The sequence below is a fragment of the Cibotium barometz genome, chromosome 6 (genome assembly GCF_041138505.1).
Source record: "Cibotium barometz isolate CiBa-2024 chromosome 6, ASM4113850v1, whole genome shotgun sequence".
NCBI lineage: Eukaryota > Viridiplantae > Streptophyta > Polypodiopsida > Cyatheales > Cibotiaceae > Cibotium > Cibotium barometz.
In genome coordinates this window covers 48,225,153-48,296,081 of record NC_141051.1, presented here as the reverse complement: position 1 = coordinate 48,296,081, position 70,929 = coordinate 48,225,153, and the positions used below count along the sequence as shown (strand labels likewise).

The window sequence follows — 70,929 nt, the reverse complement described above, 5'->3', positions numbered from 1 at the left end:
TTTAATATCTTACAGGGGAGGTTCCATGTGGCAGATCTTAGTTGCCCCATGTGGCAGCTCCCCATCTCTGAGCTTTGGTGGTGCACAGCTATGTGAGAGAGAGCGCCTTGGTGCCTAGCCATGCCTAGCCACCAGTGGATGGGCATACACACTGAGACAGACAATTGCATCACTAATCAGTATATGAGGTTGAGCAATTGAGAGAGGGTGTGGTGGTAATGATGATGAAGAATGGCAACCAGTTTTAAGCTTGCATCATCATTTGAGAGACAACATGGATGATGCCAAGGAATTAGCACAAAGAAGAGATCTATGTTGGTATGATGATTGCCATCAAGGAGGGGCACATAGTTCACACAGTTGACATTAGCAGAAGCCATCAATTGAGCTTGGTTTAGAACTTTAGGTGGGGCACATATTTCACACAGTTGACATCAACAGAAGCCATCAATTGAGCTTGGTTTAGAACTTTAGGTGCTAGAGATGACACATCGTTGTTTTCAGAGCAAGGGGAGGAGTCCAAAGATCATAGGCATTGGTGGTGATCTTCATGAGAATAGAGAGCCAAGTTCTGAGATGGTAGTGATGAATCATGATGACAAATGGTTTGAGTGATGCCTAATGGCCACAGTAGCTGTGCCATAGTGGCCGTGGTCAAATAGATAGTGCGATAGTAAATCGTGCAATATCTGGCAAGCTAGCCCACAATGAGTGTGTGTGCTTTGAAGAAATGCAAAACTTAAATGTCTATTAGAAATTTTGACTATGATTTTCAATTCTTTTAATGGGTAAATTTTTTGGTGCCGGCACCAAAAAGATCCTAAATGAGGACACCCATAGCCTAGCTCTTCTCTTCAATCCGCACATGAAAACATGCAAACCATGGAGTATGAATTCTTACAGTTATGTGTAAGAATTTTCTTTTATTTAACGAGACCTGTAAAAATACTCACTTAATCGTAATTATTTTTTAAAATTTAGTTTACAAAGAATTAATGAATTTTTAAAGCCATAATCTTTAATATCTTATTTCGAAGATGCCACATGGTAGCTCCTGAGCCATCCATGTGGCATCTCCCCAATGCTACACAGGTTGTGAGAGAGAGCTCCTTTGGTGGGAGCATAGGCTAAGAGAGAGAGGAGGAACTCCAAAGCTTCTAAAAGCAAAATCTAACTTGATTTCGTCTGATCTATAAATATACTCTACTTGCTTCAAAACTTTATGTTCTTCAATAGCGTGAAAAGAATGATGGTAGCATATGTACAGATCATTACAATTTACATCATTTGAACGATACAATGGAGCATGCACCAGTATTTTGTTCATTAAAGAGGGATAATAAGATTTATGAGCATGAACACGCATGCACATGAGAGAGAGAGAGAGAGAGAGAGAGAGAGAGAGACAGAGAGAGAGAGAGAGAGTTGGTTTTTTATTTTTCAAGAAAAGACATCATCCCTTAGTTCTTGCAATTTTTTTAATAAAGGAGATTTGGTGACATCTTTGATCGTTGCATTTGTTGTTCGCAGATATCATGATGCACACAGATAAGTGAAAAGGGAGTTATGAGATTTTATGATAATAGATTAAAGATTTCATACAAAGATAGCTCAAGTAGTACCAATTTATTGTTCATTAAGGAAGACACGCACGTGTGCATGCACGCATGCCCACAGACATATGGTAATGTTCACTCTATGTTTATATTTGCTATATATATACCTACTACGCTACACACACACATGTATCACATGTATATTATATATGGATGTATATATAGCGTAATATATATACATGTATGGCAAGTCTTAGATTGTGCATTATGGTAATTTTCACTCTATTTTTATATTTGCTATATATATATATACCTATTACATATGATACATACTTTATATATATACATACATAGTATATGTGTATATGAATATATAGTGCAATATGTGTGTGTGTGTGTGTGTGTGTGTGTGTAATATGTACATAGAAATATATATATATATATATATATATATATATATATATATATATATTACAATATAATATATTTTTATATACTATAATATATGTATGTACATCCTTCATTGTTATCACATCCTTGCCTCCATCCCCCCCCCCACACACACACACATTGAAGATTTTGCAACTTTTTGTATTTGTTATATGTGAAGCTACCTTTCTTTCAAAATGGAACTTAAGGTATATTATTTAGGTGTCACTGGGCCAATTTTGCAGTCTAGCACAAATATACAGTAGCACAAACATGTAGTTACATCGACCAAATCACTTAACTTCATGGAATGCATGGCTCTGAATTGTGATACGATAACTGCCACCTTTATGCATGAATAGAGGGGCTTTGGATTTAGCAAAGATAGTTCCCTGGCCAGAGAGGGAGAGAGAGAGCATTGACTTTGGCAAAAATCTAATAAAGTTAAGAAATAAACTAACAAAGTTAGCATCTCGCCCTACTTTCACGTGATCACCAATGCTCCAAGCAGTAAGACGAGTATATAGTATCTTCACATGAAGATGCAATGTGGGGGCCAAATAGACCTTGGCAACTAGCTCCTCCCTAGCATAAGCAGTCTTAGGCAAACCATTCACCTAACGCAAGCTAGTTGGCCCGAGGTGGCAAGCCTCACTGCAAGAGCTTGACAAATTGATCAAGTTGATAACTAGCACATGTATATATATTAGTTCATGGTCATGAATATTTATGAAGGCTATGGGTGTGAGATATGGGCTAGAATGGGCAAGAGTTGGCAGCCCACTTACATTTCACTCTCACGTTAGTTTGGTGTGGGCACTGGGGAGAGAGAGATTAAAATATTTCTAGGGCGTAGAAAAGTGCCAAACATTTTAGAAATGCAGCAAAGATGATATATATATATATATATATATATACGTGTGTGTATGTATGTATATAAAGAGAGAGAGATTAAAATAAATAAATATATCTATATCTTACAAGGGATAAGGTGGCGAATTCCCACTTGACCCACTTGGCAGCACACAAGCTATGTATACATTACAAGGAGAGTAGTTGCCCAGGCGTGACCCTAGTGTGAGCTCACGCTTGCCTCGGGAGTCAAGCCTGCATCAGCTTTCCGCCTTGGGGTTACACAATTCAAATGAACACAGTGTACAATGAATGATGATATTCAAGATGACACGAGCTTACCCTGCACACCAAATAACGTAACGACCAAAACATGTGTGTGAAAACGACCAAAACATGTGTGTGAAATAGTGTAAGCCTTGCATATATATATATATATATATATATATATATATATATATATATATATATATATATATATATATATATATAGAGAGAGAGAGAGAGAGAGAGAGAGAGAGTGCATGTGTATTCCATGTGCATGTATGTGCTTTATGTTTGTGTGCATGTCTTGTATGTGCATGTATCACACAGAGCAACAATCCACCCGTCGAAGAAGGCAGAGCCAAGAGTTTCACGAAGTTGTCATGTGGCAAGAATTTGGAGGTTCGAGGAGAGGTAGGCTCTTATTACTCTAGGAATTGGAAAAATATCAAACTGGGAATTATATACGTGAGAAGCACGGGTCAACTCACTAGTACATACAATGTCTTTTGTCTTGTTTTCATCATGAAGCTCACCTTTTAAGAAAGGCAACGTGCATCTCTCTCCTTTCTCCTTTGGCCACATGGAAAGAAAGATGTCTAGAGAAAGTGACAAGCGGTAAGGGAAAAACTTGTGTTTAATAGAATAGATAAGTATAGATGGTGTGAAAAGAAAAACTTTATAAAACAAGATACAACACTGTTGTAGTAGAAGATGGCGTCGTTTGCTATGAAGAGAAAGATTTGGGCTATGGATTTCTGTGATGTGATGAATGAAGGAGCTCAAGTGGCGTGGAGCTATGGGTAGCAACTTGGATCTTTTGCCCTAGTAATGCCTAGTGTTCGTTAGGTTTCCACCAATTGAACTTGCAGTTCGCAGAGCTTGAGAAGTCTATTATTGCTGCGCGGAGGCCGGCGGCTGAAGCAGAGGTCGAGGATCGAGAAGCTTGCGACGAGGAAAGGCTGTTGAGGTCGATGCTGCTGAGTACCCACAGCTGCTCAATCTGCCAACTTTATGCTTCAGGAGAAGCATATTGCTCAATCTGCCAACTTTATGAGCAGCACAATGAGAAAAGGGACTCTCTGAACCTAGCCCTAGATGGTCTCATGATGCCATTGAGGCTCGTAGCAATCATGATGATCGTCATCATTAAGACTCCATCATAATAATTGGATACAATATTATTAACATAAACAAGAGTGTAATCTCTTTGAAAATTACACTCCAATATGCACTTGCTATTACATCAATTTATAAGGTCAACAATGAGCATCTGGATCCACAATCATCTCCTCAATGTCTCTATCAAATCCTGAATATCTCTATAAAACATAATAGCAAAAGTAGAAATTGAGTGCTTTATCTCCTAAATATCTCTATCAAATCCTAGAATATCTACACAACTCCTAAATGATCTCATGTTACCCTTGGTTCTCTCCATTCGCCCATGTCCATGTGGCTCTATTACATCATCAGGTACACAACAATGCTTACATCTAGAACCTGCATTTTGACCTTTTACAAGTCACCACACCACCAAAATAACCTTTAAGCAAATAAATTGTACACAAATGCATCTTGGGAGAACACACGTCTCCCCTCAAATCACAAGTGTCGTATAGACATAACATTGATGAACCCTTGCAAAGTCCAATGTGACATGTAGACCCCAGTAATTCAACAAATCCCAAGCATACACTAAGAACTCTCAAGAATTGGGTTTATGCATACACCTTCAAAAAACTCTGACCCACTATAAATATGAAAGCATCAAAGGTTATCAAAGGTATGGACCTTTTCAGAAGGTGTGGACCTTTTCAAAACTTTGACCCACTACAAGTAGGAAAGCACTACAAGCTATAATATTTGGACCTTTCAATTGATTAATGATGTAGCTTATAAAATCTATAAAGTTTATGAATTCAAAATGCTAGTGATGAGTTGGTTCAAAAGGAAGAGTTGACCACAAGAGTTCTTCTTTGATAAGCTTACATAATCTATAAAATCAACAATTTATGCAGCTTGTATTTAGAGTTATGACATGCATAATGGGTCCTAAAGCATAGTTAGATCTAGCATTTTTAAGACTTATATTTTGAACTTCTCTTTTCAAGATACTTGCCCCTATGGATGATTGTGAAAGACTAAAAGAATACAAAACCCAAAATATCTTAATACTCATGAAAATGCACCCCTTGAATAGAATACATTTGTCCTTTTTTGTTTAAAAACTTTTAGAGTATTGTATGAGCAACTTACAATGATCAATTTCTTTTGGAGTGTTACATAAACTAACTTACAATGATCAAGAAAGAGCAATCTATAAAGCAAAGTGAAAGATACTCATGACTTGTAACAATTTAACCCTCAAAAAACACACCACAAGAAGTCCCTTAATCATCATCCAAAACAATAACATTCAATGAGAGACTAAGTACATGACCACAAACTTTAACTAACCTTGACATAATGAGATATTGCGCTAAGGGACCACTTGAATGGTTTGAAGGTAAGGCAAACCTATCAAGCCTTAAAAAATGTTGGTCTAATATATAAAAAGAAACTTGCAATCAAGATCTTACACATTTTTTTAGGACAAGAAAACAAATAATACTTAAAAATGTTAAAGACAAGAGGACACGCAACTTACCTTATTTTAAATTCTTTTGGACAAACTCGCATGAAAGAAAAGAGACAAATCACACCCTTTGAGAAGTGCTTTAGTTCACTTAATGAAAAGGTAGACCCTCCGGTGGGTTCACCTAAAAATATGTAAGTATAGCATATGAGTTCATCGGAAAGGGTTTTTTAATTCAAAATTTTAAGGTAAATTTATAAAAATATATTTACAAAAGGGGTTTTTTAAATCAATTTTGAAAAAAAAAACCCGTAAGTCCCTAAAGAAAAAGGTATCATTTTATTCATAAAAATTTCACAGGTAAGGGGTTTTTTAAATACCCCTTGAATGCACGTGATACGTAGTAGTGCACCCCCCAAGGGTAGACCTTATGCTTCCAAGTTAAACTAAATTTAATGCTTACTTTTCACAATGATAAACATATGTATGGCTCACTATACTTACCATTCATTTCAATATTATGAGCAAATGTTTTGCAAACTCGTAAACAGTAGAGTTATGCAAATAGAAATGCAGTTCTTCAAAATTTTACTAACATCATATGATATTTTTTTAAATAAAATATTTGTTGATGGGCTTTTATTGAATTTTATTTTTCACATCATCCTTTCAATGGGATCTAAATTACATAAATTAACAACTTTGCACATGCACGCTCATGTGTAGAGAGAGAGAGAGAGAGAGAGAGAGAGAGAGAGAGAGAGAGAGCATGTGCATATATCTGTATGTATGCAAGCACATCCTAAAAGTTATGAAAATTGGTCATGGGAAAAACAAGATTTTTTTATGGAGTAAGTGGTGTGAAGCAATAGATTACCATAGAATTTCCTATGGAGTAAGTGGTGAGAAATAATAGATCATCAACAATACATATGAGTTATTGAGTTGACCAACTGGAGTCAAATAATAATTTAAAGAAGTCCTCACAAATGCCCCATGCCTTGAGTTTATTGTCATCTACTTACAAGAATGGTAAGAATATTATCACTATAACCTCGAGTCAATTAAATTATTACCTACATACAAAGGTAAGCAGACTAGTATAAGGCAAGTTAAATTCAACAAAAACACTTTAATGATAGTGATTTTTTCATCACTCTAATCTCTAGCAAAGTGTTGGAAAAGAATTTACTCAATTCTTTACCCTCATATTGTTTTTGTGTGAGTGATGAATGTCCTCTATTATGTAAGGCCCCTTTATGATAAGGAGTAGTCATTGTGGTGAACACCCAAGCACCTGCTGACAGTTCCCCGTTTAGACACTAGATGGTGGCCAAGTGTGGCTAGATGGTTAGGATATGGCTTATGTAGACTTGGCAAGTAGGATGCATGCTTGTGCAGGCTATGTGACTGCAGTAAACTAAGTTGCAGAGTCCATTTGAGGGTCCAAATGATTAGAAATAGCCATGGGAGTTGCTTCAGGTTCCGAAATAATGCCAACCACTACATTGGGTGTTTCTTCCTTCTTCTGATTTACTGATTTATGGCTTTAGTAGTAGGAAGATGTGGGTGTATTTTCTTTGGGATAACACTAAAGCTTTTAAAAAGTTCAAAATAGAGAGTGAGACAAGAAAGAGGATGTAGAAGTTTTGAATGGATCAAGGAGGAGAATTTGAAAAGATGCAGGGGGGAAGAGAGCTTGAGCTCTTGCAAGCACACACACACTCACAAAACCCTAATAGAGAACACACGCGAAGAGAGGCTGAAAATCTTCTTCTTCTTCTCTCAAAACTCAACACACCATATACAAAGATAAGAGTACACACAATATGAAAGGTACTCAACCAAATACATACAAGGGTTCTCTATAGTGTGAACCCAACTAAATGAGCTGGCGCTATAACTATGCCAGTCTCTAGAATGGCTGTCACATAGCCTGTCATCCCACTGGCCGCATATCACCCATGATCTCACCAACCATGCCAGTGGTGTAAGTGTGGGGCCTATCCCCCAGGCAGGTCATCAGTGTCCACCGCCTCACTAGACGAGCTTGATATCTCAACACTCCCCCTCGAGCTCAACTCCATCTCATGTACACCAAGTGAAGCTCTGAATCTGCGAAACTTCTCTGTACCCAATGCTTTGGTGAAGATGTCAGCTACCTGATCCTGTGTGCTGACATAAACAAGGTCAAGGTCTCCTGCCAAGACCTTCTCTCTGACGAAGTGGTAGTGGACCTCCATATGCTTCGTGGGAGCATGAAAAACTGGATTCCTAGCTAACTGTATACTGCTAATGTTGTCACAAAAAATGACAACTTGTCTATCCACTGGATAGACCCAAATCTGCAAGTAGCTTTCTCAACCAAGCTACCTCACATGCTGCCATAGCAGCTCCTCTGTACTCGGCCTCTGTATTGGATAGAGCAACCGTAGGCTGCTTCTTGCTACTCCAAGTCACAACAGCACTCCCCAAAGAAAACATGAAGCCACTGGTAGATCTTCTATCTGAGATACTACCAGCCCAATCAGCATCTGTGTACCCATGTACACATATCTTTGTCCCAGTTTCATAAAACAGTCCACAATGCAAAGTAGACCTCACATACCTCAGTATACGTCTCAATGCATCCAAATGCGATTTCCGTGGAACCTGCATAAACTGACTCACCAACCCAACAGCATAGCTCAAATTTGGTCTGGTGATCGTCATATAGATCAAGCTTCCTACTATGCGCCTATACATATAGTAGGATCCTCCAAAATCTCTCCTGAATCTGCACTCAACTTGCCATTCTGATCCAATGGCACGGAAATAGGCTTATAGCCTATCATACCATACTTGGACAACATGTCCAAGCCATACTGTCTCTACAGTAATCCAATACCATGTGGTGACCTAATCACCTCAATGCCCAAGAAATATCTGAGCTCCCCCAGATCCTTCATCTCGAACTTCTGTCTAAGCAGGATCTTTACATCAAAGATCTCTGCATCATGGTCCCCCGTAATGATCAAGTCATCTACATAGATGACAACAAGCACAACCCCTCTATCACCATGTCTCACATACAACGAGAAATCTGCATTGGCTACATGAAAGCCAATAGTGACAAGATATTCAAAAATCTTGTCAGACCATGCTCTTGGTGCTTGTTTTAAGCCATACAAGGCTTTCTTCAACCTGCAAACATGCTCGGGGTGACCCACATCCTCATAACCAGGTGGCTGCAACATATACACCTCTTCTTGCAAATCCCCATGCAAGAATGCATTCTTTACATCCATCTGATGTAAAGACCATTGCTTTGACGTAGCCACTGCTATCACAACTCTCACTGTTGCCATCTTGGCAACTGGGCTGAAAGTTTCCTCATAATCAATGCCATATGTCTGCGCATATCCTTTGGCTACCAACCTAGCCTTATACCTGTTTATGCTTCCATCACTGTTATGTTTTACTTTGTACACCCACTTGCATCCAATGGCTTTCTTGCCTCAGGCAATTGCACTAAATCCCAAGTCTCATTTCCATATAGTGCATCCATCTCCTCATCCATAGCTTTCTCCCAACACACATTTCCAACAGCCTCATCAATGCATGTGGGCTCTACAACCTGCACAACCTTTGCCATATATGCATAATGATGTGCCACATAACCATCATAGGTAAACCTTTGCACAGGGTTTTTTACTCTCCCAGATCTTCGCAGCTTTTCATTCATGGCTTCCACAGCCTTCTTTACACCAGGTGTTCTCATAGCTGGGATCCCAAGCTCCTCATCAAGGCTCATATCTGAGCCACTAGACTCTCCATCAACATGAGAATGCCCTGCAGAAATGTCAGGCATATGAAGGGGCTCAACCACTTTCTCTTTTCCTTTACGTGATGTACTAATCACATTTGCAGGACTGGTATTATGACGCAGCCTGCCACTCCATGGTCTATCAACATACCCACTAGATGAGGACTCTCCTGGTCCACTCAAAGACTGTGATTGCTGACTTGCATTTTGTGCAGCCCCAATAGGTTCTTTTTCAGCAGCATACCAGCTGCTCATCTCATCAAAAACAACATCCTTGCTTACCCTCAACTCACGTGTAGCAGGGTTATAACACCTGTATCCCTTTTGCTCAAGGGAATATCCAATAAACACACATTTTTCAGCTTTTGGATCCAACTTAGTTCTCAGCTCATCTGGCACATGCACATATGCAATGCATCCAAATGAGACAGATCAGGTTTTCTGCCAGTAAACCTCTCCTCTGGAGTTACATCATGTATGGCTGCAGTTGGAGTCCTGCTCATGATGTATACTGCTGTAGAAACAGCCTCAGCCCAATAGCTATACGGCATATTCTTCTCTTCCATCAATGCTCACGTAATCTCAGCAATGTGCCTATTTTTTCGCCCAGCAACTCCATTTTGCTGCGGAGTGTATCTGCATGTAAACTATCTCCGAATACCATTCTTCTTCAAAAATTCAGAGAGAACTCATTGGAGAAGTACTCTCCCCCTCCATCTAACATTAGGCACTTTACATATTTCCCTGTTTGCTTTTCAACCAAAACTCTGAAATTCTGAAAGTGAGTGAACACCTCACTCTTCTCCTTCATGAAATATACCCACACTTTCCTTGTGTGGTCATCAATGAATGTCACATAATACCTGCAGCCTCCCATAGACATGGTCTTCGTAGGACCCCATACATCTGAATGCACAACATCTAGTGCATTTCTGCTCACATATCTGTTACGTGGAAATACATGCTTTGTTTGCTTTCCAAATTGGCATGCTTCACATATTCTCATCATACCTTCCACTTTAAACTTTGGCAGCCCTGTCACAATTCCTTTAGTCTGCATAGACTTCATTCTCTGCACATTCACATGTCCAATTCTTTTATGCCAAATGTTTGTGTCTGCAACAATTCCTGAACCATTTGCAAACATCGCAGCACTCATTTCAGGCATGTCTACATTCAACGTAAACATTCTGCCCACTCTGTTGCCTTTTGCAACCAACCTGCACTTGTCTTTAAAGTCTTCAACATAACAACCATCAGGGTTAAACCGAACCTACAAACCCTGCTCAATCATCTGGCCAACTGAAACGAGATTCTTTGTTATGTTCAGAACGTGAAGTACATCTACAAGGTACTTCACTTTGCCATCCTACATAGACAATGGCACATCTCCAACATGGGCAATTGGATGAGCAGTGTCATCCCCTATTTCCACAAAACCTCGTCTTTCAAGGTTTTTCATCTCCTTGAACCACTTCCCATGACTTGTCATGTGGTTCGAAGCACCTGAATCCACATACCATACATCATCTTTTTGTGCTGCTTCAACATTTTCAGACATGGCATTCATGAGACATGCTGCATAACAAACAACCTTTCATTATCCTCATTGTTTCTGCTTAAGGATGCATAGTTGTTCTGCTGCACTTTCCCATTTTGCATGTCAGCCCACTTCTTATAACATTCTGCCTGCACATGTCCAGGCTTACCACAATAAAAGCATTCACGTGCATCATTATATTGCCTTTGCCAATTTCCACGGCCTCTTTGACTCCCCCTACCTCTAAATTTGCCTCTTCCACCTGTGTGTTGTTGATGTTGTTGTTGTGTATTCTGGGACTACTGTTGTTGCTGCTGCTGGCCATAATTCTGATTACCTGTTCGGCCACCTCCTTGATTGCGTCCACGGCCTCCTCTACCTCGTCCTCTTCCTGAACGTGTAGAAAGCCTGTTGCTCTGAACTGTTTTTGTTTTGTGAAGACTGTTGGTCTTCACCCAAGCTCTTCTCTTCTATAATCAGCATAGACACCAAATCTGTAAAGTTGGGAATGTTTTCCCAAGTCTGAATAGACGTCTTGAATGCCTTGTATTGTGGCCCGAGACCACGTAGACAGACTTCCACCTTATCATCATCATCAGAAACACCAATAGATGCAAGGGATTCCACAATACCCTTTATCTTTAATACATAGTCATTCACAGACATGCTCTTTTTCTCTACAGTATGAAGTTCATTCTTCACCTGTATCTTACGTGCCTTGGTATTTGTTTCATAGAGTTTTACCAAGGTGTCCCACGCCTCCTTGGGGGACTTGGCATCCTGAATGTGCCCAATCATGGTGTCCTGTATACTAATGGAGAGCCAATACATAACTTTCCTGGCTCCTTGGTTCCAGTCTTTAAACTCTTTCACATCTGCAGCAGTAAGATTTATGTCCAGTATCTCCGGTGCCTCTTCATGCTCACCTTCTATGTAGTCCCAATAGCCCTTTCCCATCAGGAAATTCGTCAACTTGAACCTCCAAGCATGGAAGTTATTCTTATCAAGCTTCTCAGCCACAATCTGTGTTATGCCATCATTTGACATCTTGCCAGACACACAATTTTACCAGAAACAACACTCTGGTGTTTGTCCTGCACAAACTGCTATATTTCTGCAGCGGTACTATAGTACTCTCAAATGTCTCACAACCAGTGACCTCAATGTGCATACATACACCCAATGGCAACTGTTGACCTCTTTGCAGCACACAGTGGGTCTGCACAGCCGATCTGTCTTCCTGCAGTTCTTAAAATAGAGTTTTGCAAAGAGTCGATGACTTACCCGCAGTGCTCGAAATCGCCTGCTTTTTGAAAAACGGAGGTCTAGACGCGCCCGTAACGCGTTTTCGGCCTGAAAAATGTTATCCGATAGGACTGTATAGTTGCCCTATAGCTTTACTCTCGCGAAGAAAGCTCCTCAATCAGAGATCGTTTGCCCCCGTAGAGCTCCACAAGGGTGTAGTCACCAACACAAATAGGGAAGAGTAGTTGAAGCTCTTACCCTCGTACCGCTTCCTGTGGTTCTCTTGCTTGCAGCTCAGCCCTTAGCACGAACCAGGCTCTGATACCATGAAAAGATGCAGGGGGGAAGAGAGCTTGAGCTCTTGCAAGCACACACACACTCACAAAACCCTAATAGAGAACACACACGGTGAGAGGCTGAAAATCTTCTTCTTCTTCTCTCAACACTCAACACACCACATACAAAGATAAGAGTACACACAATATGAAAGGTACTTAACCAAATACATACAAGGGTTCTCTATAGTGTGAACCCAACTAAATGAGCTGGCGCTATAACTATGCCAGTCTCTAGAATGGCTGTCACACAGCCTGTCATCCCACTGGCCGCATATCACCCGTGATCTCACCAACCATGCCAGTGGTGTAAGTGTGGGGCCTATCCCCCAGGCGGGTCATCAGTGTCCACCGCCTTACTAGACGAGCTCGATATCTCAACAGAATTCACATCAAGCCTACTATTATAAGGAGCACAGGATCAAGAGAGATTTGATAGTTACTTATACTCTACAACAAAATGGTATTACAGAATGCAAGAGTTACACAATTGTGGAGATGGTGTGGAGTATGCTCAAAGAAGCCAAAGGATTATCAAATTCTTTTTAGGCCGAGGCAATTAATACTGCATATTTTTAATAGGAGTTACACAAAGGCAATGAAGGGCATGAGACCTCAAGAAGCTTATTCAAGTAAGTAACCCTCAGTTGCATATTTCAAAAAGTTTGGTTGTGACCGTTTTGTACGTGTTCCAAACTCACCATGTGGGATTCATCTAGAAACCAAGTTGGATTCATACAAAAACCCTTATTTACATATTTAAAAACATTTGGTGGTGCATGTTTTGTGTTTGTTCTAGACTCATAACCAAGTGGAATTCCAAGAGCAGGAAGTGTAACTTCTTGGGGTACAGTATGAAGTCAAAGGATTACCGACTATATGACCTAGAGGTAAAAAAGATAATTGTTAGCTGTGATGTGGTGTTCAAGGAGCAACCTTATCAGGTGTAGGAGAAGCTCCATCCACACTATCCTTCAACAAAGAAGTAGCCTAGCACAGCAGGAAACACAACCACCACTAGTAAGATCAACTCCACAAGAGGTTGATTCATCAAATGAAGAAGAGAAGCCTGTAACATCACAGAAAGAGCCATATCCTAAATGGGTGAAGTAGCTTTTGGATGGGAAAGCTCTATTGGCAGTCACATAAGAGCATCGTAGATCCAAGAGGATAGAGGAGTAAAAGAGGGTCTATGCTTTCATTATCGATATTTCCTTAATGACCAAGATAATGAAGTATAAGAGCTAGCCAGCTTCTTGGAGGAAGCATTAACAGATCTAAACTAGAGGAGGGGGCCATGGAGTCAAAGTATGGCTTAATTTTGAGAAACTTTGGGATCTTATGGATCGTCTTACAAAATGGAAGGTTATTGGGCAGCAAGTGGGTTTGGAGGCCAAGTACAAGTCTAATGGTACATTGGATAAGTACAAGGCAAGGCTCATGTGGCAAAGGGTTTTGCCTCGGTTTTTCACAGGTCAAAGGGTTTGATTATTAGGAGACACTCGCCGCTATATTGACTACTATTCATACAATACTAGCATTGGCCGATCATGGGAAGTGGCTGGTATTATAAATAGATGAAAAGGCAACATATATGAATGGCCATCTCAAGGAGGAGGTTTATGTAGCACAACCATCTGGGTTTGAGATACTCGATTTAGAAATGAAAGTGTGCAGACTCTGAATGCATTATATGGGCTAAAACAAGCCCCTTGGGCATGGTACTAGTGGATAAATGCTTTCTTTGTAGGTATTGGTCTTTCGTCAGATGCAAATTTATATGTTTTCTCTAAGTAAGGCAAGTACATGATCAATGTCCTACATGTGGATGACCTCATCATGATGAAAAACCATGAAGAGAAGATCCGACAAACATGGAAGATGTTGAGTTCAAAATTGATATGATAGACCTTTTACTAATGTATTTCTCTTTGGGGTTTGAGGTGTGGCAAGAGTCAAATGGAATCTTCATTTCTCAACAAAAGTATTCAAGAGAAATTCTGAAGGTAAGTACATGATCATTGTCCTACATGTGGACGACCTCATCATGATGAAAAACCATGAAGAGAAGATCCGACAAACATGGAAGATGTTGAGTTCAAAATTGATATGATAGACCTTTTGCTAATGTATTTCTCTTTGGGGTTTGAGGTGTGGCAAGAGTCAAATGGAATCTTCATTTCTCAACAAAAGTATTCAAGAAATTTTGAAGGCATTTGGCATGCTTGAGTGCGAGTTAGTGGTTACACCTATGGAGGTTGATGCAAAGTAAATTTGTATATTTTCTCTAAGCAGGTTAGTGGTTACACCTATGGAGGTTGATGCAAAGTAAATTTGTATATTTTCTCTAAGTAGGGTAGGTACATGATTATTGTCCTATATATGGATGACCTCATCATGACAGGGAACCAAGAAGAGAAGATTCAACAGATACAAGAGATATTAAGTTCAGAGTTTGATAACCTTAGGCTAATTTATTTCTATTTGGGGATTGAGGTTTGGCAAGAGTTAGTTGGAATCTTCATTTCTCTACAAAAGTATACAAGAGAAACTCTAAAGGCATTTGGCATTGCTTGAGTGTAACTAGCGATTATATCCATGGAGGTTGAATGCAAAGTTTTGTATGAAAGCTACTTCTCCACTTGTGGATACAAAGGAGTACAAGAAGTTGGTGGGGAGTACAAGAAGTTGGTGGGGAGTTTGATATTTCTATGGAAGACGCTTCTCCAGTTATGGATATGAAGAAGTATGGTAAGAGTCAGATGGAATCTTCATTTCTCAACAAAAATATGCAAGAGAAATTATGAAGGCATTTGGCATGGCTAAGTGCAAGTTAGTGTGGCTACACCCATGGAGGTTAATGCGAAGCTTTTTATGGAAGATGTTTCTCCACTTGTGGATATAAAGAAGTACATGAGGTTGGTGGGGAGTTTAATCTTTTTGTGGAAGATGCTTCTCCACTTATGGATATAAAGAAGTAGGAGTTTGATCTTTCTGTGCAATACATGGCCTAACACATCAACTTTTCATTTGGTGTCCTTAACAGGTTCTCAAATTAGCCCTGAGAAGAGAACCACTAGAAGTAAGGGATGCGGGTGTTAAAGTATATCAAAGGTACGACTAGTATGGCATTACTTACAAATCGAGAAATTCCTTGATTGGATTTTGTGACTTAGATTGGGTAGGAGACTGTGATAATAGGAAATCTATTTGTGGTCATGTATAGATGCTACAACCAATAGATCCTCCTTTTATTAATAGGATTCCCATAGTAGAGAGTACAAATATTTTTGTGCGGTCTCTGTAAGAAAGAGATTTATATTCTACTTATAAAATGTATTCTTACAAATCAAGAATGATGCATGTTTCTCCTTTATATTTTTAAGGGAATACATTAAAAAAATGTTTATCCATGAATAAGAATTGCTTACAATCATGTACTTAAATGAGTGAGTCTTCATAGAGGAAACTTATGTCAATCATATTTACTTCAAAGGTCAACTTTGTGAGTGCTTATGCCAAATGTGCATGGATTTTATATTAGATGTTGCATTTAACATGTTTGTATGGTTTGATTTGCAAGAGGACTCATAAGACTAGGAACCCTTGTATGGTTTGATTTGTAACAGGACTCATAAGACTAGGAACCCATATAAACTACAGGTGGTTTTCAATATTTGTTTAGATTGTCATTTTAGTTCTTTAGCCCATCCTTCTTTAAGGGCCTTTCTTCATAGAATTTAGGATGTAATTAACTAGGTCACACTACAATAGGAAAAGTGGACCCTAAGGTACCCTACGATGACATGTGACTTGGGGTGTGGCCTTTGTCAAGGCTCGGAATTGTGCTGCCCCATGCTTCCCTTCGCTTTGCTTTTGCTCTTTTAGTTGAATGCCCTCTAGCTTTTCCATGCCCTGTGAGACCTCTTTGACTTGACTCGTCACTTCTACCTTGAGAACTTCCATCGTTTTATTGATGGAGGTGTTCTCAACTTCTTTTGCCTTGATGAGGATGGATTGTGCATGGGACACTTCCGCGTTCTTGTGGGATTCCACTGCACCGAGCTGGTGCTCAACCTTGTTTAAGATCTCGATTCTCTCGTTGTTGTTGCTTGATAATCTCCTCTTCAGAGGGTAGGCAGCCCAACAAACTGATGGTGTGAACTGTTGGAGTCAACCTCTTGGTGTGAGGTGGTTAGTGAGGCTGGAGCAGGTGGGATGCCTGCTGATCATGAAACGAGAGTAGAGGCCACGAGCTGGATCTTGTGGGACAGCACACCAAGCTGGTGCGACCATAGGAGCTATCTAGCTCTAGAGCTTGATGGAGGGAACTACTCCTTGATGGAGAGCGCTACCCCTCTTTGGGCGACAAGCTGCACCAAGAGAGGCTACGCCCAGTGAGGAGAGAGGGGGAGCCTACCTAGGGTTTCTCAAGGTGAAGCTTTGTGTGTGTATGTGTGTATGTGTGTGTGTGAGAGAGAGAGAGAGAGAGAGAATCTTAAAAGTTACCATGTGAAAGAGAGAGGCCTTTGTTGAAATATAAGCAATGTGGGGTAAATGTTTGAAGTAAGGGGGAGTGGTATGTGACCCTCAAACATTTATATGAGTTGCATAATTCATAGACTATGGTTCAAAGGGTCAAAAAGGAGCCTAAAGGATGAAGAATACGTGGAATTGCCAACTTGTGTAGAGAACCTGTGTAGAGGCCAAAAGTAGGTGCTTAGAAGAAGTGGGAATAAAAGCCAAGTGGGTTCTCACTTCAAGGAGATGGTGCTCAAATCTAGAAAAGATTAAGGAATGCTTAATCAAGCTTATAGGTCATAATTAATGGCTAATGGAGATGTACTCAAGCCTATAAAAAAGCACTCCATCTAATGGATCACGCTTATGAACTTTTGAGCTAAACCTTTTCCCTTATCATTATGCTTCATTTTTGTCATTAGTGTTAAATTCTTTCTTGCTTTTTAGTATGCTAAGATGTTGATTCTAATCCATTTCTACACATCCTAATGAACTCTAGATGAAAATCTCAAGTTGGTGTCAAAGCTACCCATCATCCTTTGAGTAGCTATGCAACTTAGGATAGGTTAGATTAGCAAAATGATTAGTTTTCAAAAAAAAATTCTCCTCTTTTTCCAAGCTCCAAAATCATCAAGAATCAAAGGTTTTTGGCTCATTCTCTTCAAAAAGGCATACCTCGAAGATAATGTAACAACTCAAGGGCTACAACTCATCAAAGGGGAGCATTGTTAATCAAATCAAGTGCATCAAAAGTGCCAACAGTTGGGGGCCAGTTGGTAGCAATTTCCAACCTCAGGAGGGGATAATTTTTTCAATTTTCTCATCATACTCTCAAGCAAATTGTTCATGGGTTCAACATATATGCTCTAGAGAATGTGTACATTGATTTGTTGAGCATAAACAACAATCATTGAAGCTTTAATTGACAAATTATTCTGTGCTTTGTTAACAAAAAATAACCTCTATTAATAAGATAATTAGTGCAAATTATAGTCCTTTTCAAAGCTATTGAGAGTGTTGCTAAACACTTGTGCATCATCAAAACCAACTTGCCTCTTGGTTTAATACTCCAAATCAAGGTATTTTTTGGTTTTATGGTTATTGAATTTGGAAAATATTAATCACATCAAATGTATATCTCCACTTTTGTAAGGGAATAAACAACACTAGCTTTGGGTAATCCCATTGTAAAGACTTTCCCATCCCCACCATAAGGAAATCATGCCAAATCCACTCATAGTAGATAAATTTAACGGTGAAGGTTTTCCATACATGGCAAGTAACTCAAGTTTTTTCTCATAAAAGATGGGCTTCAGGCAATATTAAGTGGAAGGAAGAAATGTTTTGATTTAGAAGGGGAAGATAAAAAAATTTGGCTAAGAAGAGATGAGAGAGCTCTAGTCATTATTACATTAAGGCTAGGTGATAGCTTCGTCCATCACACTGCATTAAAATAAAGCTCTAAAGGAGCATGGGATGAACTAGAGAAACTATTTGGTGCCAAATAAAAGAACTAAAAAATAATTCTAAAAATTTAGTTTTTTGGGTTGGACATCAAAGAAAGTGAGTAAGTCCAAGCACATCTAAATAAAATGAAAGTGTTATGAAACAACTTGCATGTGTTGGGTCTCTAGTGAAAGGAGGATGCCATAACAATCCTTCTCAAGAGCATAACCTTGGAAGCATTCAGCATGTTGGTGGATGGCTACCTTGAAGAACCTACCCGACCCAACCTTCCCTGGCATTGAAGGAGCCTTGATCAAGGAAGAAAAGAGACTCAAAGTTAAAGTACAAGGATCTTCATCACACTATGAGGAGAAGGCATTCTTCACCAAAGGACCAAGAGCCAGAGTGAAGTGCAACTTTTATCGTAAGCTAGGCCGCCAGAATCAACGTCAAAGTAGAAGGATCTTTATTACACTATGAGGAGAAGACATTCTTCACCAAAGGACCAGGAGCCTGAGTGAAGTGAAACTTTTGTGGCAAGCTAGATCACATATAGAAAGATTGTTGGAGCAAGAAGAAGACTCCAAACAACAATCAAGCAAACATCATGACAAAAGAAGAGCCAAATGAAGGAGCTTCCTCCCTCTCACACTTGGTGTTCATACCCACTCATTGTATTTCTACCCTTGTGTAAACCTACAAACTCTAAGCTAACATTGTAGCCTATGAGGCACCTATGATAGACCACTCTAGCAAATGACTAAGAGTGTAAGTCCTAGTAGTTCATCACTTGAGGGGGAGTATCGAAATAGCATAGCAAGTGATGTGGGGCAAATGTTTAGAGCGAGGGGGAGTGGTATGCGACCCTTGAACATTTGTATGAGTTGTATAAGTAAGTCATAGACTATGGTTCAAAGTGTCAAAGGGAGCCCAAATAATGAAAAAGCCCTTGTGGAGGCCAAAAGTAGGTGCCTAGAAGAAGTGGGAATAGAAGCCAAGTGGATGCTCACTTCAACAGAGATAAAGCTCAAATCTAGAAAAGCTTAGGGGATGCTTAATCAAGCTTATAGGCCATGATTAATGGTGATGGAGATGGAGATGTACTCAAGCCTATAAAAAGGCACACTATCTAATGGATCAAACATATGAGCTTTTGACCTAAACATCTTGCTTCATTTTGTCATCATTATTATTAGAGTTAATCTTTTTCTTGCTTTCTAGCATATGCTAAGATGTTGATTCTAATCCTTTTTTACACACCTCTAAATACAAAATCTCAAATGCCTTCAAAGTGCATAAAGAGCTTCATTTTTGTAGTTTTAGCATTATCATTAGGTTAATCTCTTTCTTGCTTTCTAGCATGCTAAGATATTGATCCATTTTTACACATCCTAATCAACTCTAAATTCAAATCTCAAGTGCCTTCAAAGTGCATAAAGAGCTTCAAAGTGTATGATTTGATGCTATTAATAACTAAATTCTAAACCATTTCTACGTGCCCTAACCAACTTTAGATGCACATCTCAAGTGCCTTCAAAGTGTATAAAGAGCTTCAAAGTGTACGATTTGATGCTATTAATAACCAAAAATCCTTTTTTTGTGCTCCAAAGCTAATGAACCTTAGAGAAACCTTAGGAAGTATGTATAATTATTTTTGACACTCTCCTTAATTAATTAAAGCCTTGTAGATGGGAAGCAAGGTATTCCACACTTTCTCCTTAGTGTCCCCACCACCATCTCCACCTCTAACTTGCTGTCACCTTGATCTTTACCGAGCTTGATGGCCTCAATGGCCATGGAGGCCGTCACCTTATTGTCTTCATCGACTCCATGGTTGAGGGGTTGGAGGAGGTGTAAAACCTCAATGGCCAACCCCTCTCTGATTGTCGCCATCTGTTTGCTGGTGCCCTCAAGCCTCATCAATCCCTCTAGCCACTATCAGTGCTAGTGCCCTTTGACCTCTCTAACTCCATAGACTTTTATCATCACTGCTAATGTGATCTGACTCCACAATAACTGCATCGTGACACTCTGGTGATGTTTGAGTCCTTTGAACTCTCTGGCCACGTTACTGTCGGTGCCCTTCGAGTTCTTCGAATGTTGACTCCACTGATGGTTGTATGCTCACGGCATGCATGGCCACCCTAGGGTAAGGGATACCCATGGCTCGCACATCTCTCTCCCTTTCAGAAGGTAAGTAGAGATCGCTCTTGTGCACTATCTTCCCCTCTCTTTCCCAAGGTAAGCAGAGATGTGGAGATCTCTCTTGAGCACTATCTCCCCTTCCCAATGTTGATATCAATATTGTGTGGTGTACGCACCGTGTAAGAAGACCTATCCTCTTTGAACTATGGGGGAAGATGGTCTGTGCATTGTATTAAGACTTGAGTCCCCTCTTTAAGCTATGGGAGAAGATGGTGTGTGCATTGTACAAATTCATAGTCTAATGAATATCGTGTGGCTCGTCTCTTCACTCTTATTGCTATGAGGTGTTAGAGCGGGTGGTGTGAATGTGAGAGGGAGGCTAACTTGAAAGGTTATATAGTGCAAGGTAGTCAGTAGCACACTCAAGTAGAGGGCTTGCAGGTTTAAGTACTGACAGAGTGATAACTTGGGTATACTTCTTCCCAATTCCTAAAGAGAGCACCTAACTCCCTCCTCCATCTCCTTCTCCTCCCCACATCTATCTGATGTAGGTGAGTCCTTGGTGGGTATACTTCCCACGCCATCACCTCATCATCATCTACATGGGGTCGGTCCTTGTCCGCCGCACTATTACCTCCATCTCCATCGAGATTGTTGGGCCAGCCCCCACCGTGACCACGATCACCTCCATCTCCACTGGCTGCCTTCTCTGGGTCAACCACCATCACCCTTGATCGCTCCAGCTCTTTGTGCTCGTCTCGCAAAGTCTCCGAGCTCTCCGACTGCCACCACCTCTCACCCTCTCCACTAACCAACCCCCTCCTAGCCTTTCTCTTCCTTATAGATTATGCGTGAGCTCACGACTTCAACAACAAATCTCTCTCTCTCTCTCTCTCTCTCTCTCTCTCTCTCTCTCTCTCTCTCTCTCTACTATGCATAGTAGAAGTTTGGCATTCTCTGTCTTTGTGCAATCTCTCTCTTGTTCCCTAGGTGAGGCAAGGTGATACGAGATGATGGTGTAGGTAGCGTAGGCCTGCTTAACGAGGGGAGGGGTTTGTACGTTGGAAAGTAGGTAGGGTGTCAGGACTAGGTAACAAGGAGGGAAAGGGGAGAGTCGAAGAGCGCTTGGGGTGTGAAGGTACATTAATGGTTGCAAAATAAAAAGCTACCTTAGGAGTGCAGAAGGCGGGTATTAATTAAACCCAACATTTTTTCCACATAAATTAATTATGTTGAAGAATCAGTTTCTCTCAAAATTCACCAGGGCTTTATTTTACAAGTATCGACACGTGTTTGTGCATGGTTATCTTCATGGTGGCGGTTTTTTTTTTGTGGAGCTTCCTGCGACTTTGCATGTCGCTGCTCAAAGCTAAATTCCAACATGTTTCTTCCCAATGTCCATAGTTCTCTAGGTGGTGCCGCCGTTGTTGTTTTCTTTTTTTTGGACCTTCCTGCGATTTCGCATCTTCGTGCCCGTTGTCATTTGCCGATTTGCATCCTCGTGGTTTGGTGCTTCGTCCTCCATGGATCTGTTATATTGGGCATGGATCTGTTGTGCTTTGTGTGCGGTGTACCTTGATTTATGTTCTCTCAAAGCTGGATGCTCATGCATGTTTGAATCTAGGTATTGTGTTCCTATCATTTCTTTCTTCTTTGGGAATGTCGTGGCATGATCAACCGCATGTTGCTCATCCCACGTATAGTGTTTGACTTGTTCTTTATGTCTTTTTTGATTTTGCAATGGGAAGCTTCTCCATGTCTCTGCATGTCATTGCCTCATTGGCTTTTTTGTATGGCTCTCAAATTACCTTGCTTCTCGACTTCTCTTTATACGAAGTACTTTTGGACATTGTGACAACTTATGCTTCTGGCTCCGAGGGGGGGGGGGGTGTGCGCTTCTCGTGCCAAGAGCGCAAGTTGATTGAGTCTCCTGCCGTGTTGTCACTCCTCTCGAAGGCCCTTCTATGGTGCGCAAAAAGCCTGGTCCTCTGGTTTGTATCTATTCTGGAACTTGGTTCTTTCATCGTATTCATAAATTTATCGTGCATGCTTTGACATCGTGTAATTACTCGTTTCCTTCTGTGCGTTCTTGCTGTCCAAGATTCTCAAAGCATGAAAGGAAAGGTAAACAACCTGCATCACATCCATCTCCTTCAATATTTGACAAATGAGAAGAATGCCAACTTGGAGCCCTCTATTCACAAAATACCTCACTTTTCGCCAAAGAAGAAGACAAAACTATTTAAAGTGTCAGTAATAGTAGCCATCGGAAATGCAGACATCAATTTGTCCTCTTGGGAACCATTGGAAGAGTTTGTAAGAATCGAGTGCTTGAAGGGCTTGTTTGCACTGGAGAAAGGAGGCACTGTAAACCATTTACACTTTTAGATGGTAGTGACTCTTATGGCTCTGTCACTCATAAGCATTGGCAAAGCCATCAAACGGTATTTGGGGTGGGACTTCTTCAAACTAGAGGGTGGTATAGTAATGTGTAGAGGTCTAAGACAAATAAGAATGCATACCTTTGAAGGTATGGTAGGGTATTGCATGAAAGACTTGCACAAGCCGCATTTAAGTTCTTCTTGCATAACTTCTCCCCCACTGAGGAGATAACGAGAGGACGTCAACTGTACGCTCTTTATGGATAGGCTGATTTGAAGAACAAAGTGTGCTTGTCGTCCGTTAATCTCTTTGAGCGGGCTTATGTATTCATGGATAATTACATAGCTAACAAGCTTGGTGCTTCACTCTAGAGCACGCTCCTGAGAATGGTCCGCACAGGAAAATATTACCCCGCGGCATCATGGATAATCCCAAAGATAGGAACTGGCATGAGTAGGAGAAGATCTTATGTGATTTGGAAAGTCATGAAGCTTTCTCACCTCACCCAGTGCATAGACATTCTTCATGGATACTCCCATTGTCAAATACTTCAATCCAGTATATGCACAATCCATCAAACAAGAAGACGGAGATGACATAAGTGAAGACAGTGATCGAGCATGCAGTCATGAAAATGTGCCAGATATATTGCATAGCCGGGGAGTCATGCCAATCCTATCATCATTGATGATGATGAGAACACACACTCACAAAATAAGACTATAGTGCATCATATCTTTTTGTTTGGGAGAGAACTCACAACTTCAAAAAAGCAATCGTCAATGGAGATGATTTCGTGATGCTATCACCTGAAGTGTGTAAATTCGTTGGCCTTAACGAGATGAAGAAGCATGTTTCGTGTAGCTTTCCCTACGTCTACTCTTGTAAAAAAATTTAGGTTTGACTACATTTGTGGCTTCTGGCTTTCACGACTGTAGACACTTGTGTTCTGTTGTCTTGGTTTCATGCCTGCATAAATCCAGTGCAATGAAATTCACCTTTTTTTTTGGGTAATCTCTGTGTATTTCAAAATTTCATAAGTGTTCAAAACTTTTTCTTAGCTTTAAGTAATTCCCACTCTTCTAAATGAAGCTCTTCACACCAAAATTAAGTGCTTGCAAGCGGGACGCAAATTATTGACACCTATTATGCACAGACGACGGTGTCAAAAAGTAACACTTGCGGGGAAAGAGAGAGTCGAAGGGCGCTTGAGGTGTCAAGGTACCTTAATGGGTGCAAAGTAAATAGCTACCTTAGGAGTTATCTTAGGTAAGGCGGGTATTAATTAAACCGAGAGCCCCTCCACTAAGCCCATGAGATTGACCTAATTCCCGTTGACGGCACGATGACGGTCGGCAAGTCAGCACCGTTAACGAAAAAGCCTAAGGGCGAATTTAAAAACGAAACGAAAATTTGGGAAAAAAATCTGCTTACAGATTACCTTCGTTCGTCCTTATTGTGACTCTGTGCAGCAACAGCAGAAACTCTAGTTCTAGTTTTGTGATCAGCCTGCCCTGCCCTGCCCTGCTGATGCATATTGGCTGCAGGCTCTCTCACTTATGGCTCGCCTAAATAAGTTCGCTTCAGTGAACCTGAACGACTCGTATGGCAAGCCCGATCAGCAGCAAGGTGGATCTGCAGCTAACTACAGCAGCTCAACCAGTTCTGGAAAATCTCGCATTTCGTCGCCAGGAGGTATGCTCGTTCTTACTAGGCCTGGCCGTGGTCAGCCGCCATCTCCTAAGCCAGGCGGTGGGCGGCTTGGAATCCCTAGCCCTGTGAACCTCCCCTCCCTTAAGCGTGAGAATTCAGGCGGTGAAAACCTAGCTGCCAGCCCGCCCCTGGCAGGGTGGACCAAAGGGGAAGCCCGAGCCGCGAGCCCGCCCCTTGCAGGGTGGATTAAAGGGGAGACCCCTTCTGATGCATCGAATCAGCATCAAAATGCGGGGTTTGGAAAATCGCTGGATATGGCGGGTGAGGGTTTGAAGGCTATGGCCGTGGGAAAGTCCGATGTGTATGCGCCTCCAGCTCTGCGAGCTATGCAGGCCGTCGGTAGTGGATCGACCTCCCGCAGTCTCCCTCCTACGCCCCTAGTGGAGAAGCAGCCGGCCATTATCCGTGTGGAAGAATTCCCAACTCTTCAAGCTGCAGTAGCACGGCCACCGACGCCACCACAGCATCAGAGGCAGAAGGATCTGCAGCAGAAGCAGCGGGAGAAGCAGCAGGAGGTGAAAGACCAACATCTCAAACTGCAGCAGCTATCCCAAGCACAAGCTCAAAAGCAGATCCAAGGGGGTCCTTCTGAAGCTGTTGCTGGTAACCTCCAGCTCCAACCTGCCCTGCCCCTGCGGCCTCTCAGCAAACAAGAACAGTTACCTCAGAAAGTGGTTGCAGCGGCCCCTGGCCCTGATTCTTTACTGTACCTGAGCTCCATGACTAATCAAATCGGAGGGCAGCGTAGCAGCTATGGTGATGGATCTCTTGCCAAGTCCCCATCCGTGGGGATGTCTAATCAAGCCAGTAACTGGGCAGATGATGAGAGAGAAGTTGGTCATAATTTGAGACCTCAATACAGAAGCCCTCTGCCAGTAATCCAGGACAGCTTTAGCAGCGATATACGGCAATCTGGTTTTCAAAATGGGTTGGAACCTTCATGGCTCTCTTCAACGCGTAGAGACATTTTACCGCCCAGAAATGGCGACCATGCAAAACTTGCTAGAGACTTCAGGACAAGCCCGACTGAAGATTTGGAACGAATTGAATCCGACATGAGAAGCTTGTCCTTTGGTAAGGAAAGCTATTTCAGCAAGGATCCTTCACTTTCTAGGGAGGGAATTTTAGCTGTTTTTGGAAGGGAAGTTGCATATGTTGAGCAGGAGGAAATTGGCAAGGAAGGTTCAGATTCCAGCTTTTATGGTAAGGCATCCCCCCCGATACGTGAAATAGGACAGGGCAGAGAGGGGTTTTATGGCCAAAGGTCATTTGGGAGGGAGGCATACAATAGAGACCCTAGAGAGGTACATAATAGAGAGGTCAGTGAGCCCTACAACAGGGATTTTGTTGATATGTATAATAAAAACATCAGGGAAACCAGGGAAAACTATGTCAGAGATACTGGAGACATGTATCATCGAGATGTTAGGGAGGTTTACAACAGAGATGCCAGAGATATGCCCACCCGAGATGTCAGGGAGGTGTACAATCAGGATGTGAATATCAATAGGCAAGTCGGATATGGGAATTTCAATAATGATGGTGGCAACATGCGGCAAGTGGATGCTAGTCACATCAATTCCCCTTATGGCCGGGCCCACTTTCATACTAGTGGCATTGCAGCTCCCTATGGTCCAGGATCAGGGCATGATACTCAGTACAGTAGAAAATATGGCTCTCAAGGGACTGCAGATCAATTTATTTTGAAGGAAGGGCACTCCGGTTTGGATTCTAGAGCTCCACATGGTCAATATGTGGAGCCACCTGTTTCATACATCTCGGCAGAGGGGTTGGGATCAAGGAGAATGAGGGGTCTGGCCCCTGGGGGTGCCTCTTTTGATTCTGTCAGGGAGATGCAAGAAGCTCAATTCGATAGAACACAGAATTTTTTTAAAGAGGAAGGACAAATAGAGTTCGAGGACAAGGGGAGAGAAGTTAAAGCAACAGGTGGTGAACAGCAGGGGTCCAACTATACTGGTCAAAAGCATTTTTTCAAGAGAGATTCATCAAAAGGACATGCTGCAAGAGTTGTTCATATAGATACTAACAAGAAACTTGAAGATGAAAGGAATTCACGAGAAAATTTGAAGAACCAGCTTTTGCTCGAGGATGAAAGAAGGAAAGAAGCAGCAAGGTTGAAGTTGATTGAATTAGAAAAGCGGATTGCTCGAAGAACAGCTGAGGGAAGGAAGGAAGATGTCAAGATCCAAGGGAAGGTTGATGATCGGCTGTTTGACGGGGTGACTTATTTGAATACAACTCTCTCAGGGCAAGATGATGTTCAGCAAGTGCCATCAAACCCAGAGTTTGAACAGGAAGGCAAGGGTTTTCTGCTGGATAGCGACATTGGAGCAGTATGGAGAGAGGAGGATCCGGGCCCAAAGCTTGCTCGACGTTTCTCAGCTTCCTCTTCCTCCTCCTGGACCTACAAGGCTGCGGGTGAGGGGCTTGTTGCAGGTGAGCAGGACTTCCGTCTCGGAGTTACTGATAGCGAATTGAACCAAGACCAGAAAATTGTGCGGTCTCGTTCTCCTAATTCTTGGAGGAAAGAGATCGGGAGTGGTCCAACTTCAAAGTTGTTCTCTTCTCCATATATTGAGAGTGGTGGCTTTCGTCGCCCAAGTGATGGAGGAACCTATAAGGTGAAGGCTGTTTTTTGCCTTTATGTATTATGTATTCTTGATATTTGCTAAGCAATGTTGTTTTGCAACAGTTGACTTCTTTAAAATATGCAGTGACTGACTTAAATCATTTCTTGATTATGTATTACAGCTTTTTTAGTAAAGAGAGGGAGCATCAAGGGCCACTTTCCATAATAAGTCCCGGGGAAGCATCAGTTCTCTCAACTGTCTGTTGTTTCGAGAAAATTGGGATCACAAACCCATCTTGTTTGTGGAAGGATTTGAGTGTCAGTAAGGGTGTGCCTCTCTGCTTTGTGATCATTTGGATGAAGAATGCTGGCATTAGATAAACACTCCTGCAACTGATTGTCAAGAGCTGCATACTGAGCAAGTGAAGTGGGAGCATCGGGACTGGCCAGACACTGCTGCCATTTATTTTGCCTTTGATGCATCATATATGGCATATTGGGTGAACACATTGGCAATGGGTCTTCAAGTTTACAGAAGGGCGGGTGGGTTGAAATGACCCTTAATTCCTTCGCTCCTGAAATCGTTTATTCTGTCATTGGAGCATGGTCTGCAATGTGTTCCATTAGTATACACAAGGCAAAGTTCAAACACCGAGCATCTCATGTTTCCATACAATGAAGCTTTTTTCTTTTGGGGCCATATGCCCCCCATTGGACTGGATGATTGGCTCTAATTCAGTTTTTGAATATGATTGGCCTATTTGTCAATTGTCTCTATAGTTAATGTTAGCAGAGGGGCTATACAGCTCTGCGCAGAAGAAATTGAGCCGACTCCACACTTCATCAGGGATGAATGGTGTCGCAGGGCTGACTGATCTGGTGGGTATCTAGTTGTTGCTTGAGAAGCCTTTTTTGGTTGCTGTTGATGCCTTGGCTTTTACTTTTTTGGTTTGGGGATTCTCTTACACAGGTTTTCTTGGACTGCTCGAGAAGTGCTGCACGCATTGATACTCACTTCTCTCAAACTTGGGTTTCTTTAGTGCGACATAGCCAGGGGCTGTGCAGTGCACCTTTTGGATTGTTATTGGCTCTGTGGAATTGACTTCCTGGCTGCATGCAGTGAATTGGATGTACTGGTTTTCTCTGTGGATATTTTTAAGGGCAGAACAGTGTGGCTCCGAATAGTCTGTTCTTTCTCATTATGGTCTACATATGCTTATTTTGGGAATTTCATTACAAGAGGTTTTACTCAAATGATTGGTGGTGGACATCTTTCCGAAGGAGCTATCATAGAAATATGTATAGCATCTTCCTAGAGCTCCTGCTTACAAACTAGGGGCAAGAGAGATGTATAGACTGGATTAACTCTACTTACAAATGTTTTCTTTGTTTTTGGAATGGTATTAGTCTTGTTATGATTTATTGAATCTGGAAAGTATGCCCGAAAGGCATCATAAACACATGTGCAAGCTCTTGCATTACAAAGTAGATGAAGTCTAGCTGATTATGCCTTTTAAGAGATGATTAATTCGGAGTATTCCTTCTATGCCATTTTAGAGTTGTGCCTATTGCTTCTTAGAGGTGGTCATATGATGCTATGAGCGTAGTTGCTTATTTGGGTCAAATAGGGTCAATAGTGAAAGAAAGTAACGTCTAGATTCGCCTTGGATTAGCCTAATTAGCTTAGATTAGGGAAAGCTTGAGAGATTTGCACTAAGAACAATGGAAATTAAAGTGTGATGATACTCCAAAGGTCAAAAGGGTCCAATAGTCTTAGAGCACACACTTTTTATAATCCCAAGGTCCATGTGCCCTAATCCCACATGTAAATGATCTTAAGTCTATGTGCTTAGGTCTATCCCATGTGCAATGTGCATCCTAAAACACTTTGTTACAAATCATCCCTTCCTAACATGATTTTGTCCTCAAAATCTAAGGGTGGTTGTGTATGAAAATGCACATATAACAGGTTATATACAAAAGCCAAAAATCACAAAATTGCACGATCGAAGATATAGATCTTGGGCCACTTGGGTTGAAAGGGTAGGTTGTATTTCCTCTCACCACCACGAGTGTGGCCACGTGAGTCAAATGTGAAGTAATGTCGCTTCACTGTCAAAAGGTGATCTTCGATGATGCTTGGATCGAATGGAAAGGTAAGTGGACTCTTGTTGATGATGAGGTTAGATAAGCTCTCACTTGGATCAAAGGGAAATCCAAGGCACTCTAAATCTAAGATAGTGGTCTTGTGATGATGTGGTGTAAATGGAGAGGCTATGGAACGACTGTCGATGGTGAAGTTAGTCATGTACACTTCAAGATCAAACGGATAAGTAAGGTACACATCAAGGATCCTTGATATCGATGTCGTGGTAGTATCCGAGTCAAAGGAAAAGCTCGTAAGCTCGTGCATACGACCACAGTGTGAATCTAAAACTTGAGGTATTCACCAAGTGGAATCAACTCTCCTAGCAAGAATGTGGAATGGTCGTAGCACAGAAGAACCATCATGTATGCCACAATTGAGATGTGGTAGAGGTGTATCAAAATGATGTCACATAGTCAATAATCATGTGCCCAAAGTGACATAGAATGTACCCATAGAAAAATGTCCCGGTCAAAAAGAACATTGACTCGTGTCGACACCCATGGGAGTGAAAAGAACATAGCTCGAAGTCGATGTCGTGAAGAATGAAGTGTGAACCAATGTCGTCATCCACTAAAGTACCACTTGAACAATCGAAGGCACGATTCATTGTGTTGATGTGAGTAAAAACACGATCCGAATCATGCACTGCATCCTCAAGTGTAAGATCCTCTATGTGTGCATAATTCATCAAGATAGTAACATGATCAATAGAATCACTGTAGACCTCATCATCACTGGAGATGGATAGAGTGTCTACACATGAGAGGTAAGTTTGTTAATGTCCTTGGAATCTCCAAGATCACTAAGGTCACCCTATAGGAATAATCTATACCAATCCATGATACACCTATATGATATAGATTCCAAGACAGATCTATCTCCAATAACAATGGATCTAGGTAGATATCTAGATTAAATGAAAAGATCTTTAGATCCATATGCATAATCCTCTCTCTCCTACGAGGTCTCACCTCAACAAAATCATCGCTATGCTCATGTGCAATGCTTGACTGCCCAAGTACATGTACTAAACCCAAATGAATGCTGCCAGGTATGCTATGAGAGATAGGAGTAGAGATAGAATCATAGATATTTCCATGAATAGAAGACCTAAAAGAATAGCCTGACTCATCTAGCACTAGAAACTCATGTCTATTCTCCTCATGCACTATTGTATGCTCATCAACATGTGAAGTATCATCTAGCACTAGAAACTCAGGTCTATACTCCTTATGCACTATTGTATGCTCATCAACATGTGAAGTATGTGTATGTGTGCGCGATACATTACTATCACCATGTGTATGTGTGTGCAATGCATCAATATCATCAAGTGTATGTGTGTATGGCACATCATAGGTTTGTGGGTGTGATACATCATCTGTGCCGATATGTCAATGCGGTATACATTCTCAGGAATATAATCATGACTACTCAAGAATGTAGGGCACTCAAATAAGCGACCATAGGAGTCATTCCAACGAAGAAAAACTGATGCATCTACCTCCAAGAAATATCTCAATGACCAAAAGTCAAAGGATCGCTAAATGTGCCAATCTCTCTCATCCCATAGACGACGAACATGTATAGACAATAAACTCTGCAACTCCATCCTCCATCTATGGCATGAATGGACTATCTCGTCATCACGTGAAATAGATAATGAAGGATCCAATGGTCGAAGTCTAGATGTCCCAAATGTATACACAAAGTCAGCAAAAGTGATATATAATCTGATCATGTCGGGTAACCCATGGTACTGCGTACAAAGAATCCTAACTAGACTTGGAAATGTAAAAAGACCAAATTGTAGAAAAGGCCCTAAGGTGTGGACAAGAGGGTGAAAAAAAAGCCTAAAAGTTTAAGACTTATACTTTCTGCTCAACTTTTATACTTTCTCACGTTGGTGTTCCTTCTCCTTGCTCCAAACGTAAGCAGCCAATACCTGAAAAAGAGCTCAATGATGGTGGCTCCTTCTCTCCTTTAATCTTTTTTTTTTTGGTGCGTGTGTGTGTGTGTGTTGAGCCTAAAAGGCAATGAAGCGCATCTTACGTTGGCTTGATGATCTGAAACACAAGTAGCTACGCCGCCAGCTGGTGAACAAACGCCTGAGTTTGCTGAGCCTCCTAGGTGAAGGCGATGAAGCCAACGGTTGCGTTGCTATGAAATGATTACATTTAAGAAGCGTTGCAGTTTGGGTGTGTTGTGCACTGTAGAAAAAAAACGGCTGTCGACTGTGATGCCTCCTGTGAAACGCTTAGATCAAGAAGAAGCGCTACACTGATGATGACTAGAACATCCAAACGTTGAGATAGCCGTCTTTTGTTGCCACAGCTGGTCACCGTGCTGAGCCACTGGTCATCCTTTAGATCAGCGAAGGAGAATCACTCAATTTTGCAAGCGCTGATCTGCAATACAAACGACTGAGCGGTTTGGCTTTGCTCTTGCAACTAGTGATGTGAACTCGTCTACTGCTGTGATCGTCTGATGTTCACGATCTTTTGATAACCTTCATGATGTTGCCCGTTTCAGCCGTATATGTGCCTGCTGCTGCACGATTTCGCCGCCTACAGCTGCCGAATTCGCTAAGTTACCCAGTTTTAAGCTCTCTGTGCTGCTTACTTCACCATTAAGCCTTGTAATGGCTTAATGGGGGCAACTTTAGTGCCAATGCCGTCGTCCATCAAAGCAGAAGCCTATCCTTGACGCCTCGGATCTGGCCGCGAGTTAGGATGACGGTGGGTAGCTCTGCGGAAGCAGCCTTAGCCTTGCTTTTTAACTATTTGTTGCTGTGAGTGCTGAGCAGCAAAGGTGATGCGAACGATTGGCTCGATGAAGATGCTTGAATGCTACGTGTTGAGCTTCACAACCATCATGCTAATGGGCAAGCAAAGTTAGTTTTATATTCTATTTTTAATCGAATGGATTACACATTGATGATGGGACGCCCTGCAGCTCTGCCTAGCTGAGAGCTCCAAGTTCTATGATGCCAAGCTTATGCACTGTAAACTGAGCCTTGAAAAGGCGATGAAGTCTACATTTGACTGCTTGTTTATTATGTGCTAAGCCTCTAACGATGGGTGCCTCTTACATTTGTGCTAAGCCTCTAACGATGGGTGCCTCTTGTGCATGTCACATTGATGATGCACTACCTCTTGTGCTTGTGCATGAAGTATGACGAGTTTCCTTCTATCCAGACATGGACTTCACAGTAGCATATGCTTCACAAATGGTTGCTTTTGAGAAGCTTTTCTTGTCTACAACAAAGCCTTTAAGTTTCAAACACTATTAATTTCCATCTTGATTTTGTTGAGTGTCAAATTTACATGAGATGCCTGCCATGTCTGCCCTTGATGCTTTGCCCTTTTGCACTCCAATGGTGCTCTATAACCACTATCTGAGAGCCGCAAAAGCTCAAGAAAGAGACAATGTGTGAACTTGTTACTGCTGTTAAGAGCTCAATTAGCTCAATGATGCATGCTGGTGCTGAGTAGACTGCCCAGTCTTGTGCACGATGATGTTCTACAGAGTTGGCCACTTAAGGCTCTATGATGCCAAGATCCATGTTGCCAACTGTTTGCCTTCTCAATGAATCTATACACTATTGCTTATACACCAAGTTTGTAGATTGAAGATCTATAATAATCTTCACACTCAAGAAGTCTTGTATGCAAGTTAGTAGAACCTTGTAGTGTATAGGGCACACTAGCTCACACTAGTGGTCTGGGTTCAATTCCCAGCAGGGCTATCCTTGCAAACACAATGTTAACCAATTAACTTTTTGAATTTCTGCACTTGAAATTGTAAAGCTTGTATACTTTTGTATCAAACTATCAATCTTACTTGCATTCCAACAAACCATGGAATTGTTTTGCTTAATAATTTTTTCCTCTGCATGGAAATTAGTATAGCTTGATCAATATTTGTTGTAGAAGTGTGTTTAGCATTAATCTTTGAAAGATTAACACTAATATATGATAAAACCTTGCTTTTGCACAAGTTTGAAAAGATTTAATAGTTTCTGCACACTTTCTTGCTTAAGAACTGCATAATTTCATTGTTGTTCTCTGTAATTCACTGCTCTTGAAGCTTTTACATTTTCTTTGCAATTGTTATGTAATCTTTATCAAAAGTTGTCTTGATCTTTCACCAAGTATCAGTCTTTCAATTTGTTGCTTGTTTAGCAAGCCTTAGTTGCACAATATTCAAGAAACATGAAATGAAGTTAAAGTTTGTGCACTTACTTCAAGATTTATTGCAAACTTTATTAATCTTGAACTGCACTAAAATCTGCACTGAAATTTGTTCAAAACTGCAATGAATCTACACTTAGCACAACACTCTGGAACTCTGCACAATAGTAATCTGAGAACTCTGCACAACAATCTGAATATTCTGCACATTAATCTGAAAACTCTGCATAGTAAAACCTTAATTTTTTGCACAACAATCTTCTTCTTGCAATGTTTCTCTGAGACCTCAAAGATTTGGCAATCTAGGATTTTATTTTGAAGAAGCAAGGACTTTAAGGATTGATATTTGAAACTGTAGGCTCTCTAAGCAAGATAATACAAGAAATCACTCAATATTGGATACTAAAATCTCTGTAAACCCTAATCTAAGAATTAGACATACCAAGAAATTCAAGAAATCCAAGAACTTCAAGAAAATCAAGATAATCAAGGGATAAAGTGGATTAAGGGTTTGAAAATAGTTATTAATACAAATTTAAAAATGATTAACATAAGTTTGATTACTAATCTTCTCAAAACAAGAAAATAACAATTTGAAAATTGTGTAAAAATCAATTTAAAAAAATGATTAATAGTAATCATGATTAAAAAATACATTTTTGAAAACTGAGTTAACAATGATTCAAAAATTATTAATCTCTTAATCAAAGCATTAAGATCTAAGCATTAAAACCTAATCAAAACATCAAGATCTAAGCTTAGAGCTTTGATACCAATGAAACAAAGCAACATCTAGATTAGCCTAATTAGTTTGGATTATGGAAAGCTTGAGAGATTTGCACTAACAACAATGGAAAGTAAAATGTAATGATTTTCCAAAGGTCAAAAGGTCCAATAGTTCTACAACACATGCCTTTTATAGTCCCAAGGCCCATGTGCTCTAATCCCATATGTAAATGATCCTAGGCCCATGTGCTTAGGCCCATCCCATGTGCATGTGCATCCTAAAACACTTTGTTACAAATAGTGTTGAGAACTAGCCCTCTTTTGCTAACTTTACAAAGCTAAGAATGGTTGGTTGTCATAACTTTATCGATGCAGGCACCCATGGAGACCCAAAAGCAGGTCAGCCATGTAAGCTGGCACCTTATCAGAGTTTTTTGATCCGTTCTACTGCCACCTATGTACACTTGTTGGGTTTTTGGCGTGTTGTGGATCAGGGTTCTATTACATCATTTCGAATGGATTTATACTTGGTTGCTTTGCTACTGCCACCTATGTGGTAGGCTGTGTGACGTACCAATAGACTAGCAAAGCCTAGGTGGGGAGCCTTTGTCAGGGATGGTTGTCCATGGCAGTGTTCAAAAAAAACCAAAATCCTATATCTTTTTATACCTTTAATCTGAAAAATCAAAAGTAAGTTCTTATATTACCAAGTGTAAAAATTTTTCTCTAAAATTCTTGAAGGTTTTATAAGTTTTATTCAAAATTTTACACTTTAAAAAACTCTTGCGACAAAATAACTCGAGTATCAAGAGAATGTACTTAAAAACGACTTTAAAACACTCTCGCAACAAAATGATTGGTCACATCAATAGAATTTACTAAATTGTTGATTGCCAAATTCATGAGTAAAATGATATTTATCATTAAAGAAAATAGAATTTTGCTTTCACAAGAATATCATCCATGCTTGTGCATAAATGCACTACAAATATTGCATTGCGTCCTAAAAGAAGCTAAGACTAGTTGAAATTTTTTAACTCACAAGCTCCCAAATCCTTCATGCTCCTCCATCTCCTAATGAACAGAAGATTGTATTATACGTTAGTACTTTGCTATGAAGGCATTAATAATGTATTTAATCTCTAAAGTTTTTAGAAATACCTTTTAGTCTTCATTTGTAAAAGCATGTCTTGTCGTAATGGCATCAAGCCTCCAAAGCTCTATTGCTGAGCTAAAGTCGAACTCTGACATTGGAGGACCTTCGATGGATACTCGCATTAAGGAAGTTGTACTCTTTGTCGTCAATCTATTCCTCAACTTTGATTTGATAATATTCTGTATACTAAAGCCACGCTCACAAATTGCAGTACTGGAGCATTGGACTAATGCAACTTGCGCTAGCTTTAGCAACCCTTCATACTTTTCTTGTAGAGTGATATTGTTACTTATGTAAGACCAAGTGTCCCGCAAATTCCACCCTTTCCAATCATTAGTGGCTTGAATCTTGAATGTAAGGTATTCTCTTCGAAGAGATATTGGATCTACAAATTTCTCCATTAACTCACCATTTGCAAGTTTGCTTTCTCCATAAAATGATATCAACCTGTCTAATTCATCAGCTCCAAAATTCTTAAGTAGCTTTCCGGGAGGATAGCAAGATGGAGAGAGTATTTTAAAACAAGCCAAGGTAGAGTTATCCACAAATCTCTCTTTCAAATCTTTAATAACACTTAATGTGAATGCTTTTTGAAAGCTAATAACCAATTCAATATCAGAGCCATCAGAAGAGCGAGATATCTTTTTGCTACGAAAATGGTCACCTTTTATTGAAGATCGTAAACCATGGAGAAAACCCTTCTCTGGTCCATAATCAGGAATAATAGGAAAACCCCTTGTATCTTCCTTTCTTGCATTCATGTCAATATCCGGTTCTGACACAAACTATATTTCCAATGCACAAATCTCAGCACTCACAATGCCAGGAATACTAGTAATATCAACATATGACTTTTGAAATATTTTACTTAACTTTGTCAAATGTTGATATAGATCTGCTAAGAAATGTAATGCATAAATGAGTTCTAGAGAAGACAATTTGCTAAAGACTACGAGATTCTCACTCTCAAAGAACTCAAGAAGAGGCTCTAGTGAGTCACAAAACTTTGCTAAAACCATTGATCTACTCAACCATCTAATTGAATGAATTTTATCCAATTGAATTATTGAGCATTCAAATTCTTCTTGTAATTCCTTTAATTTCTCTTTGCGGATGACACTCTTTCTAAAAAGAGTTGCGACTTCATTGACTGTGGAATCAATAGCTTTTGCAAATGGAAACTTTTCTATGCTTTTAGATGCACAAAGATTTGTGCGATGAGCCACACAATGCATAGATGTCATGAAAGGACAAGACTCCTTTAATCTAGTAGACACCCCGGATCTCTTTCCTATCATTACGGATGCACCATCAGATCCAAATCCAACCAACTTTGTTAAGTCCAATCCATTTTCTAAGATCAATGTTATTAAAGAATTATACAAGCCCTCGGCAGTACGATCCCCAATAACATCTACAAGTCCAAAAAAAGATGTACGTGGACAATGATTCTCTAGATAAGATGCATATACTATCATGTGCTCATCGATAGATATATCTGTTGATTCATCTATCATGATCCCAAAACAAGGAGAATTTTTTAATCATTCTACTATATTATGTGACAATGCTTTTCCAATATATTGAACAAAAGTTGCACAACTCTTATCATTGTTGTACATATGTTCGGGTACATTGGGAGTTTTGCATTCTCGCAGAAACTCTAATGTTGGCACAAACTTGTTTAATGGGATATCATTTTTAGCAAGAAAATAGGCAGTACGAAATAGATTAGTAATCTCTTCGTCATGTGTTTCATTTTGTTTGCTCAATCCTACTTCAAGACTTCCTCTTGACATAGAACGAATCAATGATAACCTATGTGTGCGAGAGCGTGCATGTGTACTTAGGGCACTATGCTGCATGTTTTGTGCACCTATTGTTGCAAACTCACTTTTGCAATAGGATCCTCCATGCAAACCTTACAATACATGCGTGCTTTCTCTCTATCAAATTCCAGCCAATGAAATTCACTTCTCCAATTTTCACACCACGATAACCTAGCTCTTTTTCTACGCGTAGCCTCTTTTTCATCAATCTCTTCGCTGCTTATAGTAAAATCATTAGCAATAATTTCTTCGTCAATTTCTTTACTTGACCTTTTACCTTTTTTCTTCTTATCCACAATAACTTCTTTACTAAATCCTCCAAATTCGAGTAGTGTGGATTGCACAAAAGCCATCTGAAATATTTGAAAAGTGTTATTATGATAATATGTTCCTTGTAAATTAATGTTTTACCAAGAAATAACAAGTCATGTCAAGTTGTATGCCTCAACATATCTAAAAATGAAAAGAAAAAAAATGTTGAGTAGTTGTGAATGAGAGACATAGAGAAGAGATGCAAGCTAGAAAAGAGATGGAGAGAGGCAAGCTAAAACAAAATTTACCCTGACCTTAATCCTGCAAAGTTTGATGCCAATCAATGTTTTGTGAAGTGTTCGAACTTCGTACCCGAGCCACAACCTATATCAACCCTGCACAACCTATAGATAATAGCATGTTATTTGATTGATGTGAATCCTTCTCCCTCTCAATCGTCTGTTATCAATTCTCTCTCTCTCTCTCTCTCTCTCTCTCTCTCTAGAGTCCCCATCATGCGAAACGCTCAAGACATCGTGATGACAGTTCGTCACGGCCTCTTCAGAACCCAAGCCCACTGGGCTCATTCCCTCGTGTATGGGGGATCGAGAGACATTGGAGCTTCTGTGGAGTTACAGGAGGACTCGGGCATAGCACCGGAGCTCCTACGAGGAAAAAAGCCCATGCACAAGAAAAGCAACACTTTTTTTTTTATAAACTGCTGAAAAAATAATCTCTTCAAACGCACTTCTCGCATAGTCTATTTTCCCAGAAAAAGAAAAAAGATATTTTCGATTTAATAAAATGAAGCTTTTTCTTATGGTGCCTGTCGGGCCTATATATATATATATATATATATAACATTGTAACAATGATTACAGATTCAGTCACCTCTGTCTGTCGCTCGACGCTTCGTCGCACAAAGAAATCGGGGGTATATATAATATATATATATATATATATATAACATTGTAACAATGATTACAGATTCAGTCACCTCTGTCTGTCGCTGTCGCTGCGTCGCACAAAGAAAATGGGGGGTATATATATAATATATATATATATATATATAACATTGTAACAATATAATCAGATGCAGTCACCTCTGTCTGTCGCTGCGTCGCACAAAGAAATCGGGGGTCCGGGGAGCGGTCAGAGCGACGGTCGACCTCACAGGCTGTGGTAGCAGGCGTGGCCAACCGGAGACACCATCGTTTCCACAGCGTCAGCTCGGGCCTCGGGGATGTGCGGCAGTCCGTCTGCTGGCATTTGCTCTTCTCCGTCGCCCGGGGACTGCTTTTCTCCGCCTGCCGCGCCTGCCTTTTCGTCTGCTTTTGCAGCTGCTCACGGAGGGCAACCACCTCTTGGAGGAGCCTAGTGACCTGAAAGGCAGTGGGGGCCTCGCTCTGCACGGCCAGGAAGCGGTCTAGCTCGCGAGATACGGTGAGGTTGTAGAGGGTGAGGATGCTGGTTCCGGCAGTGAGTGAGTGGACTGTAAGCGTCGAGAGTGAGCGATAAGATAATAACTCCAATAATTTATAGTTAAAAATATAAACGTTAATTTTATAAACGTTAGATTCTATAACGATTAAAATAAACGTTTTAAAACGTTTACATAACATTTATTTTTTTATTTATATTATTTTTATAATATATATATAATGTAAAAATATGATATATAAAAAAATTTTATTTCAACCAATAAAGGTGAAGTACCGTTGACTCTTATAGTTTCAAAGGTATTTTGATTATTCCTTTTTTAATTAAAAGTTATCAAACCTTTTGTAAAATTTTTTTGAAGGTTTTGAATACCTTCATTCGTAGAACAAGAAATTAAAATTTGAAAACTGCAGGTGCAAACTACACTTTACCCGGGTTTTTTTCGAGCAGCGGGCAAGTCGGACAAGTAGCCGATCAAGCTGGACAGGCAGCTGGGCAGGTGGGGCACAACTGGACATGCTACCGCAAGCAATGTAAAAAAAATAACCTTTTTCTAAACCAGTCAAAAGTATAGATTATTACCTAGGTCAGTTTTTCTTTCAAAAATCTACAATCTACACATTAATTGGTTTCATAACTACAAATCTTCACCCTTAATTTCAAGGCCAGCACAAATTTCAATGAATCTTTTTCCAAATTGAGCCGTGAAAACTGTTTATTTCCAACACTAACCCATGGACTTTGGGCAAGGTAGTGAACTTGGACAAATGAATTAGCACTTGGGGAGACCAAACAGGTAGCCAAGTAGGGGCTATCGATATGCTTGCATTTGTGTTTTTTTACACAACCTGGATATTGAAGTTGGGCCTAGTGAATGTAAAAGGTAATGTGCTAATGTAGAAATCTCTACCCCACCAGAACTTATATATTAAGGTTATGTTATATCCACTAAATACCATTGATCTCTTATAACTTCTAGCTGTCTGTGTGGTTGTAATAGGAAGAGCGGTATTAATAACGAGGAATTTTAGAGAAGACAATTTGACCTAATTCTACAACTCTGTTGCATTAACTAGAAAAACGATTAACTTTATGTACAATTGAGCTATGGCCAATGAGCTATGGCCAAGTTCGAGCTGCAAGGAACCTACTGAAATGATCTCCCACAAATCCGTAAGAATAACCCAAGTCTCAGGCCTGTTTGTAGCCGTGTGGGCGTGCTCGTCCCTATGAAAAGAATTCATAGTGGAAATAAATATAAATTGCATGGTACAACAAGATGATCAAAGGCTATATGGTCACATTTCATTACCATAAGGTGCCCTTGAATAGGTAAGAATACAAGGTGATATTTTCACAAGTCTCTTCCTTGAATTTTTTCCTATGTCTATGTAAACGGTAATATTTACATCTTTTCAACCTTTGACAAATAACCCTTGATAATCAATCACTCTAAAACCTTATGATTTGGCATGGCCATTACATGAATATCCTATCACTACCCCTCAATGATAAATTTGAGGATATCATAAGGAAGTGGTCCTCTTGAAGGAGGTCCATACGAGTTCCCCTTGAAGTCATTGTCTTGCACGAATCTCGAGCACGTATAACATCGTAACCGCAAAAATAAGGAGGTCCATAGGTGTTCCCCTTGAACTCATCATCTTCGACACGTGCCAATCTTGGGGTTGGTTCAAAACAAGTGTTCAAAAATGGATCTATGCTCAAAAGTGTCCTTTCTTAAACAAAATTCATTTCATCTATCTTTTGCTATTGGTCAAAGGCCTTCTTTTAACATCTTTAGTCTAGATGTCCCTTCTTCTTAGAATAGTGGCAAACTTTATTAAAAGCTTGTGGCTAACATTGAAGTGATTTGAGTTATAAAAGTAGCTTCATCAATAGATTTAGAGGAGTTTAAATCCTTTGTTCTATTATCCTCATGGAAATGATTACTTTTTTCAAGGTTAAATCCTTTGTTCTCTTATCCTTGTGGAAATGATTACTTTTTTCAAGGTTAAATTAGATTTGGTTTAAAGATTATATTCAAGATTGGTGTAACCTATTGGCAAGCTATTAAGTACTATGATGGTATCACTTTATCACATTATAATTGATGCTAAAGACTTGAAAGTATTTGGATGGCTAGCAAAAGCTTCTCAAGGTTTCATGTCCAAAGAAAAAAATTGACGCTTGAGAAAAACTTTTGAATTTTTCACCTTTGCATCAAAGATGGTGTTAAGGCCTTGACCGATTTGCCAAGGTATATGAACTCATATGACATGTTGAGCCTAATAGTGGTAAGCGCTTTCATGTTTTTATACTTGAGTATCCCCACAAGTAATGACTCTCCAAGACCCATCTCTATGAAATCATGTCCAGTTCACGAAAGTTATTGATGTAACTAATGAACTTTTACATTAAAATTGGTGTTGCCATGACTGTAAGTATATATTTTTGTAAAGAGCCTTACTGCCAACTAGTTTCAACATATGGAGAAGCTCTTAGGAACATGTGTAAAGAAAAAATCTTAAAACATCAAGGTTTTGATACCTTAAAGCAATATGGAAATGTATGGTCACTTGTTATGGATTGGAGATAGCTATCAACAACACCACTTTTATGCTTTACATGGGCTAGGCACTTCTTTGCATGATGAAGCAACATTTAGAGTGCCCATCTTGACTTAGTCAAAGATGTCTTTGTCCCATTACCACTATTCATTTTACCATTATATTGTAAAATCATCTTTGCCATGTTATGTTCAAACATCTTAGGTGCCATGCTTGTATTATGAGGAAGCCCAACACACATAAATGAGCTAGAACTAAGAAATGGGCACTGCTCTAACGACCTAGTGAGAATGACTTATAAACTAAATAAGCTTATTTCCTCAAGTTGTAATCATTCTCATCTTCAATTGTGCAATATATTGAGTGTGTTCTCTCTACTCTTTCTCCCTTATAACCCTATGCTAGTATGTGTGAATATGGTGATGTCTAGGATTTCAGAAGGTAATTCCTTCCATTAGATTCTGCGTTCCTCTTCTTTTGTTCTCCTTCTCTCCTACATTCCCTCTTCTTGAGGATCTAGATATTGCATATGAGTGTATTCAAGATTGGGACAACCATAAAATCTTGGACTTTACCTAATTGCAACACTACCATAAAAGGAATTGCCTTGATGTGATAACAAGTGCAGGGAGATCATTCAAGGAGCAAGTTCTCCATTAACATGAGGGTGGAATGATAGGTTTGGCTTCTCCGTAAGTTTTCTCATGACACTTGCTCAAACAACGCTAAATAAAGCATACCTAATCCTCCAATTTGATGCAACACATAAAATTTATGGCCCAAGGTCCCTCTTAAACTTACCTAGAAGACATCATGTTTCTTCAATTGTGTTGAAAATACAAGTGAATATGGTGTGTGCGGGAACAAGCCCTTGGTTAGAGGATGTAAAAGAGAATGTGTAAATGTGAAAGAACCTGTGAAAAGGTGAGAAGAATCTACTGGGAGAGAATAAAGGGTAGAATGAGAAGATTTAGGAAGTGTGGAGATATTCTGGGAAGTGTGGAGATATTCTGGGAGATATTTTGGGAAAAGTGAAGAGGTGGAGAGAATCAGGGAAAAGAGGTGGAGTGAATCATGGAGAAATCAGTGGGATTTGATGCTTGATGTAAACTCTATAAATTGAGGCATTGCCCTAATGAGAATTTGTTGGTTTTTGAGTAGCCATGCCTACATTAATCTATTTGTTAATTACCCACTAATTACGTCTTAATCTATTTGTTAATTACCCACTAATTATATCTTAATTATTTACTAATCACTTTATTAATGATGTTGATTCTAGTGTTTGATCCACCACAGCTCATCACAATGCCCTAATTTCAACATGGTATCAGAGCCATGCCTAGAATCCATCAGGTTTCTGAGCCCATTATCTAATTAATCAGGATTAGTAGATAATTAGAAAATAATCAAAATTTTAGTTAGTTTTCAACTCACCTCTGTAGATCAAAATTTTAGTTAGTTAGTTTTCAACTCACCTCTGTACCCCTAGCCAGTGGAGGAGTCCACTCTCCTTGCACAGTTAAAATTAGCCCTAGTGCTTCTAACCATAGCTAGCCATCTCAATGCTCTTCAAGCCCATCAACTCCACGCAGCAAACCGCCGACGGATGCAGCAGAAATCATCGATTTACCAGGCGTCATTTTTCTGAAGGGTATTTGATATTTCTTCTTGCTCAGTTCAAATGCCTCTAATTCCTCTTAGCCCAAGGTGTTTTCAAGCATGCTCTACAAGCTGGTGAAGACAGAATTCAGTCTACAGTGAGATCCAAGCTCTTCATCAAATCTGCAGGTGACTTTTATAAAACAGAGATTAAGCTTTCAATATTTGGTCAAATCTTGTGTTTCTTGGCTTAATCCTCTACTAGACTCATTGCTATTGATGCATTTGAAAGCATTTGAGCTCATTTGAAATCTAAGGCACCAAATATGGACTCCCCGCATACTCTGTTTTTTGCACACAAAACAGTAGATTAATTTGCTAATCAATGATTAATCACTGCTAATCACTATATTTTGGTGCAATTGAGGGTTCAAATTAACCATTAGGTATCTGATACAGATCCCTATAACTTCAGATTGCAATTTAGAGTTGGTTTGATACTCCAACCATTCCGTACAAATTGGTTACCCTTGATTTAATGTAATTTCTGGTAAAATTGTGCTGATAAATTTGTGATAATCATCATTTTGCATTTAACCCTTGGTTAATGCCTGTAAATCTCACTCAAATTCAAGATTATTCACAGCCAGAGTTGCATGTGGAAATGTGTATAAGAATGAATGCCATATGCATTATGTATTGGGCACATTACATCAGTGTAAAAATGGGATCAGACACTGCTCTTGTCCAGAATAAGGCAAGAGGTAAGACCTCCCGCATAAATTTGGGTTTGCATTGCATAATGATACAAGATAAACATCAAAAAACCAAAGGAACTGTCAGCAAATCATTTGAACATGTTGCTCACATGGAGCAAAAAGACCTGACGGACAAGCTCATGGCCCCAGCCATGAAAGAAGAAGAATATCCACACCAAGAAGATCTAAAGGAAGACATGGACACGAGAAGAGAAGCTGCCCCAAGAAGACTGAAAGAAGAGACGGACGCGTGGAGAGAAGCTGCTACGACAAGAAGACTGAAGACAAGAGAAGATGTGAGGCTCCAAAGAGTGAGGAGCCATGTGAAAATCTCTGAGAGAGAGAGAGAGAGAGAGAGAGACCCCACAACCCAATGTAACCTGCCCCAACAAAGTAAAACCACCTCTGAGCCACCGATGATGTAGGCCACGTGGTAGATAGATGTATGTGTGAGCACTTTGGTCAAGGTCGCGGGCAACTATAGTAAGCCTTGGACACATAGAGAGAGAGTGTGTCAAGGACTATGATTTTAGGGACTCGAGGCACTGGTCTCGCAGGCTATCAAGTAAGAGAGAAACTTGATATAGGGTCCAGGTGTGCTAAGATAACTTGAGACACTAGTCAGATACTATCAAGTAAGGGGAGGCAAACTTGGTATAGGGTCCAGGTGTACTAGGAGTATTCACTTGAGGGGAGGCGTTGAAAATACAAGTGAATAGGGTGTGTGCGGGAACAAGCCCTTGGTTAGAGGCTGTAAAAGAGAATGTGTAAATGTGAAAGAACCTGTGAAAAGGTGAGAAGAATCTACCGGGAGAGAATAAAGGGTAGCATGAGAAGATTTAGGAAGTGTGGAGATATTCTAGGAAGTGTGGAGATATTCTGGGAGATAAGTGAAGAGGTGGAGAGAATCAGGAAAAAGAGGTGGAGTGAATCATGGAGGAATCAGTGGGATTTGATGCTTGATGTAAACTCTATAAATTGAAAATGAGAATTTGCTGGTTTTTAAGTATCCATGCCTACATTAATCTATTTGTTAATTATCCACTAATTACGTCTTAATTATTTACTAATCACTTTGTTAATGATGTTGATTCTAATGTTTGATCCACCATAGCTCATCACAATGCCCTAATTTCAACAAATTGGTGCAACAGATCTAGATTGAGGGCCCAAACACCTTTACCCGATGTTTAACTAGAATTAAGATTCAGCTTGCAGAAGTCACTCATGTGAAATTTCTATCCTTGTTTTCCTTGAAATTGAATTGAATTTAAGTGATATCAATCTATAATTAGTAGACATTACTTCTAAGTATCTTTGTTATCCTCAGAATTTTGAGTCCCGATAAGTTCTCTTTATAAATCAATTTGCGTCTAAAAGTCTTTGTTATCCTCAAAATTTTGAGTCTTTATAAGTTTTCTTTTATAATGAAATTCTCAACTTTGGGGAGACTTATGTGAATGGATGACTTGGAACTTAAGAGCCCACACTCTTGAACTTGAAGAGGAGTATGCATCATGCCACATTGAGAGCTCTTCTTCTATACTCAAGTAGCCAAAAGTGCCCATGAACAACTAGGACACTACTTTAAAGGTAATATTAGTTGTCTTTATAAAGGCACAACAGTATCTGCAATCTTGGATGGTGGTGCTGGCAATTATGCTAGTGTAATCATAATCACCCGCCGAGATTACTGGGAGGCCTGGGGTAGCCCACCACTCATAGGCACAAGCCTCGTCTCGCGGCAGGATCATAACTAAACCTTTGGGCATCCGTAGGATGCAAAGATTAAGACCTTTGGTCTAAGATTCCACCACACATTCGTGGTGATGGATTTTCAAAGAAGAGAGTCATACACCACGATCCTTAAGAGGCCTTACATAAGAGACACAAGGCTGGTTTATGATAAGGAAGGAACCAATCACATTTATATATACAAGGGTAAACAATCCTTGAAAATAAACCTAAAAACATGGAAGACTTATCCCATGATTTGAGGCATTCTCTCCAGTGAGTCTCACACAACCGCTCGGACCATGTCAACTACTGATATTTGTAGAGCTTGTAAACAAGATGTTGGATAGTGAAGATGTAAACCAAGAATATGAGCCCCTCTTGCCTATCAATTTCAAGGATTGGATTTATGCCGTATGTAGTCAGTTGGCAGAAAAGAACCATAACACTCGAGCTTCCTCATGGAATGGTTACTGTACACACCCACACTCACATGTACACACTCTCTCCACATAGTAACATCATATGCACATACATGCATGAAAACAACCCCCATCTAAAAACCAATCCCCCCCCTCTCTATGAAAAATTACCTCTATAAATCCTTTAAATTTCCTCCCAAACACCCATTTCCTTGGAGAAAATTTCCATTCACGCACACGTGCGTGTACGCATGAATGCTCCACACTTCCACACTTCCACATTTTTTAGAAGTTATCTCGAAGCACTTAATCCCCCACTCTATTTTTAGGTTATGGATACTATTTAGTATGACCTCATTTCACCTTAGTAAACTTCCACATACTCACTCACCCCCCCCCCTCGGACTCTTACTTGTTTACGTACACACACATTAACTCCCCTAATCTCACCTTTTTCAAAAACCTCACACCACGTTAAGTCTAAGGTTCACTTAAGGTCCACTTGGTCTCTGCTTTGGATAGTACAATACCTAAGCTAAAATATATATTTCTCTAACTAAATACAACTTCTTTCTATATCTAACGGCCCTACATCATCCCACGTGTCCAGTTTTTTAGGCCATCCATGACATCAACCTGCAGCTTCACTGCCGCGTTGCCCTCCGTTCAGGTGCATGCAGGCTGCCACCTCCGTCAGGTCATCACGCCTCATCGCTCCCTCACCATTTGTCTAACCTTTTGTACGCACGTAGCCTTGATTGCTGCCGCCTCCACAGACGGGACTCAAAATTCTCCAAGTTCATTTGCTCATCGCGCTGTTGGTACGTTTTGCTCATCTCCTCTGCATCAAGGTTTGAAGGTTAGCATCTCTCTCTCTCTCTCTCTCTCTCTCTCTCTCTCTCTCTTTTGCTAGCTAATATGTTTTGCTTTTACAGATTGTTTTTCACTGCTCCCCCATCGTTAGTCACCTAGATTCCTGCCCTGTGCACAGATGTTTGTTGCCTAGCTCTATCTCGCTTGCTTTGGTTGAAGGTTAGAAATGCTCAAACGCTCTCTCTCTCTCTCTCTCTCTCTCTCTCTCTCTCACACACACACATACACACACACACAGTTAATATGTTGTTTCTCTCTCTCTCTCTCTCTCTCTCTCTCTCTCTCTCTCTCTCTCTAGCTAACACATTTTTTTATTCGTACAAATACCTATGCCGTTTGCTGTTCTGCATTCTGTCTATCTCACTGCTTGGTTGTTGGAAGAAGGTTAGCATGTTTCTCTCTCATCTTTCTCTGGTATATGAATCATCTACATGGCGTCATGCCTTTGTTGGTGCCCTTCACGGTCCACTAGCCCAGGCTAGTTGCATGCATAGACTAGCCATGCCATTGCTTGATACATAGACGTTCCTTAACACACACAGACATTGCATGCATGGACCAGTCGTGCCATTTCTTGACACACAGAGATGTTGGCGTCGAGCCTTAATTGGTGTTCTTCGCGGGGTCCATTGGCCTAGGCCGGTTGCATGCACGGACTAGCCATGCCATTGCTTAATGCAGGCTCCCCAAGCTCTAACCATGCCATTGCGCACGCACACACATCTAGCATGTCTCTTCTCATCTCATTTTGGCGGTCCTATAGTCTCATTTTGGCGGTCCTATAGTCTCACCGAGCCGGTTGCATGCATGGAGGCTGTGTATTTGTGAAATTGTTTTCAAATGTTTTAATAATCTGAATAGCAAGCGTCTAGTGTTGCGCACACACACACATCTAGCATTCTCATTGTGGTGGTCCTACAGTCTTACCGGGCCGGTTACATCATGCATGGAGGTTGTGTATTTGTGAAATTTTTTTCAAATGTTTTAATAATCTGAATAGCAAGCGTCTAGTGTTGCACACACACACACATCTAGCATTCTCATTGTGGTGGTCCTACAGTCTTACCGGGCCGGTTACATCATGCATGGAGGTTGTATATTTGGGAAAGTTTTTTCAAATGTTTTAATAATCTAAATAGCAAGTGTCGGGTGTGTGTGTGTGTGTGTGTGTGTGTGTGTGTGTGTGTGTGTGCGTGAGAGAGAGCGTGAGAGAGAGAGAGAGAGAGAGAGAGAGAGAGAGAGAGAGAGAGAGAGAGAGAGAGATTACTAATAGATATATTATAAGTTTCTTCATATAACCTCCATATGTAAGTAAGTGTGTGTGTGTGTGTGTGTGTGTGTGTATGTGTGTGTGTGAGAGAGAGAGAGAGAGAGAGAGTTATTACATTAACTTTGGCATGTCTTAACTTTGTGTGTTCGTTGAGAGAGAGAGTTATTACATTAACTTTATCTTCATGTTTGTGATACACGCACATATTTATCTTTTGTAGCCACATTGCTAGAGATTGTCCCAGATCGAGGGGCCTTGCTACTAGGAGGCAACGTGGTCCTACCCATCAAATGCCTTATGTAGTTGCCCAGACTCCAGTTGCCCCTACAGACCACCACACAGTGTTGGATTGTGGTTAGAGATGGCAGGCGCCTCGGACCCCCGTCTGCCCCTTCACCCGCACCCATATTGGAGTACCCAAATCCTTATGCAGCTCTTGCCTCTTAGGATGTTGATCCTTCTTTGGAGGATGAGGCTCTGCAGAGGCACATGATTTGGATCCTTCATAGGAGGATGTTGCATTACAGTTACTCGATGATTGCACCCTTGAGGATGATGTTGCGCAATTGCATTGTCATGGTACCTCTCCAGTTTTGAGGACCAGCCCTAGATTTTCCCCGGAGTGGGAATGAGAGGTAACGTTTACATCGTCAGATTTTCTCTCCCTTAGAAACCATGAGGCTTTAAAAGGGGAGGGAGGGTATCATTTTTCATATCTGCAAGTTGTGTTTGGACCTTTGGAGAACTCAACTATCTTCTCTACAAACGTGTCTTTTTTGTGCAAACTCTACTTCAAAAGGTAAGCATGTCTTTTTGAAATTTGAATTTTTAGGAGTAATGTTTTTTTTTTGTTTTTGTAAAATTATTACATTCCTTTTTGCAATTTTGTAAAAAATTCAAACTTGTAATTTTTTCTTTTGGTGAAACGAAATCCAAAGTTTTGAGAAAAATATATATTATTATTAAAATCTTAATTGTTTGGTTAAAAAAGAAACATGAAGTACAAGTTATTTTTTAAAATCTATGCTTTGAATAAATTCTAGTAACCCTACTCAGCTTGTGAGACAAAATGGATTCCAGAATCCTACTTTGTGATAATCTGGATTCCAGAGTCCAACTCAAGAGCAAAATTGGATTCCAGAATCCAGCCTCCTTGAAGAATTGGATTCTAGAATCCAACTTGACACAAGAAGTGGATTCTAGAATCCAAAAAGCACCAAAAGCACAAGGGTTTGTGAGAGAAAGAAAGAGAGAAAACATGCAAGCGTGGTAAGGAGAAAGCTATGGCAAGTGGGTGGAGGCTACTTTGTTGCTTTGAAGCTTTTGGGTGGATGCTTTTTGTGTGAAACCCCTAAGATAATACACAGCTCTGTTAAAGCTATTTTAACCATGTTGAAGCTTTTTGACCATGTTGAAGCTTTGAAGGTTTCTTTTTTGAGTGGACAACAACAATCCCCACAACTGCGCGCATGTGACAACCTACGGTGAGCCGCCTTGATTCTCAATTAGCATGGTTAATTTGCAATAAGCATGGATGTTTTGTTTTGTATATGCGTTGGGCTGTGTTTGGAGCAGCTTCTCCTCTTCTCTCAGCGGTATTGGCCACCAAATCTTGGTCTATGTTTTATCTTATTGATGTGCGTGGGCTGCAGACTGGATCTTCTCCTCGTCTCTAGGTTGTATTGGACACCAACGCAAGGACGTTACCTCCTCTTGATGACGGTGCAACCGCACACCTCCGACTGTTTTGGATTCCAGCATATTCTCGACGGTGTTGGCGACACACCAACCCACGCCTCTGGGGGTCTCGACGGTGATGGCTACACAACCACCCTCTAAGTCCTCTTCTCTCAGTGGCCGGCGATGGCCACACACCAACCCTAAGAGTCCGGCTATTTTGGAAGCCACGCACCACACCCAATTGGCGGTGATGTGGCCACACATGTGAAGGGGGGAGATAATATCCTTCTCCTCTTCTCTCTCTCTCTCTCTCTCTCTCTCTCTCTCTCTCTCTCGTTTGCACATGCGAAGGGGGAAGACAACATGAGGCGGCCATTCAATAGCTAGCATATGGGTGGAAGGGGTTGATTGGATTTTTCATGTACGAAAAGTGGTGGTGGCCATCATGGGGGAGTGAAGAACCGTCACCTTCCACTAAGGGAGGGGACTGCACTAGAGTAGTGGATCGCATGTGTGTTTTTTGTTTGGTGGGGGACATGATAGAGTTTTCTAGAGGGTTTGATACTTTGAAGGTTTGATGCCCAAGATCACACACAGCTGCGCATGATCACACACAACTACGTTGAAGTTTGACTGCCCATGTTGAATCTTTGAAGCTTTTGAGTTGAATGATGTTCTCAGCTACTGTAGATGGGTCTTGAGGGATGCAAAGAATGGTTTCATCCACACTATTAGCTGCTCCACATACATTTCCCCAACTCCCTTGCAATCGACCCCAGATTTTTGTGCTAACAAACCCGGTTGCCTGCACTAACCTACGTGCACTGTTAACCTAGCTTTACAAGATTCTAGAATCCCACTCCTCTTTCTACTATTTTTTTATTCTAGTTTTTCCAATCACTTCTCTTGTCCTCTCTGGTGGATTATAGAATCCATGATTAACTTTTAGCCATGGTTGTTTCTTTTTCTTTTTGTGAAAGTCCATCTCATTCTTCTTGTCAAGAGCTTCTTGCTCTGCTGAATAATTCCCTCGTGAGCCAGTGACTCAACACACCAAAGAGAATTGCCAAAAGGTTAGAAAGGGAAAAAGTCAAGACCTTACACCTATGAGAGAGGTAGATACCCTTCAAAGCTCTCAAGCAAAAGACATATGGGATAAAGTTCCTGCCAAATCAAGTACGAGCATGCTTGGACACTCGACTTTGGGCGTCATGGAGAGCGTAGACAATTAATTGATTCAACAACCCCTTTTTTTATTGTTACAAAATACAAAGGACCTTCAAGTTATTCTAACAAGTACTCTTTTAGCTAGACACATAGAGAAAGTGCAAGAGCATAAAGGCAAAAATAGGGTATATTTTCTTGTTGAGCGTGATGACTTCACTCGCTTTGTTATTCTTGTTTTATTGAAGAACTTTGAGATGGATGAAATGAATCCTTTGAGCACAAAAAACTTGATGATTGATGCAATGCAAACTCGAGGCTTGGTAAGAACTAAACTTTTCTTATTCTCTTTTCAAATTTTGTTTTTGTTTTTTTTGAAACATGTCATTGATTTCATTGTTTTTTGTTGTATACATTTCAGAGAGCCAGTGAGATGCTAGAGGGTTTTTTTTTGCTCAGATAAGAACTCTTCAAGTGACTACATCGAAGAGGAAGGAGAGGAAGAAGAAGAGTAAATTTCTTCAAGTTATGAGGAGGTTTGAGAAAGAACGCCCTCCCTCTCCATTGATGCAAACCCCTATCTCACAGGCAAGAAACGAAGCAAAAAGTCAGGTAAATCAAAGGACTCTAAGTTTCTTCTTGAATCAGAGATTGTTCCATCCGGTCGTGGTGCCCCCTTACCCAACACAAGAGATTAAAGCTCTTTTAATGTTTTAAGAGAGAGGGTCAAGCAAAATAACATGCTGGATCCTTACAGATATTGGGTTCTTGGGGGTAGTCGTTCTTTGCTTGCCAAGCAAGAGCTTACTGCGCCAAATCTGAGTATGTTGACACTTACAAAATGACAATGTGTTAGGTGTATGCTAGTTTAACAAATGAGGAGGCAAATGAAAAGCTGCAGGGGAGAAGAGAGCCTGAGCTCTTGCAAGCACACACACACACTCACAAAACCCTAAAAGAGAACACACAAAGTGAGAGGCTGTGTCACGTAGGCTGTAACGCCTGTGACCGACGACAGACCGGATGGCCATGTCCGGGGTTCAGTGGGAGAGGACGCCCGTGCGGAGTCATGGGCGGCCAGGCTAGTGTGGACGGCAGGCCACACACTATATAGCCTGGGGGATGAAGGAAAATCCTCATTCTTTCTCTATGACTGGGTGGTGAGCCAGAGGTCGTCCCCTCCTGTGGTAACGCCCGTAGCGGCGTTACGGGTATCTAACACTGGTATCAGAGCGTCGGTTCGATTGGGTCGTCAGGATCCACGGGTGAGACCGAGGGACTGGAGCCCACTCAATGGTTTTCAACCATTCATCTTCTCATCCTTATCTCCACAATGGAGTGTGTGGAGGAAAAGACGACCAGAATTGAAAGGAAGATTTTGAAGGGAAGAACTCTCTCTCTGTCTCTCTCCCCGTCACACACACAACAAGCGAAACGCAGGTAAGCAATTTTTGTTTTTTTTTTCTTTTCTGCGTTGAATTTGGTAGATATAGAGAAAATCGCTGCTTTAATTACAATGAAGTAGGGCACACGAAGGCTGAGTGTCCAAAGCCTAAAGCCAGCACGAGTGGCAACGAGCCCAAAAAAGATGGTAAATCTTCTAGGCATTTGCATACAGTGCAGAGACTCCCTCTCAGTTCCGCAGAGTTCAGAGAGGTGACAGTGTGTCAGTGTGATGAGGATCACGCTTGTTCAGTGACACCAGCGATGTGGCAGCCTACTGTAGGTGATCCGCATGACATGGTGCGCATATATGGCACCATAGGTGGCCGTAGAGTCACAGTTTTTATTGATGATGGAGCTAGCCACAACTTCTTGAACTACTCGTTAGTCAAGAAGTTGGGGTTGACTGAGACCCGGAGTGATCATGAGTATACTGTTGGCCTAGCCAACGGATATGACAAAACGGTATGGAATACCGTAGTATTGGGGGTCCCATTATCTATGCAGGACTACGAGGCTCCACTTGACTTTCAGGTCATGCACTTAGCTAGAGCAGACGTATATCTAGACAAGGAGTGGCTGTATGGCTTGGGCCCTAGTCTAGCTCGGAATTACTTACATAATATGCTATGTTTTGAGCACGGAGGTAGAGTCATTACCCTGCAGGGCGACCGTACTGTCCCTGCCACACCACTTATTTCCTCCATGGAGCTGTGTACAGCGGTCCGCAGAGACCAGATAGCAGAGGTATATGCTTGTTACCCTCTTTTGAATTCTGTTTCCGTAGATGAAACGATAAATGATGTTTGCGTAGACAAACAAGGAAAACAAGATAGCCTTGGACGAGACCCACTGTTTGAAAACCCTGTTTGGCAAACAAGAAAAAATCCAAGGTGAATGAGACATTAAAGAAAAAGTACGTAGATACTTTAATGAATTTATTAGAGAAATTTTAGGATGTTTTTCCTGATGATTTACCAAATGGTTTACCACCATCTAGAGAAGTAGACCATGGCATCGAAGTTATGCCAGGATCAAAACCTATAAGCAAACCTGCTTATAGATTAAGCCACTCCAAGGTACAGGAGGTGGAAAAACAATTAACGAAATATTTGAACAAAGGCTTTATTCGACCTAGTTCAAGTCCGTGGGCATCGCCTATTCTTCTGGTAAAGAAGAAAGACGGATCTATGCGGATGTGCATAGACTATAGGGCTCTTAATCAGATAACGATTAAGAATAAGTATCCAATGCCACGCATGGATGAGTTGTTTGATCAACTCTATGGATCGAGATACTTTACAAAAATAGATCTGAAATCTGGGTATCATCAGGTTAGAATAAAAGCAGAAGATGCTGCGAAGACAGCATTTAGGACCCGTTTCGGGCATTTTGAGTTTTTGGTTATGCCATTTGGGCTAACCAATGCTCCAGCGACGTTTATGACGCTGATGGATAGTATTTTACGTCCATATTTGGGAAAATTCATAGTAGTTTTCCTAGATGATATTCTTGTGTACAGTAAGACACAGAAAGAACACATAGAGCACTTGCGTCTAGTGTTCGAGTTATTGCGAAAGCACAAACTATTTGCAAAGAAGAGCAAATGTGAATTTTTTGAAACAGAAATTCACTACCTTGGCCATATTATATCCGCTGATGGTACGCGGATGGAGCCAGAAAAAGTAGAAACTATTCTTAAATGGCCAGCGCCGAAGAATCTCGAGGAACTGCAGATTTTTCTTGGCATGTCGGGGTTCTACCGACAATATGTGAAGGACTACGCGAAGATCGCAGTCCCATTGACTGACCAGTTACGGTCAAAAACTAAAAACATTAGTTGGGGAGACGCCCAACAGAAAAGCTTTGATAAGCTCAAGGTGACCGTAGCAGCTGCACCTGTTTTGACTATTGTCAATCCAAATGAGCCGTTTGTTTTGGAAACAGACGCTAGTAATGAGGCCATTGGGGCCGTACTTATGCAAAGGGGACGCCCAATTGCATTTGAGAGTAAAAAGTTAGATCGTGCACAGCGTAACTACTCGGCTTACGAGCGAGAGTTACTAGCGATAGTTCATGCACTGAAAAAGTGGAGACACTATTTATATGGTGCTACTTTTGAGGTCCGAACGGACCATGAAAGTCTGAAATGGCTTTCAAGTCAAAATGAACTGAAGGGTAGAAAAGCTCGGTGGGCGGAGATTCTACAGGAGTTTGACCTTCAGATACGTCACCAGGAAGGTAAGTATAACGTGGTGGCAGATGCACTTAGTCGCATGCCACAGATTAATGAACTTAGTTTCACAGTCTTCAAGAATGATTTCTTGGAGTCACTACGTGGTCTATGTGAGCACGATCCATCTTTTACAGAGGTCTGGCACGCTGTACGCGTACGCACTTCTTCACATACGCGACCACCTCTCTCATTGGCACGTATTGCTAGTCCGGAGAGACTAGCCGAAGGTGCAACGAGAAGGAAACGAGAGTTAGTCCGGAGAGACTAGCCGTGTCTTCTGGGTATAGTTTGGAGCAGGAAAGCTCTGACGTAGGCCCTTCATCACCTTTGACTGCCACGGCTTCAAAGGGGAGTGATAAACTTCGTCGGGGGGAGAAATATGCTAATTATTCCATTGACGACGGGTATTTACTCTACAAGGGTAGAGTATGTGTACCAACTATTGGTGACTTTCGGGCCCAAATTCTTAAAGAAAGTCATGATAGTCCAAGTGCGGGTCATCCTGGGATTCGGAAGACCTATGCACTAGTAAAAAGGCAATTTTATTGGCCTAGTTTGTTTAAGGACGTCCAAACTTATGTGCTGAAATGCAGTAAGTGCCAGGTCAATAAACATGAACGTCTTAAGGTTGGAGGACTACTCCATCCGTTGGAGATTCCTCAAGGAAAATAGGAAAGCATTTCCATGGATTTCATTACCGGTTTACCCAAGACGAGTCGAGGGAATGACTCGGTGTGGGTGGTAGTGGACAGGTTAACTAAAATGGCAAAGTTTATCGCCACGAAGAAAACTGTTAAAACGCCAGAGTTGGCAAAACTCTTTATTGAACATCTCTACAAGCTATATGGCCTGCCCGCAAATATAGTGTCGGATAGAGATAGAAAGTTCAACAGTCATTTTTGGAGGAAAGTCTTCAAAAAGTTGGATACTACTCTGAGTATGAGTACGGCAGATCATCTGGAGTCTGATGGTCAAACTGAAAGAGTTAACCAAATTCTAGAGGATATGTTGCGTTCTTATGTTAGTAAGAAGCAATCTAATTGGGAAGAGTACTTGCTCTTATTGGAGTTTGCCTACTATAACAGCTCCAAACACTCAGCGACGACTGGATTTACACCATTCATGTTAATGTATGGATTCCAGCCGAGATCTCCGATGGTGGCTGTAGACCTAGAAAAGGAGAAAATTCAATCTATCAAGGACTTCCTTGAAGATATGAATGATATGCTCAGAGCCGCACGTGAGAGTATTCGTAGCGCTCAGGATCGCGCTAAAACTTATGCGGATAAAGGACGTAGAAAGGTGACCTTTGCAGAAGGTGACTTTGTATTCCTCAAGGTTCCTGCACAGTTAGAAACCATGAAAACGGGAAAGTGTGATAAACTTTCTCCGAGATATTGTGGTCCTTTTAAAATCCTTAAGAAGATTGGGGACGTATCATATAAACTTGAGTTACCGGAGAGTTCTCAAGTCCATCCTGTCTTCCATGTCAGTAAACTGAAGAAATCAGTTCACGGGTTAGAGAACGCAGTTTCTCCAGAGATTTTGGTGGACTTGATAGAGCCACTAAAGATACCACATGAACCTGAAAAGATTCTACAGTATCGTGATAGACAAACCCGACATAAAGTGTACCAGGAGGTACTTGTTAAATGGACAGATAGGAATGAGGAGGTAGCTACCTGGGAACGTCGTAGTGCAATTTCCAAAAGGTTTCCCCAGTTTGTTTTCGAGGACGAAAACTCTTCTTAAGGGGGGGTAATGTCACGTAGGCTGTAACGCCTGTGAAGACTGACGGCAGACCGGATGGCCATGTCTGGGGTTCAGTGGGAGAGGATGCCCGTGCGGAGTCATGGGCAGCCAGGCTAGTGTGGACGGCAGGCCACACACTATATAGCCTGGGGGATGAGGGACAATCCTCATTCTTCCTCTATGGCTGGGTGGTGAGCCAGAGGCCGTCCCCTCCTGTGGGTGGTAATGCCCGTAGCGGCGTTACGGGTATCTAACAGGCTGAAAATCTTCTTCTTCTTCACACAACACTCAACACACCATATACAAAGATAAGAATACACACTATATGAAAAGGTACTCAACCAAATACATACTAGGGTTCTCTATAGTGTGAATCCAACTAAATGAGCTGGCATTATAACTATGCCAGTCACTAGAATGGCTGTCACACAACCTGTCATCCCACTAGCCGCATATCACCCATGATCTCACCAACCATGCCAGTGGTGTAAGTGTGGGGCCTATCCCCCAAGAACCTGCAAACCCTGCTCAATCATCTAGCCAACTGAAACCAGATTCTTTGTTATGTTCTCGGAACATGAAGTACATCTGTAAGGTACTTCACTTTGCCATCCTGCATAGACAATGGCACATCTCCAACATGGGCAATTGGATGAGCAGTGTCATCCCCCCCTGTTTCCACAAAACCTGGTCTTTCAAGGTTTTTCATCTCCTTGAACCACTCCCCACCATGACTTGTCATATGGTTCGAAGCACCTGAATCAATGTACCATACATCATCTTTATGTGCTGCTTCAACATTTTTAGAGATGGCATTAACGACATGCTGTTGCATAACAAACAACCTTTCATTATCCTTATTGTTTCTGCTCGAGGATGCATAGTTGTTTTGCTGCAATTTTCTATTTTGCATGTCAGCCTGCTTCTTATAACAATCTGCATGCACATGTCCAGGCTTACCACAATAAAAGCATCCATGTGTATCATTATACTGCCTTTGCCAATTTTCACGACCTCTTTGACTCCCCCTACGCCTCTGAATTGACCTCTTCCACCTGCGTGTTGTTGTTGTTGTGAATTCTGGGACTGTTGTTGTTGCTGCTGCCTGCTGGCCATAATTCTGATTACCTGTTGGGCCACCTCTTTGGCTGCGTCCACGGCCTCCTCTACCTCGTCCTCTTCCTGAACTTGTGTAGAAGGCTTGTTGCTCTGAACTGTTTTTGTTTTGTGAAGGATGTTGGTCTTCACCCAAGCTCTTCTCTTCTATAATCAACATAGACACCAAATCTGTGAAATTGGGAATGTTTTTCCGAGTTTGAATAGACGTCTCTTGAATGCCTTGTATTGTGGCCCGAGACCACGTAGACAGACTTCCACCTTATCATCATCATCTACCTACTACTAAAACGCCAATAGATGCGAGGGATTCCACAATACCCTTGATCTTCAATGCATAGTCATTCACAAGCATACTTTTTTTCTCCATAGTATGAAGTTCATTCTTCAACTGTATCTTTCGTGCCTTTCTATTCATTTCATAGAGTTTTACCAAGGTGTCCCACGCCTCCTTGGGGGACTTGGCATCCTGTATGTGTCCAATCATGGTGTCTGATATAGAGAGCCAATACATAACTTTTCTAGCTCCTTGGTTCCAATCCTTGAAGTCTTTCACCATCTGCAGTAGTCAGATTGATCTTTGGTATCTCCAGTGCCTCTTCATGCTCACCTTCTATGTAGTCCCAATAACCCTTTCCCATCAGGAAATTTGTCAACCTGAACCTCCAAGCATGGAAGTTGTTCTTATCAAGCTTCTCACAGCAACATCTAGTTTATGCCATCATTTGACATCTTGCCAGACACACAATGGCCCACACAGTGTGAAAAGATGCATGTCACCAAAGCCTATGATTTTTACTAGTAGAGTTAGGTTAGTCGAATGTTGCAGAAGAATGCGGCATAACTTGATATTGCCACGTTAGAACCACATTGCAAAACTTAGGTTTGGATTTTGTGGGTCCTTTCAAACCTCCAAGTCAAAGAACTGAAATAAGTTACACAAAATGGGTTGAATCCAAAGCTCTCATAGATAATAAGTTTACCTCAGTAGAAAAAGTCATATAAGAGATGATAATGAACAAATTTGGCTATCCAATTGAACTGGTTAGTGATCAAGGCAGACACTTTAAATGATGTCATCTAGAGTCTTACATAATATCATATGATAATTCATAAAAAGTCTACATTTTATTATTTGTAAGCAAAAGTGGTCTAGCAGAATCTAGAAAAACTTGAAAAATATTATTAATCAAAATCAAATGGATTGAGATCAAAATTTATATTCAGCACTAAGGGCAAGACAGAGAACAACAAGTCACACTCCTTTTTCATTAGTGTATGGTCTAGAAGCAGGAAGTAGTAGTGCTGATGATGGAATTCATTTTTTAGTGGCGATGACTTTCATACTTTCTCTGAAAGAATCGGTCACGCATCATTTGGTGCAAATGCTAGCATTGCAGAAAAAGAGACTTTGGATTACTGACGTCATCGAGAGGTATCAAAAGCCCTTTGTGGATTAAGATACAAAGCTCAAGATTTTTGATGTGAATGATCTAGTCTGATTTTATTTAACTCTAGAATGGGTCTGCATGGTAAGATTAAGCTAAGGTGGATCAAACCTTATCAAATTTATGTACATTTCTTTTTAGCATGTTGTTAACGGGGCTTGCATGTGGAAATTTCTTTCCATAATTTTGGCTGAAGGATGGCGAGGTTCGAGAGACATAGGCCTCCATGTTGTAATCTTCTCTTTCACCTTGTTTGAACCCTCTCAAGCTCATGCACAACCACCCTTCTAGATGTTGTGTCCATAGCTAAAGGAGAAGTGGCTTGAAAGAATCCTCTTTCTTTTGCTCCTCTTCTCACTTTTGCCACTAGGCTGCCATTTCCACCTCATCACCCCATAGTTGACTTGAATGTTTTCAGTCTGACTCGGGTGTATACTCGGGCAATTAGTTCCTCTAACTCAAAAGGGTCATTTGAATCTTGAGGAGGTGCTTCTTGGTTGTTGTTGTGCCATAGGTAGGCTTTCCTTTTGGCTCTAGATAGTGCTCAACACCTCACGCTCCATGATGGGCATGCCAGGAAAAGTGGCCTCTTCATGTATTTCCATGGTTGTTACGGGTGCTTATGGATATGGAGAAGGTAGTGGTGGGATAATTAGAACCTTGATTGCTGTACTTGCATGCCCCTTTGCATGATTTGGGGTTGAGGGTGCTGGGGAAATAGAGAATGGGTGTGACAGTGTCGAGGGGTGGTCTTTACTCTCTTTTTCTTTGCTTATTCTATTAGAGTGAGCCCAACCCAAGCTTAGCCATCAAATCCTTTATCTTTGCTAACATAGTTGAATGCTCTTCTAAGCCTTTTTACAATGCTTATTTATCCAAGGGAAGCTCTTTGGGTTTTGCTCTATGGGAAATTTCAGTAGCATGGCTCTGCCTCTACTAGACTCCCAAGCCCTACTTGGTTAAGCTTCTCATTTACCTCAGCAACATCATTCACTAGTTGCATACGCCTGGGAGAGTGGTACTAAATATACACCTTTTTGTTCTCCACTATCTCGGTATGGTTGAGTATGGTGCCATGGCATTGATCCATGAGAGGCTTGAGGTAGCTGGTCGTCTTGATAGGTTTGGCTACTTTTCCCTTGGCCTTATTCTTTGGGGTTCTATCATATCCCTCCAAGGATAGTGTGGTGACCCCGATTCCTCGTACAAGGGGTCAAGATTCACATCCTTACCTACCATGACACTGAAACATAGAAAGCTTTATCAGTGCATTGACTAGCAGTAGGAGCACCATTTTCCCTTGTTATAGTTTTTTTGTTAGAATTATGTATTAAGCTAGGCTATGAATGTTAGCACATAACTATTTTAGGATTCTAGGGGATGAAGTGCATCTCTCTGGAAAGACAGTCATCACGGTCGTGATTCAGTAGACTACAAAATCACAATCTAACATACCTCATGGTCTTCACTCTTTAGGAAACATAACACTAGAGAAGTATCAAGGATTAAGAATTATTGGATCTATGTATGATGGATATTTCTTTGTGATTATGCAAACACAATTGATGATGTGATTTTACAAAGATGATGTGGCAACAACATGATAGATGATGTGGCAATCACAGCATGCTATACAATCACTGACCTGGCACCATGATTACGGGTTCCATAGATTACAGAATCACGATAAAAGTATTGTGAATACTTTTACTGAAAAAGACTCCCTAGACTATTCTTGGGCACTTGGAGCTTTAAATGATGATGTGGAGAGGAGTTCTCCCTTCGTGATTTACGCCAAATGCCAGCACCAATATTTCAATTGATTAGCACAAAATTAGGGCTTAATTATGCCCAATTGTAAGCTATGTTCTTACTTCTTTCTATTAATCCAAGGTTTTCACACCCACCTTTTTGGGCACCTAATTCCGGACGGAACCCTACCATGTGTTTGTACATAGTAGCTTGTGTCCTCATTTTCTCTTTTATTACCACACTTGGATGCCCTACCCTTGTTTCTAATTCTCGTGGGAATGGGATGTTTGGATTTTAATCTAGCTCATTGCCTTATTTGGAGTGAACGGGCATTTATTTTTTCTTTAATTACTTTCCCCTATAAGCTATGAATACATGGCTAGGAGCATACCTATTTTTTTCCCTTTTACTGGATGGCCCACTGACCCTATACATATGTTTGAGATTCCTACTACTTTCATATATATGAATATATAATATATATATATATATATATATATATATATAGGGTGGGTTATTTTAGTGCTCTTCCAGAGTAGGAGGGCCCCCTTTTCCGTGTTTAGCCTACGTGGAATCGATACAAGGGGAGGGCCACCCCTTGTGGCCTTGGTGCATCGGGAGAGGGTCGCCATTCTCACCCTCTCCTCTCTCTACTATCACCCCTTCCACCCTCTCATCATGCATCTTCTCTCTCTCTCTCATGACCACCATGAAGCGCGCGCACACACACACGTGTGTGTGTGTGTGTGTGTGTGTGTGTGTGTGTGTGTGTGTGTGCGTGTGTGTGTGTGCATTTTTATATATAAAGAAGTCATCACCTATATTATGGATAAAAATATTGAAGGATGTTGGCCAAATAAACATCCATGTATGCATGCCTACAAATTCCATAGCATATACATACGTGATTTGCATGTGCTATGATCAAGTTCCATTCATACATAACTATGCTAAGAATAATATTATTATCATGCAATGCATAGATGTATATATATGATCTATGAGGCATACTACTTCTATGAATAGACATTTTAGGCATTCATCCATGCATACACCCATGCATGAAAATGGTGATGTGCTCAAGTGCACAGTAAAGTCATGGTGGTGAATGGATACTCTTCAATAGCAGAAATGAGTGAAACAACATCACAACTACAAAACTAGGAGTCTCTTCCATTCGAGAGTTCTTAGGTGGTGAAGATGGCATGGTATCCTCACATCGACTTTTCCCCTCTTAAGAGCCTTGTAAATCCACCCTTATGAATTTTAGCCATATATATGCATAAGCCATCATCTTTGTAAATAACATTCACTCCTTCTCTCTAGCTTTGTCCTCACCACTCTTAGCTCTATCATGAGGGCTTAGGGTGGGGGCACTTGTAATCATCCTAAAGTCCACCTCTATGGCATTTCACCCCAAATCACATCCCTCATACCCAATTCAATCCGTAGCACACCCAAGCATCCACTACTTTTTTTCACTTTGCATCTGATGGAGCAAACACACACTCCCATATAGTGTAAGCACAGTTCCACCCTCTTTTGTTCTTATGGATTCATCAAATGGTTCAGTAGGATGTGAATAAAAACACCATGGAAACCTTGCACCTCTAGCACCAATGTTCTTATCATTCCATGCATCCTTACTCTCACTCTCTCCTATCCTTTTTTCCCTATGTGATAACCCTTTTAAATTAGGAATCCTTTTATATAAGATCACTCCTTTCCTCTTCATGACTCTCATGTGTTCTTAGCATTCCTTTTAAGTTGGGAGAGTTTTGAGTTGGGAGAGTTTTGAGTTGTGTGTTAGAATTGATGTCATTTGGGGTCATGTCCCACTTTATTGCTCATTTGTTCTCATTATTATGAATAATCATATCCTTGTGTAGGTGTCCTATCCCACCCCCATTTGGCTAGGTGGTGCCCCCCTTCTCCTTGGTTGCTAGGGAAGCCCTTCCCCTAGTAACCCACTAGTAAGTCAAGAAGGTGGCTAGGGTGTAGAGGCCATCCCGTTCATTTTTTCCCCCTTATTAAATGGTGCCCCCATTGAGGAACATTCTCCAAGACTCTTCAATTTACAATTGCTCTATCAATTAGCCCCATCTTAGTAAGATGAACTGCCCTAATTTGCCAATTTGTCCGAATCTTCCTTATCAACCTATTTTCAACCCTATCAATTCATGTGGTTCTAAGCCACAAAGCCGATTTCCAACAACGCCTTACATTTCTCTTTGGAGCAGAGTAGTTGGCAGAAATCAGTGCATCTTTCATTTTGCCCCTTCTCAATTATGAGTTCACATTTGATGTGTTTCTATTCATCTTAATGTCCTAAAAGTTATTTTCCATATCTTATTTCTTATCCTTCTTCATCTTTCCAAAATCTACATCAATGGTGGCTACCCCTTCCCAACTTTCCATGGAAAACCCAATGAAGATGTATTAGAATTCCTAGATGATTCCATTTCATTTCTGGGAGAGACACTGAGGACATTAAGGGTTAGGGCTTTCCCCCTTTTCTAAAAGAGGAAGCTAGAACCTGGTATGGCACCCTTTTGCAAGCTACCAACAAGGATGGATGGGAGATCCTCCGCAAGCGAGCACCAAGCATTCTTACAAAAATATGGAAGAGGAGATACTCTGGAAGGATTATGGTAGCAGTTGCTTCTACAAGATTCTCTCCAAGATTTTCAAAGGTATGAAACTAAATTTTAGGATTTGTGTGGACAAGATGGAGTGCCTCTCTTCCACTTGAAGAAGCAGTACCAAAATTTTTAAAGAGGGAAAGGTTTGTAATTGGTTTATTTCCTCCTTTAAGGGGGAATGTAGAACCTAAGTTTCTTATTAATTTTGAAGAGGCACTTAGGGTGGCTAGGGAAAAAGATAGAAACTTGAGATATCAGGCACATAGGCCTAGATTAGACTTTGACATGGGAAGGAGGGAGGAAGACACTTATGAGGCTCCAACACTTAACTTGGCACACAAAGAGCATCAATTATTGAGATATCGAGCTCATCTAGTGAGGTGGTGGGTGGACACTGATGACCCGCCTGGGGAATAGGCCCCACACTTACACCACTGGCATGGTTGGTGAGATCATGGGTGATATGCAGCCAGTGAGATGACAGGCTGTGTGACAGCCATTCTAGAGACTGGCATAGTTATAGCGCCAGCTCATTTAGTTGGGTTCACACTATAGAGAACCCTAGTATGTATTTGGTTGAGTACCTTTTCATATGTGTGTACTCTTATCTTTGTATATGGTGTGTTGAGTGTTGAGTGAAGAAGAAGAAGATTTTCAGCCTCTCACCTTGTGTGTTCTCTTTTAGGGTTTTGTGAGTGTGTGTGTGCTTGCAAGAGCTTAAGCTCTCTTCTCCCCTACATCTTTTCATGGTATCAGATCCTGGTTCATGCTAAGGGCTGAGCTGCAAGTAAGAGAAGCATAGGAAGCGGTACAAGAGTAAGAGCTTCATCTACTCTTCCCTATTTGTGTTGGTGACTACACCCTTGTCGGGAGCTCTACGGGAGGCACCGGCAAACGATCTCTGATTGAGGAGCTTTCTTTGCGGGAGTAAAGCTATAGGGCAACTATAGTGTCCTATCAAATTGCATTTTTCGCGTCGAAAATGCGTTTCGGGCGTGTTACGACCTCCGTTTTTCAGAAAGCATGCGATTTCAAGCTCTGCGGCGGGTAAGTCATTGATTCTCTGCAGAACTCTGTTTTAAGAACTGCAGGAAGACAGATTGGCTGTACAGACACTTTGTGTGCTGCAAGGAGGTCAACAGTTGCCACCATTGGGTGTATGTATGTACATTGAGGTCACTGGTTGTGACATTTGAGTGTAGTACAGTACTGCTGTGCAGAAAATACAGCAGTTTGTGCAAGACAAACTAGAGTGCTATTTCTGGTAAATTTGTGTGTCTGGCAAGATGTCAAATGATGGCATAAACCAAATTGTTGCTGAGAAGCTTGATAAGAATAACTTCCATGCTTGGAGGTTCAGGATGACAAATTTCCTGATGGGAAAGAGTTACTGGGACTATATAGAAGGTGAGCATGAAGAGGCACCGGAGATACCGGAGATCAATCCGCCTGTTCGCAAGTGTGAAAGGGTTCAAAGATTGGAACCAAGGAGCCAAAAAAGTTATGTATTGGCTCTCTATCAGTATACAGGACACATGATTGGGCACATACAGGATGCCAAGTCCCCCAAGGAGGCGTGGGACACCTTGGTAAAACTCTATGAAACAAATACCAAGGCACGAAAGATACAATTAAAGAACGAACTTCATACTGTGGAGAAAAAGAGTATGTCTGTGAATGACTATGCATTGAAGATAAAGGGTATTGTGGAATCCCTTGCATCTATTGGCATTTCAGTAGATGATGATGATAAGGTGGAAGTCTGTCTACGTGGTCTCGGGCCACAATACAAGGCGTTCAAGATGTCTATTCAAACTCGGGAAAGCATCCCCAATTTCATGGATTTGGTGTCTATGTTGATTATAGAAGAGAAAAGCTTGGGTGAAGACCAACAATCTTCACAAAACAAAAACAGTTCAAAGCAACAGGTCTTCTACAGTTCAGGAAGAGAACGAGGTAGAGAAGGCCGTGGACGCGGCCAAGGAGATGGCCGAACAGGTAATCAAAATTATGGCCAGCAGTAACAACAACAACAGTCCCAAAATTCACATTAACAACAACATGCAGGAGGAAGAGGCCAATTTAGAGGCAGGGGGAGTCAAAGAGGTCGTGGAAATTGGCAAAGGCAGTATAATGATACACTTGGATGCTTTTATTGTGGTAAGCCTGGACATGTGCAGGCATATTATTATAAGACGCAGGCTAACATGCAAAATGAAAAATTGCAGCAAAACAACTATGCATCCTCGAGCAGAAACAATGAGGATAATGAAAGGTTGTTTGTTATGCAGCATGTTGTTAATGCCATGTCTGAAAATGTTGAAGCAGCACATAAAGATGATGTATGGTACGTTGATTCAGGTGCTTCGAACCACATGACAAGTCATGGGGAGTGGTGCAAGGAGATGAAAAAGCTTGAAAGACTAGGTTTTGTGGAAACAGGGGATGACACTGCTCATCCAATTGCCCATGTTGGAGATGTGCCATTGTCTATACAGGATGGCAAAGTGAAGTACCTTGCTGCAGATGTACTTCATGTTTCGAACATAACAAAGAATCTAGTTTCAGTTGGCCAGATGATTGAGCAGGGTTTGCAGGTTCGTTTTAATCCTGATGGTTGTTATGTTGAAGACTTTAAAGACAAGTGCAGGTTAGTTGCAAAAGGCAACAGAGTGGGCAGAATGTTTACATTGAATGTAAACATGCCCTGAAGTGATTTGCAAATGATTCAGGAATTGTTGTGAAGACACAAACATTTGGCATAAAAGAATTGGACATGTGAATGTGTAGAAAATGAAGTCTATGCAGACTAAAGAAATTGTGACAAGGCTACCAAAGTTTAAAGTTGAAGGTATGTAGAGAATATGTGAAGCATGCCAATTTGGAAAGCAAACAAAGCATACGTAACAGAAATGTGAGCAGAAACGCACTAGATATTGTGCATTCAGATGTATGGGGTCCTACGAAGACCATGTCTATGGGAGGGCTGCAGGTATTATGTGACATTTATTGATTGACCAGACAAGGAAAGTGTGGGTATACTTCATGAAGGAGAAGGGTGAGGTGTTCACCCATTTTCAGAATTTCAGAGTTATGGTTGAAAAGCAAACAGGGAAATATGTAAAGTGCCTAAGGTCAGATAGAGGGGAAGAGTACTTCTCCAATGAGTTCTCTGAATTTTTGAAGAAGAATGGTATTCGGAGACAATTTACATGCAGATACACTCCGCATCAAAATGGGTTTAAAAGAGGCACATTGTTGAGATTACACGAGCGTTGATGGAAGAGAAGAATATGCTGCATAGCTATTGGACTGAGGCTATTTCTACAGCTGTTTACATCATGAATAGAACTCCAATTGTAGCCATACATGATGTAACTCCAGAGGAGAGATTTACTGGTGGGGCAGAAAACCTGATTTGTCTCATCTGAAAGTCTTTGGATGCATTACATATGTGCATGTGCCAGATGCGTTGAGAACTAAGCTGGATCCAAAAGCTGAAAAATGTGTGTTTATTGGATATTCCCTTGAACAAAAGGGATACAGGTGTTATAACCCTGCTACACGTGAGTTGAGGGTAAGAAGGGATGTTGTCTTTGATGAGATGAGCAGCTGGTATGCTGCTTGAAAAAGAAGCTATTGGGACTGATGTGAGTGGAAATGTGGTTGCACATAGAATGCAAGTCAACAATCACAGTCTTTAAGTGGACCAGGAGAGTCCTCATGTAGTGGTTCAGTTGATATACCATGGAGTGGCAGGCTGCGTCATAATACCAGTCCTGCAAATGTGATTAGTACGTCACATAAAGGCAAAGAGAAAGTGGTTGAGCCCCTTAGTATGCCTTACATTTCTGTAGGGTATTCTCATGTTGATGGAGAGACTAGTGGCTCAGAGATGAGCCTTGATGAGGATCTTGGGATAATATATATGAGAACACCTGGTGTAAAGAAGGTTATGGAAGCCATGAATGCAAAGCTGCAAAGATCTGGGAGAGTGAAGAATCCTGTGCAAAGGTTTACCTATGATGGTTATGTGGCCCATCACTATGCATACATGGCAAAAGTTGTACAGGTTGTAGAGCCCACATGCATTGATGAGGCTGTTGGAAATGTGTGTTGGGAGAAAGCTATGGAGGGATGAGGAGATGAATGCACTATATGGAAATGAGACTTGGGATTTAGTGCAATTGCATGAAGGCAAAAAAGCCATTGGATGCAAGTGGGTGTACAAAGTAAAACATAACAGCGATGGAAGCATAAGCAGGTATAAGGCTAGATTGGTAGCCAAAGGATATGCACAGACATATAGCATTGATTATGAGGAAACTTTCAGCCCAGTTGCCAAGATGGCAATAGTGAGAGTTGTGATAGCAGTGTGGTTGCATCAAAGCAATGGTCCTTACATCAGATGGATGTAAAGAATGCATTCTTGCATGGGGATTTGCAGGAAGAGGTGTATATGTTACAGCCACCTAGTTATGAGGATGTGAGTCACCCCAAGCATGTGTGCAAGTTGAAGAAAGCCTTGTATGGCTTAAAACAAGCACCAAGAGCATGGTCTGACAAGATTTTTGAATATATTGTCACTATTGACTTTCATGTAGCCAATGCAGATTTCTCGCTGTATGTGAGACACAGTGATAGAGGGGTTGTGCTTGTTGTCATCTATGTAGATGACCTGATCATTACGAGGGACCATGATGCAGAGATCTTTGATGTAAAGATCTTGCTTAGACAGAAGTTTGAGATGAAGGATCTGGGGGAGCTCAGATATTTCTTGGGCATTGAGGTGATTAGGTCACCACATGGTATTGGATTACTGCTTACAGAGATAGTATGGCTTGGACATGTTGTCCAAGTATGGTATGACAGGCTGTAAGCCTATCTCAGTGCCATTGGATCAGAATGGCAAGTTGAGTGCAGATTCAGGAGAGATTTTGGGGAGAGATTTTGGAGGATCCTACTATGTATAGGCGCATAGTAGGAAGCTTGATCTACATGACGATCACCAGGCCAAATTTGAGCTATGCTATTGGGTTGGTGAGTCAGTTTATGCAGGTTTCTCAAAAGTCGCATTTGGACGCATTGAGACGCATACTGAGGTATGTGAGGTCTACTTTGCATTGTGGACTATTTTATGAAACTGGGATAGAGATCTGTGTACATGGGTACATAGATGCTGATTGGGCTGGTAGTATCTGAGATAGAAGATCTACTAGTGGCTTCATGTTTTCTTCGGGGGGAGTGCTGCTGCTGTGACTTGGAGCAGCAAGAAGCAGCCTACGGCAGTTGCTCTATCCAGTACAGAGGCCGAGTACAGGAGTGCTGCTATGGCAGCATGTGAGGTAGCTTGGTTGAGAAAGCTACTTGCAGATTTGGGTCTATCAGTGGATAGACAAGTTGTCATTTTCTATGACAACATTAGCAATATACAGTTGTCCAGGAACCCAGTTTTTCATGCTCGCACGAAGCATATAGAGGTCCACTACCATTTTGTCAGAGAGAACGTTGACCTTGTTTATGTCAGCACACAGGATCAGGTAGCTGACATCTTCACCAAAGCATTGGGTACAGAGAAGCTTCGCAGATTCAGGGCTTCACTTGGTGTAAATGAGATGGAGTTGAGCTCGAGGGGGAGTGTTGAGATATCGAGCTCATCTAGTGAGGCAGTGGCCACCACTGATGACCCGCCTGGGGAATAGGCCCCACACTTACACCACTGGCATCATGGTTGGTGAGATCATGGGTGATATGCAGCCAGTGAGATGATAGGCTGTGTGACAGCCATTCTAGAGACTGGCATAGTTATAGCGCCAGCTCATTTAGTTGGGTTCACACTGTAGAGAACCCTAGTATATATTTGGTTGAGTACCTTTTCATATGTGTGTACTCTTATCTTTGTATATGGTGTGTTGAGTGTTGAGTGTTGAGTGTTGAGTGAAGAAGAAGAAGATTTTCAGCCTCTCACCTTGTGTGTTCTCTTTTAGGGTTTTGTGATTGCAAGAGCTCAAGCTCTCTTCTCCCCTGCATCTTTTCATCAATGGCCTTAGGAGCACCACCACCTGCTGAAACCTCACAACATGAGCTCCTCCATAAATTAACCCAATAGTTGTGGAAAGCTTGAACCTCAACTTGATGCAAAACCCTAGACCACAAGCACCACAAGAGGTTGGAAGAGGACCAAGAAGGCACATGAGCTCCATTTGCTGTAATTGCAATGAACCATGGCATGGAATGTATAACTTCCCATATCCAAGAAGACCTCAAGGAGGTATGTACCTAGTGTGTCAACGCCCTCAACCGCTTTTGAGAGATGTGCCTCCACCACAACAGGCGCAGCTACGATTCCACCAGTACCACCGGTGACACCACAACCACCACTGTGGCAGGAGAAAATCAAGTGGTCAATGTGTTAGGCCTCTTCGACACAGTTGGAGAAGAACCCATGGAAGGACTAGAGGCCATGCTTGCAGCACAACAGTCAAGAGTATGAGAGCTTGAAATATGGAAGACAAAGTAGAAGATTTGGAGGACACCATGAGAGAAGAAAATCCAAGCCAAGAAGGAAGGTAAGAGCAGCAAGAGAGTCGAGAGCAACAAGAGTGTCGAGAGCAGCAAGAGAGTCGAGAAAAACCAAGAAGACTAAGCAAAAGATTAATATGGAAGACTTTCTTTTGGGTAAGGGTCTCAAATCTTATAATCATTCCGTTGATTTAAGCTCACAAAATCCTAATATTACTTATCCACAACTCTTGGAGTTATCACCCCTTTTGAGGAAGCAATGGGATAAACTATCTGTCACTAGGATCCCCAGGAAAAACCATGTTAGGCCTATCAATTTAATCAAATCTAATCCCCACAAAGATGTTTTCCTAGTTTTGGATGCTTGGGTTAAGGGTCACAAGATATCTAGGGTGTATGTAAGGAGGGCCAAAATGTGTGTAATGTCAAAGAGGAATATGCACAGGTTAGGTCTAGAGGCTAATTCTCCATCCACATTCAAGGTAACTTTGACCAACAACTCTAGAATAGTGTTTGGGTGTAATTAAGGCCATGTGAAAGTCACTGTTTGTGCCATGGAGGTGGAAGTTGACATGTATGTGATTTCTAAGCAAAGGGGAGGGCTACCGGATTATACTAAGAAGGCCTTGGCTTACAGCCATAAATGCAGATCAAAGGTGGGGAACATGAATGTTGGTGCTAAATTCATATGGATATAAGGGGTCTTCTAGCCAAAAAATAACCTATGACTGTGCAAGGGTAAAGAAGTGGATTTGAGATATGAGACCACAGTAGATAAAGAGAGTAGTGAATACTCAAC

General features: G+C 41.0%; 1 protein-coding gene and 1 long non-coding RNA gene across 5 annotated transcripts; one reads left to right on the top strand and one right to left on the bottom strand.

Annotated features, from left to right (window-relative positions):
* Positions 1-24,333: 24,333 nt before the first annotated feature.
* LOC147637818 (uncharacterized) lies at positions 24,334-28,823 on the top strand. Of its 4 annotated transcripts, none has more exons than XR_015266092.1 (4): positions 24,520-27,453; positions 27,584-27,944; positions 28,182-28,280; positions 28,372-28,823. XR_015266092.1 is itself a non-coding variant. In XM_086799653.1 (2 exons), the coding sequence occupies exons 1-2, from the start codon at positions 24,658-24,660 to the stop codon at positions 27,590-27,592; spliced, it is 2,805 nt and encodes a 934-aa protein (XP_086655779.1). In that variant the 5' UTR covers positions 24,334-24,657; the 3' UTR covers positions 27,593-28,823. The 4 variants fall into 4 exon arrangements, 1 of the variants encoding a protein (XP_086655779.1); XR_015266091.1 differs by having other exon boundaries at positions 27,584-28,038; XR_015266090.1 differs by having other exon boundaries at positions 27,584-28,280.
* Positions 28,824-35,481: 6,658 nt separating this feature from the next.
* On the bottom strand, positions 35,482-36,713 carry LOC147637817 (uncharacterized). Its single transcript, XR_015265997.1, has 3 exons — positions 36,290-36,713; positions 35,631-36,072; positions 35,482-35,543 (listed from the first exon to the last, which is right to left on the bottom strand). It is a non-coding gene; the product is annotated as an uncharacterized LOC147637817 (long non-coding RNA).
* Between the last annotated feature and the right edge of the window lie 34,216 nt (positions 36,714-70,929).

Excerpts from the sequence above, each read along its gene's own strand:
- LOC147637818 (XM_086799653.1), top strand. The coding sequence starts at position 24,658 with ATGGCTCGCCTAAATAAGTTCGCTTCAGTGAACCTGAACGACTCGTAT.